At 48.1% G+C, this 72,089-nt stretch overlaps 1 pseudogene; it reads right to left on the bottom strand.

Annotated features, from left to right (window-relative positions):
* Window positions 1-23,841: 23,841 nt before the first annotated feature.
* Window positions 23,842-63,955, bottom strand: LOC125368195 (annotated as a pseudogene).
* Between the last annotated feature and the right edge of the window lie 8,134 nt (window positions 63,956-72,089).

The following is a 72,089-nucleotide window of genomic DNA, read 5'->3' as shown; positions in this document are numbered from 1 at the left end:
TACACTGAGCTAGCATTTCTCTGTGGATCAGGGTCCTCCCGGGAGGTGGGCAGAAAAAGGGAGTGCCATGGCGTTCCAGAACCTTCCTGACTCCAACATCCTGACCCACCTCAGGTGAATACGCTGGAGTACCTGACTCCTACAATATCTTCCCCTGTCTCCCCAGCCCAGGCCAATGGGTTATGGTATGAAGCTCTCTCTACCTGTGTGCAGCTGGGACAGGAGCATCCCAGGGCCTACTTGTGCACACAAGCATGTCCAGCACGGGAGGGGATGTGCCTTCTGCTGCTCTTGAATGGGAAGAGCTCCAAAGAGTCAGGAAAGACGACCCAGGGCTTGGTTCCATTCTCACCTTAACCCTTTAGGGGTTTCTTTTCCAAATATGTTTTCGTTGCCACTAGCAGACCACAGGGTCTGGGTGTCCTTTGAAGGTTGAAGCTCCTACTGGCTGGGCTACCACCTGAGCCACAACTCCATTTCCCCTTTTGGGGGGTCATCTCCCAGTTTTCCATGCCAGGCTAGCTTGGAACAGCAATCCTCCCATATCCTCTTGTCAGAGTTAGAATTAGGTTGAGAGGCAAGAGTTAGTGGTGCTTGGCCAGCCCTGTTTGTCAAGGCCTTGGGCTGTGCACAGCCTCTGCTGTGGGCTGGGAACCTCTCAGCTGGGATCTGAGCATGAGCAGCATCAGCTCTGTGGATACATTCAGAGCCCCACAGCGCCTCTGGCGGCGCAAGGCTGCTCTGGGTGTTTGCACCCCAACCCAGGGGGTCCTTATGCATTTTGCCAAGGGGCACCCCTGAAATGCCCCTAGCAGAGAAGGCCTCTTCTGAACAGTGTGTTTAAACAATGAGGGGCAGGAGTCAGTGGAGGCATCCTGCACGCAAGCCAGCCTAATGTGGAGAAAGGAAGCCATGATTCTGGGGCCTATAGCACATTTGGCAACATGTGGGTGGGCAGAAGCAGTCCCCAGTCCTGGAGAGCCTTGCTTCCCTGGACCACCCTGTGTTCACCTTCTATCTCCCAGCAAGTAAGGCCTCCAAGACTCCAGGGCTCTTGACCTGCATGAGTGCCTATCAGTCAACTCCTCCCTTGCCTTTCCCTCAAAGAAAAGGGCAACCATGTGGCCACACCCCTTCAGCATGAGTGCCCTCTCCAGCTCTGCCCTCTGCCTTCCCCTCCTCATAGCATACCTTCAGTAGCAGCTCTCTACTCTTAGAGTAGTTGTTTTCAGGAGAGGTGATCTCGGCCAGCTTTTGGAATGTGAGCAAGTTCTTCCTGCATGAGCGACAGAGTGAAGGTGACAGTTGGGAAAGTGTGGGAGGAGGCAGTTGGACTCCATTTTGTATGGGCAGCAGGCCTCCCACAGGGCAGCACAACAGTGTCCAAAAGGCTTTCCCTGAGTGCCCGGATCCGTGGCCATGAGCAGTTTCTTGTTCCTGGCAGAAAGCTGTGCTATCCCACTTCCACTAGTCAGTGCTGTTTCATTTCAACAAGACACAGATGTGTGGCCACCTCAGAAAACCGGATAATCGTGTGTATGGGTGTGTGCCTGTATTGAGTAGCCAAGCCTGCCCAGGATTCCCTTGGCTATTCCTAGGCAACAAGTGTGCCATTCACATTCCCTGGCCTGGACTTTGGGGCCCCAGGTCAGGGAGGGTGCTGTCTACCATGTGGACCCTCAGGGCATTTCCTGGTTGAATAGGTACCCACCTGGAGACCTGTTGCCATGACCTGTGCAGACGAGAGATGGCTCTGCTCTGCAGGGCAGACATGATGGCGTGCAGTGAGGAGAAATTCCTCAGGACGCGGCAACCCTGGGAAGGAAGATTGTGTGAGCTTTCCCTGGCACTGTTTACACCACTTACCCAAGACAAGAGGGGGATGCTTGGAGTGGCAGGGCTTGGCAGGGAGCTAGGGCCGCCCAGGCAGATTTGGGGCTCCCCCAAAGGCTGAGGAGCAGGATAGAGGGAAGAGCTAGTCAGGGAGGACCTAGGACTGGCTGGCCCTGCAAAGCATGGGCCTGGCAAGATGGGACTGTGCTCCACAGGGCACTTGAGCACAATTCTCAGATGCACACGAGGGAGATTGGAAGGGACAGCGAGAGGCCAGAGGCCGTACATCTCATCCCTTACCTCAGCCACCTGGATCCAAAATTCCAGCAGATGCGCCCTGACTGAGGTGTTCATGCTGAGGTCCCCAAGACAGTGGGTTGTAACCAAGGACACGACCTTGTTAAAGTGTATCAAGATGACCTGGACGCTAGGGGCCAGGCGTGGCTTGCCCTTGTTGTATCTCCGGGACCACATGGACCCCAGGCACTGGTTGGGCTCTGCCTTCACAAAGAGCTCCTGGGGAGAAAGGAAAAGGTCACAAGACCCTGTCACACAGCACAGTGCCTAGGCCCAGGCCAGGGATCCCTGTCCCTACAGAAAGACACACACACACACACACACACACACACACACACACACACACAGAAAGACACATGGCTCTGGAACTCAGAGCAGGAAGTAGGACACCCCAACCTCTGGGATTCTCTGGATCTGCTGTGCTGACTGCCCAGTACACCAAGCCCCACAGGGACTCCAAGGGAACCAAGGTGGGAAGGAGACAGTGATGCTTGTACAAGTGCGCTCAGTTCTCCCAAATGCCTTCCTGACCGTCACTAGCAAAAACTTCGTTCGCCCAAGCCCAGCCAGCACATGTCTGTTCCAAAACCACTGGCCTAAGTCCTACCACAAAAACTAGCACCCTTTCCCATCCCTGGCCTTGGCTCCCATCATGTCCGCTTCAGGTGCCTAAGAAAGTGAGGAGACCACCGACTCTTGGTAATTTAGGCTGAGCTCTATGCTGCCTGCCTCTCTTTCTGCTCCACCGCTTGATTCCACACAGTTCCTGGCAGGGGAGCGGGGCTCGCCCCTTTAGGGATTGCACTTAAACAAATGATCCTAGACAGACAGGTGCCAGTTGTGCTGGGGCTGGGGCAAGAATCCTTGGGCTCCAGGGAAAGAAAGCGCAGGCCGGGGCAGAAGAGGGCACAGGAAACCCAAGCCCCCACATGCAGCCCTGCCCAGGCCCTCACCACATCCATCCTGGTGAGCTGCTCCGACATCAGCTGGGGAAGTCCAGTCGGGGCAGGAGGCACCTTTTGGTTGTGTCCAGTCTCTCTGCTCACAAAAGGAGGGTAAGGAGGTTCTTGGGCAGGAACTGCTGCCCAATCCAGCTCCAAATGGTCAGACGTGGAGGGAACCTGCTCCTTCTCCTTGGCCAGGTCATAATGGGACTCCTGCTGAGGTCTCCAGGCAGCTGCACTGTCCTGAGCAAGCCCCGGAGCACAGGCATTGCCTGCTGCTGTGGAAAGCAGGCCCAACACCGCAGTCGAGCTTCTCAAGCATTCCCTTTCAGCCCCGGAGCACCTATAATAGGGATCCTCTGTGAGGTTCTTCCGGCCAGGAAGGGTTCTTGCAAGTTCATCCCTACACCACCTGGAATTATGTTGACACATGGCCACAGGCTAGCAGAGAGGAAGGGTAACAACTACATGTGCACCGACAAGTGGGCCTTTTTCTCATTGCGTGGGGCCTTTGGGAAGGAACACTTTAGAGGGTCTAGTCAGAAGGTATTGGCCACGCAGACTTTGGGTGTCCTGAGTGGGTCCTCATCAACCTTGACTGTACCCAGTGTCACTCTCAACTTGCTTGGGGCATCTCCTCAGGTCACAATCCAGGTTGAGGGTCGGGAGGTCCTATCCGAGAAGACAGAGCCCTCCAGCTTTCAGCAGGGCGCTCAAACTAAGCCTCAAAATCCAGAACTTGGGGCTGAGACTTAACTTGGGCACTTGCCCCTCCACCTTCACATGAAAGAACAGACAGAAGTTACAGAGGATTCAGGTGAGGCCAGGCAGAGTGGACAAGACCTAGCATCACTAGGTGGAACAGAAGAGCTCACTCTGAGCAGTCCAAATTCCACTGAGCCGGCCTTGTTAGAGGAAAGCATTCCTATCAGTCTCAATCGCTGTCCTTTATGAGGAAAGCCTGGCTAACACAACCACAATGCCATAGCCCTGCACAAGCATGGTGGGGGCTTTTCCCTGAGTGGACCATGTAGAACTTGCGGTGATGTTCTCCGCTGAAGGTAATACTCTGATAGTTGGGAAGCAGGCTTATTCACTAGTGGGTGTTGCTAAGAAACGCCCACATAGTGCTGAAGAAAGCTTGCCCTTCATACTTAACTCCCAGACAGAGTACCTGAGTCTGCCACCCACAGTGAGCCCTAAGCTACTCTCCCCCAAGCCCATGTCCAGGTCTTCCCAGCCTAGATCTGACATTTGGCAAACCCTTGGGAAGGCCAGTAAGGTGGGACCTCCCTTGGGCTACCTGATGGTATTCTTTCCCTGTAGAGCTCCTGGAGTCTGAGCTGCTTCCTACTACCCAAGAGGCTGCAGCCTTCCTCCTACCTAAAGAGGCCCAGGTGAGCCGGGCACAGGATACAAGCAACTCCGTCCATGAGCCCGTCTGGTGTATCACTCAAGCCCCTCACTGAGCCCTGCCTATATAGTGAGCACTGTGGGCTATGGCACAGCACTAAAGCAGACCTCTCCTCACAGCAGGACTGGGCCTGAGGGCCCTCCATGTCCTGAGCTCCCAGGGGACCTGTGGCAGGAGAAAATGGAGGACCTCTTCTCCCCAGATGAGTCACAATGGCAATGGTGGAGCCAAACCCTCCTTATAGTCCACTGTGCCCATGAGCACTGCTACTGAAACTACCCATGACGCCTTCACTCTAGCCTGCCCCAGGTACCCATTTTGGTTTTTTTTTTTTTTTTTTTTTTGGCCAGTCCTGGGCCTTGGACTCAGGGCCTGAGCACTGTCCCTGGCTTCTTCCCGCTCAAGGCTAGCACTCTGCCACTTGAGCCACAGCGCAGCTTCTGGCCGTTTTCTGTATATGTGGTGCTGGGGAATCGAACCCAGGGCCTCGGGTATACCGAGGCAGGCACTCTTGCCACTAGGCTATATCCCCAGCCCCCAGGTACCCATTTTGGAAGACACAAGTCCACCATGCTAGGAAAGTTCTGCCCTCCAAAGAAGCCCATCACTGACTTAACTTCTCACAATGTCAGAACACCTCTTGAGAGCAAATCCTATGTTTTGCACACATAAATCCCACTTCAAAAATCCTGCATGGCCTCCTGACACTTGTGTGGATCCTGCTGGCTCATTATCAAGAATGGGGAGGTGAGGACCTTGTGAGAAAAACAGCTCAGTGCATAGGGCAGGAGGGGCTCTAACACAATGCAGCTATCTGATAAGGAAAGGCCAGGAGGCTTCTCAATCACACAGCGTAATATCGATACACAACCGTAATATCGGTAGATACAGTAAATATGGATGAAATCATGACAGGGGCTTCCTAGACACATGGTGGCCAGACTGTCCTCACCAGAATGAGCGACGAACCTTGAACTTGGCCTTTTTGCGCTATTACGACTGAGACTGAGTGTACTCTCTGTGCTAAAGGACATTTGGACTTCTGGTTTTCTTTATCCCTGCACCTGCTACTATGTGTCTATTCTTTTCCTTGTGTACTAGGAAGAAGGAATGGCTGCTATGTTATAGGTGAGCACAAAGTCAAGTCGAATGAAATCTATCAAATAGGGAACTTGTCACAGGCAAATTTCTGAGGCATGGCCAGCTGTCCCTGAATGTGGCTTTTGTGAGCGGGTAGGAAAAAAAAAAACAAAAACAGGCCCAAACCCATCCAAGGGCTGGCAATATGACTTAGCATTAGAGTGCTTTCCTAGCATGCATGCATGCAAGCCTGGGTTGGATTCTACTGGAGCACAGAAAAATAAGCCAGAAGTGGTGCTGGGGGTCAGATGGTGGAAGGTAATCCTTGAGCCAAAAGCCAGGGACAGTGCCAAAGCCCTGAGTTAACAAGCCCCCTACTGGCAAAAAAATACCAAAACACATCTGATTTTCATTCACTGTCTCCCTCCCTCCCTCCCTCCCTCCCTCCCTCCCTCCCTCCCTCCCTCCCTCTGTTTCCCTCTTTGTCACTGTCTTTTCTTCTCCTTTTTATTTCTATGCAAGTCCTGGGGCTTGAACTCTGGACCTGAGCACTGTAGCTGGCTTCTTTTTGTTCAAGGCTAGTACTCTACCACTTGAGCCACAGAACCACTTGTGGCTTTTTCTGTATATGTGGTGTTGAGGAATCAAACCCAGGGATTCATGTATGCGAGGCAAGCACACTACCACTAGGCCATATTCCCAGTCCCTCTTTCAGGCTCTTTTAAACAAATGTACTCAAGTAAAAAGTAAGGACATGCGATTGTCAAAGTATCAACTGTATCCATGAGCTAAGGCTCAGCCTCTTAAAAGGCCCAAGTACCTAGGATACTCATTAGAATGATTTTACAGAGCAGGAAAATATCAGGGCTTTAATTTTTTTTCCTTCTTTTTGCCAGTCCTGGGGCTTGAACTCAGGGCCTGAGCGCTGTCCCTGACTTCTTTTTGCTCAAGACTAGCACTCTGCCACTTCAGCCACAGCGCCACTTCTACTGTTTTCTAGACATATGGTACTGAGGAATCGAACATAGGGCTTTGCGTATGCAAGGCAAGTACTCCACCACTAGGCAATATTCCTGGCTCCAAGGCTTTAATTTTTATAATATTTTCAGTGTCACCAATGATCTTACAACTAGTGTTCAAATAATGAATATTTTTGGTTTGTTGGGATTTTTTGAGATTTTTTGGTTTGTTGGGTTTTTTTTTTTTTGGTAACATTCTAATAGGCAAGGCTGCCATATTTCACTTAAAATAGGATTGGGAAAGAAGGATTCATAGGGTTTCAGGATTGGAGGTGAATGGAGGGGAGGTGAGGCCTGGGCCACTGTAGGTTTGTGGTGATTAGCCCCAGTCCAGCCAGACCAAGGGGAGATGATATTACAGGTTTTGGCCCTTTCTCTACCTGGGAAGAAGGCTGAAGTGCAGTCTATGCTTCTTCTTTGTCCTCTGGGGAAAGGTCGTTTTGAATAACTGGGAGCTGCCACTGCAAGGGAAGGCAGTGTTGTGGGAATGGTGGCACTAGAGAGGTTCTTGGAGTGCAAGCCCCAAGCACAGTCCAAGCTCCCACTCCCCAGTTCCCTGCTAGCACACAGCTCCAGTCCAGTCTCTTGGCAATCACTGCTTTCCTAAATCTGACCCCTTCTCAGGGATGGATCCCCGCGATTTGGAAGGGGAAGAAAGTGAGGCCCAGAGAGCTGAGCCTCTGAGCCCAGCAACAGGGCTGCTGTCAGCTGGGAAAACTTAGCCCCAGGCTGTGGGGCCAGCGGGTTACCCAGCCCCCCCATCTGCCCTGGCCCCTGCCTGACAGGGCCCATCGACTTACTTCTTGCCAGCCTTGCCAACGACTGAGCGCATCTTGCTTGGACAACCAGTGGGACTGCAGGGCTCCAGGGCACAGGACAGCTCGTAGCTATGACAAATGTGCCCGTGAGGAGACCAAGTGTTGTGTACAGCTCCCAGCCCAAATTGACCTGGGCGTCGGAGATTGGTGGCCCACCTCCCTTTATCCCCCTCACCCAGATACACACCTCAGTCCCTCTGGCCCCTCCTAGGGACGGGCCCTTTCGCTGCCCCAGAGAGTGGCAACCTACCTGGCATCCTTGCTGAGCCGCTCCAGGCGCCTGAACCACTCAGTAAAATGGTAGTCGTCTGGAATATTGTAAAAGCGGCAACTGCGTTGCAGCTCTTTCATCTGCTCGAGGATCTCGTTTTCCTGGCCATGGACAGCACAAGGGCAGTGACAGGGCTGGGATAGGCTGTCTTGGGAGGGACCCAGCACTTCTGCCTGCTCTGGCAACCCAATCTCCACTTAGCCTCCAAAGGCTGCTGGGGACCTCACAGTCATATCCTCACACTCCATCCTGCCAGTGTGGAAATCTCCTGGGTGCCAGCTCACAACCCACCCTCCCTGGGGTAGCACTTCTTTCTACTGCCATTGCCCCCAAAAGAAAAGCGCAGAGGGGCAGGCCTGACTGCACCACCCTGCTGGACCCAACAGGCCTGCCCTCTCTGGACAGCTACCACTCACCTTTGTCAAAATCTTCTCTTTGCGTCTCTCCTAGAAGGCAGAGGGCATTGCAGTTAGAATGGGGCCTTTCTGCCCTTAGGACCTATGAGCAGGGCCTCCTCTAGCCACAGGATCCCATGTGCATGCATAGAAAGAGGACCAACTTGCAGAGGGCAGGGCTGGGGAACCAGCGTGCAGTCAGGTGCAGGTAGTGTGAGGACTGACCCTTCTGAGCTAGGAGGAACATTGTGGCTTCAGGGGAAAAGGCCTGGCTTGGGCCACAGGTTGGTTGTCTTAGGCAATCTGCTTCCAGGTGGGGCCCAAGATCCTCCCTTACAGTACTTGAAGCCCCAGCTGGGCTCTGTGCCCACAGCACAGAGGTCAGGCGGCTGTGTGAAGCACCTGCTCCTAGGGGCATTGCACTCAGCTCAGAGGATGGCCTTGAGACCACCAGCAGTGCCTGAACTCAGGACGCCAGCTTCCTGCGCCCAGCCAGGCCTGGCTACTCACATCCTGGGCATCCACGTAGGCCAGGTGAACCACGAGGAAATCTTTCAGGAAGATTCTCAGATAGGGCACGATGCCCTTGCTAATCGCCTGTAAGATTGGCAGGGTGATGGTCAGAGCCCAGGGCCCACCCCTCCCCAATCCCAGTGGATTTCTCAGCCAGCTTGCATCCACACAGGGCCTCCCACAGCACGGGGTCCTGGAGAACCTGTGAGCCCTCAGTCCACAGCCCCTTCCTGCTGCTTGCAACTCCAAACACTACAGGACTAGCTCTAGGCTGTTGTATGCAGAGCCCAAAGGGTAGTAGCCCACTTCTGCCAACCAGCCTCCCTCTAGAATCTGCCAAGCCCTGGCTTTGCTGGCTCTACTTCCTCCTTCCCATCTGACAGCTCACTGATCTGGGCTCCCATCTCCCATAGAGTAATCCTCCCTCCTGCTTGCCACCCTTGGGGGTGAGCTCCAAGGCTAACAGAGCCAGGTAAGGCAAGCGTCCTCTCTGAGAGGCATCCTGGCCGAGGTCTCAGTCACTCACCATCTTTTTAGACTGCCTAGGACCTCCTTTGAGCTGCTTCTTCTCCTTGGCAGCCAGCTTGTGGGTCTCCTGCCGGGATCGAGCATGTTGTGAGTGAGGGCTCTGTCTGTGCACCTTCCTACTGCCAGTGTGTTCCTTCTGCTATGCATTTGGCCACTGTGCAGGGCCAAACCTTTAACGGCCAGGCCGACCAATTCTAGCTCAGGCTTTGCCCGAGCACTCGCTGCTGGGCATCTCCCCTGGACCACCGGGCCTCCTCTGCCTGCTTCCTCAACTGCACAGTCCACCTCCTGGCATTGAGGACTAGACAGGGTCATCTGCTGCCTGCCTCCAATGGTGCTGACCTGCCTGGCATGGGGGGAGGGAGGGTTATGCCTCCTCAGAACTCTACAGGGTTCATTGCTTTCCAATTTTGGGCAGCACAAAAGCCAACCAGGGTGTTCACCATTGGGAGCTGTGTAGCCCTTCCTATTTTCCTGGAGAAAACTGAAGGATACAGAGGCTCTTGGGCTGTCTTGTTGCCTGACGGCCTGTAGGGAAGGGGTCCATGAGCCTCTGGGAAGAGTCCACTGAGCTAGCATTTCTCTGTGGGTCAGGGTCCTCCCAGGAGGTGGGCAGAAAAAGAGAGAGTGCCATGGCGTTCCAGAATCCTTCCTAACCCCAAAGTCCTGGCCCTCCTCAGCTGAGGACGGTGGGGTTACTGACTCCTACAATAGCTTCTCCTGTCTCTCCAGCCCAGGCCAATGGGCTGGGGTAGAAAGCTCTCTCTACCTGTGTGCAGCTGGCACAGGAGCATCCCAGGGCCTACTTGTGCACATGAGCGTGTCCAGCGTGTGAGAGGATGTGCCTTCTGCTGCTCTTCAATGAGAAGAGCTTCGGGAAGTCAGGAAAGAGGAACCAGAGCTTGGTTCCTTTCTGACCTTCTTCGTTGGGGGTTTGTTTTCCTAATTTTTTTTCCTTTCCACTAGCAAACCGCAGGGTCTGGGTGTCCTTTGAAGGTTGAAGCTCCTAGTGGTTGGGCTACCACCTGAGCCACAACTCCATTTCCCCTTTTGGGGGATCATCTCCCAGTTTTCCATGCCAGGCTAGCTTGGAACACCAATCCTCCCATATCCTCTTGTCAGAGTTGGAGTTAGGTTGAGAGACAAGAGTTAGCGGTGCTTGGTCAGCCCTGTTTGTCAAGGCTTTGGGCTGTGCACAGCCTCTGCTGTGGGCTGGGAACCTCTCAGCTGGGATCTGAGCATGAGCAGCATCAGCTCTGTGGATACATTCAGAGCCCCACAGCGCCTCTGGCGGCGCAAGGCTGCTCTGGGTGTTTGCACCCCAACCCAGGGGGTCCTTATGCATTTTGCCAAGGGGCACCCCTGAAATGCCCCTAGCAGAGCAGGCCTCTTCTGAACAGTGTGTTTAAACAATGAGGGGCAGGAGTCAGTGGCAGCATCCTGCACGCAAGCCAGCCTAATGTGGGGAAAGGCAGCCATGATTCTGGGGCCTATAGCACATTTGGCAACATGTGGGTGGGTAGAAGCAGTCCCCAGTCCTGGAGATCCTTGCTTCCCTGGACCACCCTGTGTTCACCTTCTATCTCCCAACCAGAAAGGCCTCCTAAGACTCCAGGGCTCCTGACATGCATGAGTATCTTTCAGTCAGCTCTTCCCTTGCCTTTCCCCCCAAGAGAAGGGCAACCATGTGGCCACACCCCTTCAGCATGAGTGCCCTCTCCAGCTCTGCCCTCTGCCTTCCCCTCCTCATAGCATACCTTCAGTAGCAGCTCTCTACTCTTAGAGTAGTTGTTTTCAGGAGAGGTGATCTTGGCCAGTTTTTGGAATGTAAGCAAGTTCTTCCTGCAGGAGTGACAGAGTGAAGGTGACAGTTGGAATGGTGTGGGAGGCAGTTGGACTCCATTTTGTATTGGCAGTAGGTCTCCCATGGGGCAGCACAAGAGTGTCCAAAAGCCTTTCCCTGAGTGTCCGGACCCGTGGCCATGAGCAGTTTCTTGTTCCTGGCAGAAAGCTGTGCTATCCCACTTCCACTAGTCAGTGCTGCTTTCATTTCAACAAGACACAGATGTGTGGCCACCTCAGAAAACTTGATAACGGTGTGTGTGTGTGTTGTGTGTGTCAGTGGATATACTCGAGGGTGTGTGTGTTCCTGTATTCACTGGCCGAGCCTGCCAAGGACTGCCTAAGCTGTGCCTACAGAGCAAGTGTGCCATTCACATTCCCTGGCCTGGACTTTGGTGCTCCAGCTCAGTGAGGGTGCTGTCTACCCTGTCTACCCTCAGGGCATTTCCTGGTTGAATAGGTACCCACCTGGAGACCTGTTGCCATGACTTTTGCAGACGAAAGATGGCTCTGCTCTGCAGGGCAGACATGATGGCATGCAGTGAGGAGAAATTCCTCAGGACGCGGCAACCCTGAGGAGGAAGATTGTGTGAGCTTCTCATGGCACTGCCGCCACCACTTACCCAGGACGAGAGGGCTGCTTGGAGTGGCAGGGTTTGGCAGGGAGCTAGGGCAGCCCAGGCCGCTTTTGGGGTCCCCACAGGATGAGGAGCCGGTTAGAGGGAAGAGCCCACCACGGGTCGCCTTGGACTGGCTGGCCCTGCAAAGCATGGGCCTGGCAAGATGGGACTGTGCTCCACAGAGCACCTGAGCACAATTCTAAGATGCACAGGAAAGAGAGACTGGAAGGGACAGCGAGAGGCCAGAGGCTGTACATCTCATCCCTTACCTCAGCCACCTGGATCCAAAATTCCAGCAGATGTGCCCTGACTGAGGCGCTCATGCTGAGGTCCCCAAGACAGAGGGTTGTAACCATGGACACGACCTTGTTAAAGTGTATCACGATGATCCGGATGCTAGGGGACACATGTGGCTTGCCCTTGTTGTATCTCTGGGACCACATGGACCCCAGGCACTGATTGGGCTCTGCCTTCACAAAGAGCTCCTGGGGAGAAAGGCAAAGGTTACAAGACCCTGTCACACAGCACAGTGCCTAGGCCAAGGCCAGGGATCCCTGTCCCCACATAAAGACACACACACACACACACACAGAGAGACGAGAGAGAGAGAGAGAGAGAGAGAGAGAGAGAGAGAGACATGGCTCTGGAACTCAGAGCAGGAAGTAGGACACCCCAGCCTCTGGGATTCTCTGGATCTGCTGTGCTGACTGCCCAGCACACCAAGCCCCACAGGGACTCCAAGGGAACTAAGGTGGGAAGGAGACAGCGTGCTTGACCAAGTGCGCTCAGTTCTCCCAAATGCCTTTCTGACCCCTGAAAAACTTCATTCGCCCAGGCCCAGCCAGCACATGTGTCCAAAACCACTTCTCTAAGTCCTACCACAAAAACTAGCATGCTTTCCCATCCCTCGTCTTAGTTTCCATCAGGTTAACTTCAGGTGCCTTCTGAGGGAGTGAGGAGACCACCGGCTCCTGGTAATTTAGGCTGAGCTCTATCCTGCCTGCCTCTCTTTCTGCTCTGCCACTTGATTCCACACAGTTCCTGACAGGGGAGCAGGGCTCACCTCTTTGGGATTGCACTTAACCAAATGGTCCTACAAAGACAGGTGCCAGGTGTGCTGGGGCTGGGGCTGGGGCTGGGGCAAGAATCCGTGGGCTCCAGGGAAAGGAAGCGTGGGCCTGGGCAGCAGAGGGCACAGGGAACCCAACCCCCCACATGCAGCCCTGCACAGCCCCTCACCACATCCATCCTGGTGAGCTGTTTCGAAATCACGTGGGGAACTGCAATCAGGGCAGGAGTGGGCTTCTGGCCGCGCCCAGTCTCTCTGCTCACCACAGGAGGGTGGCAAGGTTCTTGGGCAGGAGCTGCTGCCAAATCCAGCTCCGAATGGCCAGAAGCGGAGGGAGCCTGCTCCTTCACCATGGCCAGGCAGTTATGGGACTCCTGCTGAGGTTTCCAGGCAGCTGCACTGTCCTGAGCAAGCCCTGGAGCACAGGCATCGCCTGCTGCTGTTGAAAGCAGGCCCAACACCGGAGTCGAGCTTCTCGGGCATTCCCTCTCATCCCCGGAGGCTGCTGTGTCCTCACGCCTGAGATCTGAAACCATGGTGGAATCTGGCCCCATCCGAGCACTCCATGACGGTGTGTGGGAAATTGGGGCTCCTACGAGGAGGAGCACAATATATAGTGCTGCTCCAACACACAATGCCAGAACTGGTGTTTGCACCAGAGACACCATCGCAGCCAGGGGCAGACACACGTCCAGCTCTGCACTGGGGGCTGTGTCTCTGACACTGAATCCTGGAGCTGAGCTAGATCGTGGCTCCGCGGCAGGCCTGGAGGGTGGAGCTCCATCTACACTGTTCACCTGAGCCCAGGTGGCCGATGGCTCCAAGTCTGCATGACATGCTATACCTCTGACCACGGCAAGAACCATGGCCGGTATTCCAACCAGAAAGAGCACCACAGCTGGTGCTCCAAGAAGGTAGAACAACAGAACTAGGGTGAGAAGCACCTCCAGTTCTGCACTGGAGTCTGGTTCTTTGAGACTGAGACGAGGAGACAAGGGAAAACTGGGCTCCTTGTCATCGCTACTTCCCATTGCTCCTTGAGCACTGTGCACCAGAGTCAAGCTGGCAGGTGACTCTGATTTGGCACAAGAATTGAGTGCTCTGAAAGCATGGAGCAGCAGCATGAGTACTCCCACAGCTGAGAGCAGCCGATCGGGTCCTCCGGAGAGAAGTAGAGCCAGGGCCAGGATCAGGAACACAAGCAGCTCAGCACTAAAGGTCGGCTGGCTGCAAGAGAGCACGCGAGCCCAGCTGGCACACGGCTCCCTGTTGGCAGCACTCCATGCTGGAGCTCCATCAGCACCGGGGCCCCGAGCCATGGGGGAAGCTGGCTCCGATGGGACACAAGAGCCTACAGCTCTCATGGCACAGAGCAGCAGAGTTAGTACTACTAATCCAGAGAGCAGCCCAACTGTAGCTCCCAGGACAAAGAGCAACAGAGAGAAGGACAGAAGCAGCTCCAACTCAGGACTGAAGGTTGAAGAACTATCGCCTAGAAGGGGAGCCAAGGTGGATGCTGGCTCTGCCTCAGCGATGGCTTCTGCTGCAGGCTGGGCCCCAAGCACAGGCGACAAGCTGGAGCAGGGCTGCATCTCCCCAGTGCCCACTGTTGCTTCTCCTACACTCAACCCAGGAGCCCCAGAGCAGGAGGGCTCCAGCTCAGCACTGGCCGCCGCTGGTCCCTGGCCACTAAGCTCCGAAGCCCCAGTGGGGGATGATGACGCTTCCCCACGGGCTGCTCCTGCCCCTTCAGGCCGTGGCAGCAAAGCTGGCGTCGCCTGAGGCTCTTCATCCACACATGCTGGTTGGGCTCCCAGAGGCCTGCAAGCCGGATTCAAGGCTGAAGGGGCCTCCGCTTGGGCAGGGGTCGGTGCTCCACCCAGCGTGCAGGGGGCCACCTTTAGACATGGAGCGCAATCCAGCTCGGGAGTCGGTGTCACAGTCACCAGTGGGGCTGCTGCTGGAGCTGCAGGAGGACACAAGATCTCCTCCACGACTGCTTTGCAGCCCAGTCTTTGAGGAGTCCCACAACACCCGCCACCCTTGGGTTTCCCAGCATGGCATCTTCCCCATATCCTAGAGCTCAAGCTGGGCCCATGCTTGTCTTGCTCCGGTCCCAGGGCTCCATTGGGAGCCTGCTCCCTGGGTTGCCCTGAATCATCCACCCACAGCTCTGAAGCAGGCTCCGCACCCATGGACTCGCCCTGGATGGATTCCTGGATCCCCAACTGCGCCAGGAGATGGGAGACACCGCGCTCCACCTCGGAGCCACACATATGGAGCCGAAGATGAACCAAGAGGCGCTGGAGGCACGGATGCTGGGCAGCTTCTAAGAAGTCCTGGGGACGGCGGTCCAGCCAGGTGTTTATGAGGCCCGAGATGGCACTGGAGGCACATGGGTGGCAAGCAGAGTCTCAAGAAAGGCCAGCACCTCCCGTGGTCTTCTTTATCCCCAGAAGTTGCTCAAAGGCCTGGCAGAGACCAGTATTTGCCAACCCCAGCACCTTTGAGCTGTGCCACCAGTGCCAAGCCATCCCAGGCCAGGCCTGCAGACAAGCTGCAAGGAGCGCTGCAAGACCCACAGCTGGAAACAGCTCTGTCCGCGTCTGCAAGTTGCACCACCTTCTTGCTCTCTCCCCTGGGCATCTATACGCTACACTCCAAGAAGGCTTGCTGTCTTGCCTGGCACGCACAGGGTTCTGGCACACTTCCTTGGAAACTCCTGCCTCCTTCCCCAGCAACCCACATGGGCTGTCTACACACTCCACACCTTCTACTTGCTGATGTGCCTCAGGGTGGCCCTGAGCTGTCATCCAGACTCCTAACAGCGTGTCCGGGGACCTGTCCAAGGACATATGTCACTTGACCTAAGCTGGACCTTAAGGAGAGCTGGGCAAGCCTGGATGACATGGGCTGTGCTGAGGATGGATTCTCACAGGGCTCTGTGCTGAGCCTCAGCCTCCACTGGTATTCTATACTAGTACCCAGCTCCTAGAGTCTTCCTCCTCCCACAGATGGAGCCCGCAACCCAAGTCTCTGGTGACAAGTACAAGAGCTGAGGGCTCCTCGGTTAGCCAAGCCTCACCCTGCAAAACACAACACACACACACACACACACACACACACACACACACACACACACACTTGTCAGCACTGTGGAGGCATGGGCCTTCCCTGGCCCCACTCACTAGCAGAGCTGGTCCCGAGGAATGACCTCCTGGCTGCAGTGGGGAAGGGCAACCATCTGTCCTGAGGAGCCCATGGGGGCTTCACAAGTCTTGAACCTGTGGAGGAATTTAAGCATCACTGGCCAGCCCAGGACAGCTGGCATATCCTGCTCTTTTCCCATCTCTTAGCTCATTGCCTGCAACACGGCCCTACCATTCCTGCTACTTGTTATTTCTGCTCTGCATGCGGACAAGCAGCTCCTGCCCTGATCAACTGACGAATCCAGGTGTCTTGCCTCTGCCCTAGACTGCCTGCTCTGTCTACATCTAGGTTGACACCCTCGCCCAGCCAGCATCACTTTCCTTCTTACTAATGAGAGACACTGCTTTGTGGGTGGCCTCAAACAAACAGAGTCAAAGGGAAGAGCCCGCAGCCCCACACGGGACAATGGAAGCTGCCAGCCAGGCCTGGCCTCTCCAAGGACTTCCCTGCTCCATTGCCCAGGCAAAGACAACTGCCAGAGAGTGAGTTTCTAGGCACACTCCACCCACCACACTGCATTCCCAAGGCTCCCAGTGCAGCTAAGGAACCCCATCCCATTCCAGTTGGCACTCACCTTTGGAAAAGTAGATCCAGGACCTCCTGGGTGTCCTGAAACATCCTGTAGGTGTCTAAAAAGTTGTAGATAAAGATGGAGTCCTGGATCAACTGGGCAAGCACCAAGCGCTCTACATGCTCCTCCGGTGTGCCTGCCTTGAAGAACTCGGACCCGCAGGCCACCTCCATGCCTGGGGCCAAGCCATCTTCATTCTAGAGGACAACCAAGGAGGGACAGGTCAAGTGTGATGGATAATACGACCAGAAGACTCATCACCACTCACTTGACTCAGGTATCTGCAGACAAAAGACCCCACACAAAAGAAGGAACACACACACACACACACACACACACACACACACACACACACGGCAGGGAGAGCCTATGAGGGAGCCCACCAGTTTCCGGCCCTTCACTGCCCCATGTCACCTGTGTTGTCCTCCGGAACAATCTCTGGAAGCGACGGCAGAGGCCAGGGCGCAGCCAGCATGGACAGATGTGCACCAAGCAGCCTCTCCGCCTTTCATTCAGGCCTGAGCCTTGACAAATTTGACAACAACAACCAAACATTTTGCGATAGTCACTATCCATACAAGTGCACGGTCTGTGGCTTGTATGGACTGTTGGTGCCCGGAAGCACCAGGGCTCTAGATTCTCTGAGCCATTGTGAGGTCATCGCTCCACAGCTCATCAGTTGAGCCTTTCTGACCTCACCTCTGCAGAGTGCCCTCCCTGTTCATGCCTTGGATGGGTCTAGCCCAGACCCCCACTGGTCAGGATGACCCCACCTCCAGCTCAGTGTCCCAACCTAGCCCGTGGCAGTGGTGTCCACCTTCAGGGAGATCGATCCATGTGGTGTCCTAAGCACACTGTCTCTCCCCACCCAGATGGGACCCTGAAGGTGACATTGTATTTCTCAGAGGCTCCAAGGCCACTTGGCCCTGATCCCTGGGGATCCCATTCCAGCTACTTCTTGCCAGAACATCAGATGTTGGGGTTCCTAAGTCCCCATCTCACCAAGAACAGGAAATGGCCCATGTCACTCAGGCTCTCCCTTGGCAGGGAACAATTTCATGCTGAGCCGGCACACAAAACTAAATGTGTGGTCCTGGGAATATGGCCTAGTGGTAAAGTGTTTGCCCCCTATACATGAAGCCCTGGTTTCGATTCCTCAGCACCACATATATAGAAAAAAGCCAGAAGTGGCACTGTGGCTCAAGAGGTCGAGTGCTAGCCTTGAGCAAAATGAAGCCCCACGGCTGGCAACAAAAACAAAACAAAACAGAAAAAAAACAAGCTGCTTTGACATAAACGGCTTAAAAGAAAATAAGTTGGCTGATCTAACAATTAGACTAAAAAAAAAAAAGAAAAACTAAAGGCGTTGGCTGGGAATATAGCCTAGTGGCAAGAGTGCTTGCCTCGTATACATGAAGCCCTGGGTTCGATTTCTCAGCACCACATATTTAGAAAAGGCGAGAAGTAGCGGGTGGATCAAGTGGCAGAGTGCTAACCTTGAGCACAAAGCTCGGGGACTGCTCAGGCCTGAGTTCAAGCCCCAGGACTAGCAAAAAAACCTAAATGCAACTTGAGCAAGCCCTAGGCTTCTGCTGTGCCATCTAGAAAATGCTGCTTGAAATCCTTTGTAGGCATTCTTGGGGATCCTAGGCAGATGGGAATGGCTGAGACTCAGACACCAGGCCCTTGTGCCACAGACCTGCCTGTTTCCTCCCACGACTCCCAGAATTGAGCCCTGTGGCTCGGCTCTGCATGTGGCCACTGAGCTAGAGGACACACTCACAGGAGCTTCTTGGTGCCCAAGCCCCTAGGGCCCTCCCCTCCACATAGTCTGCTCTCCACACCTGACTGCTAAGGAATGGGACGGGGGAATGACCACCAAGTTCCAGGCCAGAGAACTTGGGACTTGTGGTGGCTGTCTCTCTTCTTCCTCTCTCCTTCCTGTCTGTCCCACCTCCCATCCCTGATGCTGCCAAGGACTCATCTGCGATAGTGTGGGCTGCTGTTTTGGAGGCCTCAGGGTTCAAGAGCCCCCAGGGCTCATCCACCAGACAGAAAAACACTAAATAGAGGCTCAGTTCAACAGGGTACTGCCACTGCCCAGCGTCTGTCTCAATGGAGCCCATAGCCACCTCCTCTTGGAGACCAGAAGCACGAGGCCTGGCTGGAGCCTGCAGTGGTCCTGGATCCCAGGAGCTAGCCCTTGCTCCGTGTGCGGCTGGTTGTCAGTGCCGCTTTGGGGAGAGACTGGCTCGGCATGGGCAGTGAGTGCCATTCCCAGGCCCTGAGTCTTGTCTTGTCCACCCTCCTCCAACGTGTCTCCAGCCATCCAGGCCTCCTTCCATACATTCAACTCCTTCTGCTCTCCTCCTGCTGTGGTTTTCTCGCCTTCCCTGATGTTTGCTTGTCCTTTACGGTAGAGACCCTAAGAGAGATCACAGGGACAGCCGTCCTCCCTAGCTCAAGTGTGGGAACGGATGGGTAGCCTCCTGCTTGCACATGCACAGGGTGGACCTGGTGTGGGGAGATGGCCTCTCACCTGCAGGAAGACAGAAGACAGCTTGCACACCAACAGCACCCAAATGTGGTCAAGCTGCCTTTGCACAGTCTGCACACATCTTCACACACAACCCTCCTGGAGTCACACTGACACTCAAGACTGGTATGGCTTTAGGACTAGAGGTCATCCTTCTGTTTCCAGCACATGGGTGGCAGTCAGACAGAAGGGCCTGCACTTCACACCAGGGACCATCCCTACTCTCCTTTATTCACTCATGGGCCAGGACACCTGCCAGTTACAGCCTTGTTGACATCCTGTCCTCCCTGCTTTACCTCAGCACCACAAACGCTCATGTGCCATCAGGGCCTTAGAGGAGCCCACACCTAGCCAAGGAAACTGACACTCTGGGAATCCGGCCTGAGGTTGCTGCCATCCCTGCTGGCTGCAGCGTCTGTGTCCTTGCCCCTAGGTCAGTGAGATGTCCAGTTCCCCTATCTCTGTTCACCAGTGGTCCACAGAGGCACTGTCATGCCAGGCCAGTGGCAGGTGAGGCTCAGGGAAATCAGGAGGACGCCATGTTCCTTTCCATCCCCAATCCACCAGCACTGAGGCCCTGACAAGGCAGTGAATGTTCTGGCTGATGGGTTCTGGGTATTGCTGAGCAGTCACCTTGGCCAACTGCACATGCACTGCCCGCGCAGGGCGTAAAGATGGCTCCATGCCTGATGGTCACTTCTGTGTGGAAGATCACTTTTCAAGGCAAAGGCAGGACCCACAGTGTGTTCAGGACATGGAACACCCTCATGGGTCATGCTGGCCTCATTGATGACAGCACGACAAGGCCTGTGACTTGACAGGACCTCCAGAGACAGACAGCTTGAAGCCAGACACCGGAGGCTGATGTCTGTCATCTTAACTACTCAGAAGGTTGTGTGCTCCCTTGTTTTTCTCATAACTTTGAATCTTAACTTCTCTTCACCCTGTTTCAGCTCCTCCCACATGGTCTGGAAGTCACAAGTAAATTCTATGAAACCTCATACTCTTTTAATATATTTTTTTATTGATTGTTATTGTAATGGTGATATACATGGGGTTTGCAGTTATATAATCAGGTAATGACTACATTTCTTTTTCTTTTTTGCCAGCACTGGGACTTGGGATTTGGGGCCCGTGCACTGTCCTTGGCTTCTTTTTGCTAGCACTCTGCCACTTGAGCCACAGCGCCACTTCTGGCCGTTTTCTGTATATGTGGTGCTGGGGAATTGAACCCAGGGCCTCATGTATACAAGGCAAGCACTCTTGCCACTAGGCCATATCCCCAGCCCATCTCTATCACTCTTGATCCTAATTTATTGCTTTATTTTTTTGCTTATATCTCGGGCATGGCATCTTATTTCATGTGCAGAGCTTCTATATCTCTGTAATATTCTAACAGATAAAGCAACTGAGGCTCTAAGGGTTTAAAGGAGTTACCAGGCTGACACAGCTAGCCATGGCACACGAGGCACTGACTTCCAATCCCTTCTGTCTGTAGACCTTGTACCTTCCCTTCTGTTCTTAGAGAACCTCAGATGTCCTGAGCGTTGTTCCCCAGCATCTCTCACTTCACTGCTTTGGGCTCAGCCAGGCAGCATCTTGAGATATACCACAGTGGGAAAAGAAGCTGCTCCTTCTATTTTTTTCCCCCTTTTGTAGGACTGGAGCACTGAACTCACTCTTTTAGCAGGAGGACATGGGCTCTCTTGTACCCACCCACCCGCCCCTTTCTCAGAGAATTTTCCCAGGAACTAACCACCACCATTCCTTCCTGGGCTAGCAGAGCCCAGACCAAGTCCAGAACTTAAGAGAGTAGACAGGACCACTGTGTGGGACCATGCCCTGAGATGAGTGGGACACAGGCTATCCCTTTCCCTTGTCTAGGACACCTTGGTGCTTCAGGGAGGAAATGTGCATGCTTCTCATTTGCATGGCTACATCATGGCCTTGGCATTAGGCTGGGAGGCCCCTTCCATGTCTGCTTCTCTCTGGGCTTCTAGACTAGGTACAGCTTCTTATGGGAAATAGAAATTAAGGTCTTAGGTATGGATGACCAATCCCCAGCACCTCAACCATACTTCTCTGGGTCTGGAGGTAGGCATCTCTCTCCCACAGCCTTTGGGTTTCCAATTCTGTAGCTGAGTGCATGTGGATGAAATGCTGACCCCAGGCTTCCCCATCTTGAGAAGAGATTTTCACACATTTCCTGTAACTAGCAGAAAAATAAACCCTGATATGCATGCACATTCCAGAGAGAGAAAGAGCTGACAACAGCCATGGTCCCACCGCAGCAGAGTGCTGTGCTCCATTAGTGGGGGATGATGGTTTCTGAATAGAAACCAGTGCATCCGGCTCAGCTTCCTGCCGGTGAGATACAGAGTGCTAAGCAGACGCTGTCAGTCACCCCTGATGCTCCCTGGATAAAGGTTTTTACTCACTCTGAGTAACAAAAGCCATTAGGGGGCATTCAGAAGCAGTTACAGTTGTACCCCAGGGAGTAACCTGGATTTGGCCAGCAGAGACATCTGGGGCTCAGAAAGCCTTGCTGACCAGAGAGCATACAGTAACACCACTGCAGGCTGAGCTATATCTGCCTATTGTGAAGGACTCTGGGTGACTTCATTCAGTTGAGAGGTCTGGGACTGATTTGATCAAGGGCAGGCATGGCATGGTCCTGGGGCTGTTTCAGAGAAAATGATCCTGGGGCCTTTTGGCTGGTTCAACGGGGGCCTGATGAAAGATAGGGGAACTATTTAGGAGCCTGTGTGATAGCAAGGCCTCCATTAGGGCATGATGGAGGAGGCAGATGGGGGTTGTCACAAGGAGGTGGTACTGGCAGCTCTGGCTCTGTACCAGGTAACTTTCTGTGTGGTGATCGAAGTGGTGCTGACCATTCTCATTTTATGCCAGGTTATCTTTTGGTGCAGGTGAAGGAGAGGCTGGAACGACTCCCAAGTGTAGGGCTTGTGATTCAGTGGTCTCTCAGCCCCTTACTGATTCTCATCTGTAATACCCTCATAACTCCAGTTTTCAGAAAATGAAAATCACAGCAGGGACTGGTTTTACCAGGAAGATGTGTCACTTTGCCTCCAGGCCCCATTTCAGGGCTGTCTCTGGTGTTGCTTCCCTAAGTAGTGGAACATGGTGTTTCCTCTAAGCTCTGCCAGGACCTGGAAAGCAATTCTACCTTCTTTGCACCCAACCTTTTCAGTCTGCCTTCTGCCTACTACTAACAGATTACCAAGAAATTATTACTAAGAACAGGTAATGATTGAACAGTTTGAAAAGACTCAAATGTGACTTAGGGCATCGTTGAGCGTTAAGAAAACATATACATGCTGGGTGTTAGTGGCTCATGCATGTAATCTTAGATACTCAGAAGGCTGAGCTCCGAGAATTGAAAGATCTGAGGTTGAAAGCCAGCCCAGGGGCTGGGATGTAGCTCAGTAGCAACGCACTTGCCTAGCAAGTGCAACATTCTGGGTTCCATCCCCAGTACGAAAAAAGAAAAGAAAAAAAAATACAGTTAAAAAAAAAAAAAGAAGAAGGGACTGGGGATATGGCTTGCCTCCTATACATGAAGCCCTGGGTTCAATTCTCCAGTACCACATATACAGAAAATGGCCACAAGTGGCACTGTGGCACAAGTGGAAGAGTGCTAGCCTTGAGCAAAAAACAGAAGCCAGGGACAGTGCTCAGGCCCTGAGTTCAAGGTCCAGGACAGGCAAAAAAAATAAAAAAAAAAAGAAAGAAAGAAAGCCAGCCCAGCCAAAGCAGAAAAGTCTGTGAGACTCCTATCTCTAATTAACCTGCAAAAAGCTGCAAGAGGAGGTGAGTGAAAACACACGAAACTATGAGATGAAGCACAAGAGAAAGAAAGAAAAAAAAAAGAGGGCTGGGGATATGGCCTAGTGGCAAGAGTGCCTGCCTCGTATACATGAGGCCCTGGGTTCGATTCCCCAGCACCACATATACAGAAAATGGCCAGAAGTGGCGCTGTGGCTCAAGTGGCAGAGTGCTAGCCTTGAGCAAAAGGAAGCTAGGGACAGTGCTCAGGCCCTGAGTCCAAAGCCCAGGACTGGCCAAAAAAAAAAAAAAAAAAAAAGATAGACGTTCCAGCACATTAGGCACTTGTCCTATGAGAACCTGAGACCACTTTGGAACAATGCCATCACAAGAACAAGGATTTTGGTTCCAGCAGATGCAAGGACATGACGGTGGATCACGCCCCTAAAGAGATGTGGAATATGAAGAAAGCACAGGAGCCAGGCTGTGCAAACATAAAGTCTCAAAGCAACTGACATGCTGAACCAGCCCCTAGTTGTCAGAGTGGCACTCTGTACTTTGGGCTCTTACAACTCTGAAGGGAAATAAGGAGAAACAGAGAGTAGCACTTCTCCCCATGGGGAACTCCATCTCCTCATGCTCCTTAGTCCTATAGGGATATTCGGCCGCAGATGGGGCCTGGGAGGGCCACCAAACAAAACCCACAGCTTTGGATATAGCAAGGATACAAAATTTCCAGTGGAAGGAGTGGCCAGCAGAGGGCTGGGCCACTAGAAGGAGGAGCCATCAGAGACAAGGACCATTAGAGGGCAAGGCCCATGGAGGGTATGGTCAGAGGAGGGCGGGGCCATCAGATGGAGGAGCTAGTGGAGGGCAGGGCCAGCAGAAGGAGGAGCCAGCAGAGGGCAGGGCCAGAGGAAGGCGGGGCCAGAAAGGGGAGGAGCCAGCAGAGGGCAGGGCCAGTGGAAGGCAGGGACATTGCAGGGCGGGGGCAGTGGAGGGAGGAGCCAGCAGAGGGCGGACTGGGCAGAGGGCAGGGACATTAGGGGGAGAAAGGGTGGGGCCAGCAGAGGGCAGGGCCAATGGAGGGTGGGGTCAGTGGAGGGCGGGGACAGGGGAAGGAGGGGCCATCAGAGGGCAGGGCCACTGAAGGGCGGGGCTGGCAAAGGGAACAGGCTGCACATACTTGACAGTGGTGTTGGTGCAGATGATGTACTCAATCTCGTCGGAGTAAGGGTTCTGGAAGGTGAAGCTGCTGGTGCGGATCAACATCCACTCTCGGTTATTGGTGCGGAACTGGTACATGACCGACAGCACTTGGCCTTTCAGCTTCACCACCTGGGAAAACATTTGGAAGTCAGGGTGGGAAGGAGGTGAGGATGGCGTCTGCCTGGAGGGAGAGGAGGCCCAGGGCAGGCAGTGTGGCTGTGAAGGCCAGCAGGACGCCGCCGCCAAAGATTGTAAGAGGGGAGCCAGGGAACGAGCCTAACTGGGGGCAGTGCCTCCTTTTTCCTCCCCTTTGAGACCGGGCATGCATTTGAGGCATCCTGCACAGAAAACACTGTTCAAGAAAGCAGATTCACCTCCCAGATCATCCGCATCATCACCACCACCACCACCACCACTGTCACATGGAAGGTAGCTGAGCCAAAAGGAGAGGGGTGGGAACAGAGCTTGCCCTAAGTTTTCCTCGGCTCAGCTCTTCCGTTTGACTTCTCAGTAAACTGATCCAGAGAGGGAATTGAAAAAACACACGTTTCCTGGACTCGGGTCTGGCATACGGTCACTGCACCAAATTCAACTTCCTCACAACTCACTCGTGTTCCAAGGTCTCTCGTCCAGGCAACTAAGTGCCTTTGCTCCACTCCAGGGTCAAGAGCTGACTCTTACTGGACACAGCCCTCTCCATGCTCTTGTAAGAACAAGCCACTTCCTTTTTTTTTTTTTTTTGGCCAGTCCTGGGCCTTGGACTCAAGGCCTGAGCACTGTCCCTGGCTTCCTTTTGCTCGGGCTAGCACTCTGCCACTTGAGCCACAGTGCCACTCCTGGCCGTTTTCTGTATATGTGGTGCTGGGGAATCGAACCCAGGGCCTCATGTATACGAGGCAAGCTCTCTTGCCACTAGGCCATATCCCCAGCCCCCAAGCCAATTCCTTTTTATCAACACTGGTCCCCCACCTTGCCTGCTGGTGGCCAGAGCCCAAGAAACACGATCTCCTCTGGCCATGGCCAGGCTTGCTCCACAATGTCCCTGAGGCTGCATGGCTGCTGCCAGCTGTAACCAGGCTGGGACCTTGCTCTTGGGCATCCCTGCCTGGGCTTCTCTCTGACCAGAGAAATGAAGCCCCTGCTCACAGAGCAAGAGTTGCTGACTGGCCACCAAGTGGGATCAGGTTCCTTCTTTTTATTTTCTAAACCAACTAGGTCCTGACAGCACTGACTGTTTATAGTCTCACATGCTGCTGGATGAAGGGGCATGTGGCAGTGTTGCTTGATGTGGTGGTGGTGGTGTTACCAGGGATCCTAGACCCTCCAGTCCTCACCCTGTTACCACCTTGCTGTGTGATCTAGGGAGGCAATCAGGTCTCTCTAGCCATGCACACACATGCCTGGCACAGCTACGTATGAGCCACAATCAGTCAGTACCTGCTGGAAGCTCTCACACAGATGACTCTGATCTTCAGGATGGCAGAATTCCAAAATGTCCTTTCCTAGAAGGTCCTCAATAAAAAAGAGAGGTGTCAATAATCCCATTTTTTTATCTATTCACAAAAGGATAAAGATGTTCATTTATGTGTCCATCTTAAATTTGCCCCACCATAAGTATTGGGTTTGGGTAGCTTTTTTTTGGTGTACACCAGACCTGGGGTTTGAACTCAGAGTTAGGCACTGTCCCTGAACTTTTGTGCTCAAGACTAGTGCTCTACCACTTGAGCCACAGCTGGCTTCTTGATGGTTAATTGGAGATAAGTCTCATAGACTTTCTGGCCTCGGGCTGGCTATGAACAACAATTCTCAGATCTCAACCTCAGTAGCTAAGATTACAGGTGTGAGCCACCAGCAACTCGGTTCCCACACAGATTTTGAATAGAGCAATGACCACCAGTTTTCCCTGGGAGCCACCACAGAGCTGGCTTCTTCTACTCATGCTCCATAACAATGACTAATTTTGCTAAGGCACTAGGATCAGCGGTTTCAGAATGCAATTTTATTTTTGTTTGCCTTGGAGAGGCAAACTGCCATCAATATATTTTAATAAACATCAAAAGAAAGCACAAGCATGTTATGTGGATAGATGTGTGGCCTATGAAAACTGAAATTGCTTAAATGTGGAAACTAGCTGTCTTGTAGCTGAGGAAATGAGGTTATCATAAAATACCCATGGTATTCAAAGTTTGTTTGCTATCTACCTGCACTAATCTAAGGCTTTATTCATCCTTAGCCCAAAACAGAAGTGTTTCATGATGAGACAGAGAATAACAGAAATGGTGAAAGGGCAGCTTCAAATGTGTCAAAGTCTTGGACAGCAAGGGAAGGCTAACTGTTCCCTGGAGCCCGCAGGAACACACGCTGTTCCAGTGTGAACTGACTCCACAGCAAAGGGAAGTCCCGTGAGCATGTGCAGAGCACGTGCAGACACTCACGGGAGAGTCTGGCTGGTAACATACCGCCAACACTCTCCTAGAAGTTCAGGATGTGCATGACAAGAAATGCAGGGTGAAGGGCTCTCATATTCTGGGTTTGGTCTGTTTCTAGTGTGAAGCACATATGTAGGACTGGGGTATAGCTCAGTGGTAGAACATATACCTAGTGGGTGTGAGGTTCTGAGCCGAACCCCATCACAGTAAAAAATAAATCAATAAAATGAAAATATACATGTAATTAAAACATTCACATCCGTATTCCTCAAAGTTTGTTCCTCAGAATACAGGTCTTTTTCTTTTTCTTTTCTTCAAAGAGCTTTTTAAAAATTTTCTTTCTTTCAAAAAGCTTTTTTTTTTTGTTTTTTTGGCCAGTCCTGGGCCTTGGACTCAGGGCCTGAGCACTGTCCTTGGCTTCTTCCCGCTCAAGGCTAGCATTCTGCCACTTGAGCCACAGGGCCGCTTCTGGCCGTTTTCTGTATATGTGGTGCTGGGGAATCGAACCTAGGGCCTCGTGTATCCGAGGCAGGCACTCTTGCCACTAGGCTATATCCCCAGCCCCGCTTTTTGTTTTTTAACTGCCTCCAAATTTAGGTCTGTACAGACCTAAAGTATAACAAACAGCTGTACGTTCTTCATGTAGAATGAAGAATTGTCGGCATTTGTCACTCTGGCATTTTATTGTTCTCCATGCACGTAGACATACATGCACACACAGTGTGTGTTTTTTCTCCCTTGCATGTAAGCATATAAGCTCACGTGTCCACATATGTATGTGCTTCTTGCTGAGCCTCTGGCAGTTAGTTGCAGAGATCATAGCACTTCTCAAAATATTTTAACATGTATCTCACAAAAACGATGTGGTCTGGGGCTGCAAATGTGGCTTAGTGGTAGAGTGCTTGCCTAGCATGCATGAAGCCTCAGGTTCAATTCCTCAGCATCACATAAGCAGAAAAAGCTAGAAGTGGTGCTGTGGTTCAAGTGGTAGAGTGCTAGCTTGGAGCACACAGAAGCTTAGGGACAGTGTTCAGGCCCTGAGTTCAAGCCCCAGGACTAGCAAAAAAAAAAAATGATGCAGTCTAACAAAATTGCAATGTACAATACTAAACCTAAGAAAACCAGTACTTGCTTGATAAAGTCACCCAATATTCTGTACATGTTGACATTAAACTTGCCTCCCAAGGGCCCTCCCTAGCTAGTTGTCTTCAGGCCTGGCACATGGCTCAACTCTCCTGTTACATTTAGTTGTTTCAGTTCTTTGATGCTAACTACTCTTGCCTTTTCCTGTTTCCCAAGCCACCAATTTGCTAAAAAGAATCTGCAGCAAAGACCTGAAAAGGTGCCTCAATAAAGAGGATTAAGCAAACATCAAACGGGCATCTTAGCAAGGTTCTGCAGACTCCAAGATGGATTGATCTGAACTGAGGTGTGTGAAAAAAAAAATCAGCTAGAGAGCCAGAATGGTTAGAAAAAAGAGATGACAAGTTAATCTGCAGTAGCGCAGATGTTTACTGTGAGCTTTCTTGCTTTGCAAAGGTGTCACCCTATCCAAAGCACAATGGATCTTCATGGTGTTTATGGTGTTTCTTCACAATGTCACAGTGCCATATCTCAAATGAGATAAATACATGGTAAGAAAAGTTACGTCTCTAGTCAATTGCCATAAGCATGAAATTACCCACTGACCTGGGGTTGGTAGCCAATCACTCTAATGTATCTTGGGTCCACAAACGTGGTGATCCCGTCAAGAGTTATGCCGGGGGGCTGGGGATATAGCCTAGTGACAAGAGTGCTTGCCTCGTGTACATGAGGCTCTGGGTTTGACTCCCCAGCACCACATATACAGAAAATGGCCAGAAGCGGCACTGTGGCTCAAGTGGCAGAGTGCTAGCCTTGAGCAAGAAGAAGCCAGGGACAGTGCTCAGGCCCGGAGTCCAAGCCCCAGGACTGGCAAAAAAAAAAAAAAGAGTTATGCCGGGACAAGAACTCTGTGGGCACCGACACCCCATTCATATCCATACACACTGGAGAGCTGGTCACCTGGAACAGGGGAGTCCACAGCTGAGACCTTAATGGCAGAGACGGAGAAGGAGGGAGGCCAGAGACAGAGAGTGGGAATAAGGCATGTGGCTTGAACTTCTGGGCCACTGGCACAGAGAGTGTTCAGCCAGCTTTCAAGTGTTCCGGAAGCTCCTGTGGATGCCCTTGCCTGCCACTGTGGGCCACTGAAAAATTTACTGTCTGCCTAATGGGAATAATGGAACCTATCACGTCCTAGAGTGGTTGGGAGGTTAAAAGAGATGCTGCATGTTAAACCTTAAAACATTTTATACCCTCCCCTTCTCTTGCCTCGTCTTTCACAAAAAACAGCAAAGGAACTTACGTAACTGGTTAAAATATTTGGAAAGTATACGTTTCCAGGCAAAATTTACCCATTGTTTTTCCTTTTTGTTGTCATCTTTAAGTAGTTGTACAAAGGAATTGCCACTTAACAAAGCAGTTTACAGATAAAATGTATCTTGATCAATGTCACCCTTTCAACACACTCACCCATCCCTCTCCTTATTCTTATTAATTTTGTAGGATATACATAAGATTCTTGACTGCATTCTCTCCCTCTTCTCCTTTTCATTCATCTGCCCCTTTCCCCTTCACGCTACCCCACCACTTTTGAGTACCTGCTCCACGGTCCAAATATTCTTATTTTTACCCATCAGTGAGGAGTACCTAGGACCTGTCTCACATGAATGGAATTGCTTGTTTATTTGTCTGAACAAAATGGTCAAGCTTGGGAAGGCAGGGGATGGAAGACTAGTACCCTCTGAACTGTTCGTTATATTCCTCTCATCAGTCTGGGGAAGGGTCACATGGAAAACACTGAATGATTCTACTGACTGCATGAGTCAGATATTGAATGTACTGGGTTTCCACAGGACACAAGAGGCCTACTCCCTACTCTGGAGAACCTTGTAAGGAATGAGCAAGCACTCAGTCAACTACAGTAAACAGGTAGTGGGAGCCCCCCTCCCCAAAGTGGGAATTTAGTGCAAACAGGTAGTGGGAGGCCCCCCCCAAAGTGGAAACTTAATGCTAGCAGAGCATGGGGGAGGGGTCGATGGTGTTTGTTAAAAACATCAGGAGTTATTTTTGTTGAGTCTTGAAGGATGAGCAGATAAAAGTACACAGGAGGAAAAGGAAGTTTAAAAGAAGGACAAATAAATGACAGGAGAACCAACATTCTGTGGATGGGGGGGGGGACGGGGGCGGGGGGGGGGGAAGTGTGGGTTAAGCCACAAGGACTAGGATGTGGTGAGAAAGGAAGATGAGATTGAACAATGAACATGGTCTTTATCCCACGATCCCTGGGGAATCACCGAGAGTGATTAAGCAGGGATGTGTGATGTACACAAACTAGACTGCAGAAACCAGCCTGAGATGAGTGATGGACTAATAAAAAAAAATATCAACACAGCAAGACCTCCACTGCTAACAGCTCATCAATTGGCCACATCCTATCTCAGAGGGACACACAAATTCCAGTGAATATTGAGTCCACAGGCATCAAATCCACAGTCCTTGCCCATGAGAAGGCCTCATTTGAGATGGAAGAACCCCGAAGGGTTTCCTTACCTGGAGTCTCCCAATTGCTACAAGGCAGTATTTACTGCCTTGTCCCACATCAGCATCTTCATCAGGGATGGTCATTCCTACAATGAGATACGCCAGCATCGTCAGCTTGCCCAAAGCAAGGGGAAAGGAAGGGTAAGTGCTCATGGTTTCAGTTTGTGCAACCCAAAATCCAGATTCACTGCTGCTGTTCTGAGCAGGGAAGCTAGCCAATAACCTTCACAGCCCCTCTCCCACTTCCTGTTCTTCTCTCTGCTTGATGTCTTTTGACAGTTTCAAGGTCACCATCATTGCCTCTGTGAATGATACAGAAACAATGAAGGAAGATATAATTAAAGTGGTTCATCTGTATGTTTCCACAATTTTGTCAAGACATTTAGTTAGGAAGGAAACTTCAGTAAGAAGCCTAAGTGGTTCTCCCAAGTCATATAAACATTTTAATTTCCTGTTGACAGAAAATAAAACAAACACCATCAGAGGCAAAAAGAAAAGACAGGCGGAAAAAGCCAAAGAACTACTGAAAGTAAAGGGGGCCTACATATCTGTAGGAGAAGACAGCTTGTGTTTGTCTTGTGGAGGAAAGTAAAGGATTTTAAGGGTTCCGGAGGAGAAATGGATAAGTTACACTTACTCAGCACTGAAAACCAGTACTCAGTAACCAGGAAGGAATTGGTTAAAGCATTCCTTGTTGACTAGTCTGAAGAGTCTTTCTTCCTTTAAGTCCAGAAGGGAAAGGGACTGGGCTCTGGAGCCTCTTATCGTGCAAGATTCTTGGACATCTGTAGCTGGAATTACTGCTGAGAAACAAGTGCTCCATTTTCACAGACCCTGGGTAGGTGTTGATAAGTAGAAGCCTTCCTTTCACACTGCTTCCAACCAAGCATCAATATTTCTATGCTGGTCTCATAAGTTTATCAATAGGTTACCGTGCATCACTATGGTTCTGAGAGCCAGAAAAAAAATGTCCCTTTTTCTCCCTCCCTACTACATATTCCCTCTTCTCTCCAACCTGAGTGCAGGTAGCCAATCTATCTTGTTTTGGCCTTATCCTTGCTGTGTTTCTTTTGTACAATGAGCAGATATATGTACATTTGCTTATAGCACATTTGTTTTTCTACAAAGAGTAGTATACAAAAATCTACTCTTTGGGGATTTGCTTTTACAACTAAGAGTACGTCTGGAGTCCATTCATATTTATTTTTGACCTAAATCTTCCTCAATTCTTTTCCAGAACTGCACAGTACCTGACTGTGTCAATGCGCCATAGACACTCTTTTACAATCAGAAATAATGCACAATGTAAAACCTTGTGCATGTGTATTTCTTTAGGTAGTTTCCCAGAGTGGAACTGCTGGGTCAAAAAGTAAGTACACATTGCTTAAACAAAGAGTTTCCATTACTGAACCATTCTCAGAGAATGTAATATGCATCTGTGTACCAAGAGCTAGGAGAAGAATTAGGTAGCAAAGTTTCTTTGATCCTGGAAGATGCATTTTAAGAGACTGATCTGCAAATATTTTGCATTTCAGAGATATTTCCCCATTTTGCACAGCAAATCTTTGAAATACAACTGGTGCTTTCCAGCTCTTCCTAAATTACAATGAAACTTGCCAGATTCTAAAACAGGAAGAACTGCCAGGTGCTGGTGGCTCATGCCTATAATCCTAGCAATTTAGGAGGCTGGAATCAGACAATTACAGTGCAAAACCAGCCCACAAGGAATGTAGGAGAGATGCTTTATCCCCAGTTAACCACCAGAAAACCAGAAATGACACTGTGGTTCAAAGAGGTATAACACTAACAAAAAAGCTCAGGGACAGTGCCCAGGCCCTGAGTTCAAGCCCCCCAGTGACATAAATAAACAAACAAATAAATAGGGAGAAGAATATATCAGCACGGGGAACCAGGCAGCTGGTAATTGTGAGACAGTTTTGAAATACATAGTTTGGGCCAGACAACAAGCAGGAAAGAGACAGGTAAACACCAGTTCTCTGTATATGAAGGAAAAGGTTTCCTGGGGTTGATGGAGCATCCGCAGCAAGAACAAGCTATAAGCTTTGTGCTACTCTGACCTGAGACAAGCCCAGGGCAGAGCTGTTACAGGAAAGAGAAAACCTTGATTCCTTGCATCCCAGGAATGGCAGGTGCACTTCCTACCAGGGCTTATGATTTTAGATGTCCCCACCCCCACCATAACCTCATGAACAGACAAGTGAATTTTTGTTCTGGTGACAGTAAAACTGAAGCAAAGCCAAACATCTCTCTCCTTCCCTTGTCGGGCATGAGAGATACTTCTTACTAATGTAAAAGGGCCATGACTTTATTTCAGCCACCTCATGTAGGCCAGATGTGTATCTTTAAGCCGTTTAAAAAGACCTCTGGGAAAGTAGGCTCTACAAACTCCTCAGAAACTTTGGCAACAAATTCTTTCACATCTCCATCCCTCTAGGGTGACTGTTTCTTTTGTCAAGGCAAGACATCCCCGTCTCCCTCCATCCCACTCCTCAATCTTCTCTGGATAGATAATCTGTGTCCAGTTTGAGCTACCTTCTAGGGTAAGAAGATGAACACAACACGTATTTGGTCTGGAGGTTTCTCAACAGTAAGCACAGAAGAGTGTTGTATGTGCTTAGAACATCAGGAAGCAACATTTGCCACAGCAGAAGTAGCATTAGCTATGCTCCCTGTAGGCAGGCTGTACATGTCAGACATGGACAGATACACATCACTCACGGAGAGGGCCTTGTGTTTTAGAAGCTCCATCTCCACAGCAGAACCCAGACCACTAAATACAAGCTCTTTTTGGAAATCTTACCTTCAGGTAGCAGGACTTTTTCCATTGACAAAGGTTGCTATGTTCTAGCTAACAGAGAAAATAAAAGTCATTTCCAGCCTCTTCTAGGAGCACACATTCTTTGGTCAGATGTGAGCAGCATTCAGCTTCCCAGTAATACACCTGCCATTCTCTTACCTGCAGGCGGCCAGGCCTTGATGTACCCTGTGCAGTGGACCACGGCGAACTGAGCTTCACCCTCTTTCACTGGGCCAAGGCCCTTCCTAAAGAAAGAATATCTGTGAAACTGTTTTCACCACATGAGGAGAAGCCTCATATCAATAGCTCCTTTAGCTTCTAAGTTATGGGCTCCCTTGTTTTTCTCAGAACTTTGAATCTTAACTTCTCGTCACCCTGTTTCAGCTCCTCCCATATGGTCTGGAAGTCACAAGTAAATTCTATGAAACCTCATACTCTTTTTATATAGATTTGTATTTATTGTTATTGTAATGGTGATATACATGGGGTTTGCAGTTATATAATCAGGTAATGACTACATTTCTTTTTCTTTTATGCCAGTACTGGGACTTGGGATTTGGGGCCTGAGCACTGTCCCTGGCTTCTTTTTGCTTAAGGCTAGCACTCAACCACTTGAGCCACAGCGCCACTTCTGGCTTTTTCTGTTTATGTCGTGTTGAGGAATCAAACCCAGGGCTTCATGCATGCTAGGCAAGCAATCTACCACCAAGGCATATTCCCAGCTTACATTTCGTTTTGAACAGTGTCACCCCTTCCCTTGATCTCTCCCAGTTTTTTCCTCCCGTACTCACACACAAGTTGTAGAGTTCATTCTCAACATAGTGTCTAGTGAGTATTTGTTTGCCACATTTGTTGTTTGTTTCTTTTTGCCAGTCCTGGGCCTTGGACTCAGGGCCTGAGCACTGTCCTTGGCTTCTTTTTGCTCAAGGCTAGCAAGCACTCTGGCACTTGAGCCACAGTGCCACTTCTGGCCATTTTCCATTTACGTGGGGCTGGGGAATTGAACCCAGGGCTTCATGTATATGAGGCAAGCATTTTTGCCACTAGGCCATGTTCCCAGCCCTACTGCATTTGTTTAACCTTTGTCCCTCCATTCCCCCTCCCCCCCAAGATAGATAAACTTAGAAACAAGACAAATGATAAGGAAAACCAAAACAGCAACAAAGGGGGAAAAAAAACAAAACCAAAAACCTCCTGTTTTCCATTTCTTAAGTTTTTTGTTTTTTTTTTCTTCTTTTTTTTCCCAGGCATATACGTGGTGCTGAGGAATGGAACCTAGGGCTTCATGTATTGAGGCAAGCACTCTTGCCACTAGACCATACTCCCAGACCCTTAGAGTTCATTTTGATAAATATTATTTTATATGCTCATATGCACACAGGAAAAGAGTTTTTTGATCCCTTCCTAAGAATATCCTCCTTTGGCCTCACTTGGTGAATGTCTAGAGATCTATATAGTTCATCACGACCTGGGGAACGTTTGGTCTTTTACCATCCAGAGTGTTTTCTTGTAGATTGATAGGCACATTCTAGTCAATGTCACATTCTTGCCTCAGCCACTGCCTCCCTGGAGCACAATCTTGGTTCTCCCTAAACTCAGCCCTCTTTAAGTTGGGCCACTCCCCGGTATAGGACACCAACACTATCAACCTGCATAATCCCATGAACATATCAGGAGGGTGCTGACCTGAACCTTTTCCTCATGGTGGTTATTCTGTTAAGGGGCAGGTGATCCAAGGGAGCATTTCCACACCTAAGATTTGACAGACAGATTAGAGTGAGCAGAGATCCAGGTAAGTTCACAACACACACACAATGCTGCTAGAAAGTTCATGGGCCTTAATGGATGCTTACGCATCTATTCAGGCGAGACCTGTGGCCAAAACTCTGCAAAGTGAAGGAGCAGGCCTGCAGGCCTTTGAATTTCGATTGGCATCAGGGGAAGGTAAGTTGATCTACTACTTTAAATCCATTTGCAAAGTGTTTCAGGGCCCAGCCCATCGCTCCTACACAGAGAGTGCAGAGAAGTCCAGCTCTCTAGAGTCCTACAGCCCATTTCAGTAACACAGTGGCTTTCAGGAAACAAGGGGGTGGGTGATGACAGTAGTAGTGTCTTTTCAGGCCTGAACAAAGACACCTACTCAAAACAGATGCTGCCAGTTGATGAACGGTAGCATCTTCTCATGCTTCAGCATCACACCTCTGGAAGCTCTTCCTTCCTTCCTGTGTGTGCTGATCCTAGAACCGTCTAGACAGCTGCAAGCCTGCTGATGGCATAGGAGAGAGTGGGAGCAAGACACAAGGAAGGGTAAAACCAAACCTTTCCGTGAGGCCCTCTCTGGGAGCTAGGGGAGAAGCAGCAGCACTCCCACTCTGTTAGGACCTTCTCAATGACCTTTCCAGCATCCCAGGTAGCAAACATCCAAAGCCTGCACAGTGGCCAGGCTCTGGCCACTGGTGGTTATGCCCACTTGGTAAGTGAATTTTCATTTTCCAACTGCAAGGCAAGTTCCAGCCGAGGCATCTTACTTTGCAACACAACAAAGGTAAGAGTGACATTTCACTCTGGGACCTCGGGAAGCTGCCAGAGCTTCAAAGGTTTTCACAGTAGGCTCAGTCTGTGGCTTTGTTGCCTAGGTATGCTGGCAGGATCTCTGCTCTTTTCCCGTGGACTGTGCCCAGTGTCCTGCTGAAATTAAGTTGCATTATCAGCAGAGAAGGCTGCTTTCCGCAAATCAGGCAGTGTGGGCTTGGCACTTCAACAAGCAATTTGGAGTACATCTAGAGAAATGCCAGGGCAGAGAGAGGACTAAGTGAATTTAATTGATACAGGGCATTAATTGATGATGGCATTGTATACAGATAACAGAAATGTATACATGACACTGCCAAGCAATGAACTTGCAAGGGAATTGCTTGGATGACGCCATTAAGAATTTATTCCTGGGCTGGGGATATAGCCTAGTGGCAAGAGTGCCTGCCTCGGATACACGAGGCCCTAGGTTCGATTCCCCAGCACCACATATACAGAAAACGGCCAGAAGCGGCGCTGTGGCTCAAGTGGCGGAGTGCTAGCCTTGAGCGGGAAGAAGCCAGGGACAGTGCTCAGGTCCTGAGTCCAAGGCCCAGGACTGGCCTAAAAAAAAAAAAAGAACTTATTCCTGCTTCAGGTGGTGGCTCATGCCTAAAGTCTTAGCTACTCAGAGGGCCAAGATTAGAAGGACAACCTAGGCATAAAGTTCACAAGGCTCCATTTCAGCCAGTAGTTGACCATGGTAGTACATCTCACTGACGCTGTGGTCAGGAGGACTGCGGTTCCAGGCAGGCATAAGAAAAAACAAATTGTAAGATCCCATCTCAATAGAAAATGTTGGGCATAGTGGTATATTCCTGTCATCCCAGCTACCACAGAAACTGTAAATAGGAAGATCAGATCTAGGCTGGTCTGAGGCAAAAAGGGAGAGCCTATTTCAAAAATGAGGAGGAGGAAGAGAAGGAAGAAGAGAGTAATTTGTATTGCCTGAGCACTACTGAATGCTTCTGAGCAAGGATAGGCACTGGTGCCATTCACCAAACACTGCAGGACAACCCTGCTCGACTTCGCTGGCTGAAGGCATGGTGCTCCTGCCAAGAGTGCTGGCCATATGACTCCAAGAACCAGTATGCCCCCGCCAGGTGAACAGGAAGCAGGCAGTGAGGCTCCACCCTCATGTGCTGTTGTGTGACTTAAGGGGAGGTGAAGGGGGTTTCACCTATGCCTGCTGGACCAATTCCAACTCCCCAACCTACAGAGGGCAGATGCAGGACAGAGGACAGCGAACCCCAGGTCCTGGAGAGCCATTCCTTTAACAGGGGCCCCTATGAATGCTGCCAGCTCTGCAGATCTAGCCAAGGGGTCAAGGAGCAGATGTGAAGCATCTCCTGTTGACAACCTTGTAGTTGCCTGGAGACACAAAGTGCAGTCGCAGGCCTCACAGCAAACGCATCAAACTGACCTTGGCCAGTGGCTCACAGTGCTGGGCCTCCTGGAGCCCTGCGGGGGTCAGGCAGCTTGACAAAAAGGAGAGGTCAGATAGTGAAGGCTGATTTGGGGCTAAACTAAGACCAGTGCAGAATCTTCTAGCCTTGTAGACTGGGGCTCAAGAAGAAGCTGGGTGTTATATGGCAGGGAGGAAGAAGAAGAGGAGGAGGAGGAGGAGGAGGAGGAGGTAGACGATGGCCTTGTGCCTTTGCCTGCAGGTCCAGTTCCTGCTGAGCTCCACTCTGGGGTCAAGTGATGCAGCCTCAGTCTTTAAGACTTTTTGAGTTGTTATGGTTCATATATGAACTGTTCCCCATAAGGCTCAAATGTCCTCTAAAAGGCTTGGCTCCAGCGTCTAATCATAGGGTTTGGGGTGTGGATCATGAGGGCTCTGATCTCATCCATGGATTAACCTAGCGATGGACACATAATCTGACAGCATTATTGGGCGGTGGGAGAAACTAGGAGGTAGGGGTGTGCCCTGATGGGAAAGGCTGGACACGGAAACAGTCAGGGAGAATTGTGAACATCCAGGTGTGGATCGAAGAATGGGCAGAAAAGAGGGGGATAACACATGGGAAGAAGAAGGACACACTTGCACAATGGACCAAGCAGGCTAAGGTCACTGGAGAGAAATGCAATCTCCCCCTGTGACCTTGGCCAGTCCCGCCCGGCTCTGCATGGCAGATCAGAGGGAGCACACCAGCCACAGCCATGGCACTGCTGTCTCCAACAGACCTCATCCTGCAGATGAAGGAGCGCCGCGAACCCAGGCACATCCGCATGGACGACTGCTGCCCTTCTTTCTTGACCGTCCCCGTCTTCAGGTCCAGGATATGGCCTGAAAGAGAGAAGGTCATTACCACCAGCCTCTGCCTGAGATCCGGAGACAGAACTGGGGAGGTGGGAGAAGCCTTCCAAGGCTCCACCGCATGAGGAAAAGAGGGGCTGCACCAATTGTTTGTTTCTTGGCATTCCCAACATTCTTTGGCAGAAAACTTGCAGAGTGATGAAATCCATACAATTCAAAATGTCTTGGGTTTTTTTTCTTTTCTTTTCTTTTTTCCCAGAACAATCTACACTTGCTGGCTCTGCTTTGCCAGATTCCACAGCCTCAAGTCACTCTATTCTGGCTGTCTCTTCCCCGACTCCCTGCAGTGACTGCCAAGGTCGCCAATGACTTCCTCATGGCTAAATCCAAAACACATTTTCCCCCTTTACTTTATCCAACTGCTTTGCTGGAGTTTACACGTCCACACGGATCCCTTCTCAAAACCCTTTGCTACCCTGGGCTTCCTACCCAGCATTCTGTGCTCTTTCTCCACCTGCCAGGTAGGTTACTCTTCAGGACCTCCATTGTGGACTCTCACTTTTTCTCATTCTGCTCCTCCATCCCTCGTGCAGTTGTATTACTTCGGAAGCTTTGGAAATGACACTGGGTGCTGGTGACCCTACATCTGCACGTCCAGAAACACCTTCACTTCCTTTGCTGGTTAAATCTATGACACCAGCAGATGATTGCACCCCAAAGGTGGCTTCACTCACTCCTTCCAGAACATGTCCTAAACACCAGCACGAACATCACCACCAACCTGGAAATCCAAGTCAGAAACCTCCATGTTGTTGCTGAAGTGTTCTCTTTCCCTGCCCCAATTTCTGTCCTCCATCGTGTTCTCATGTCAGTAGAGGAAATGACACCACCACCCCCCACCCCCGAAGTGGGAAGATTTTGCATCCACTAGCCTTCTCCCACCCAGAAACTTCTAATGTCTACTTCTTCTAGTATTTAACACAATGACAGACATCTCTTTCATCTTAGGAAGAAATCAAACAGAGCCCTTCATTAACCCTGGAGGTGCTGTTGTCTGTCTCCATCTGTGGCCAGACAACCTTGTTCACACTTGGGGTCTGCACCTCTGCTTCCTGTCTGAGGTCAGCCTGTCTGTGGTCTCTGAGGTCTGCCCTCAGGCACTGCAGCTGCTGTAACCAGTGCTGCGGCAAGCTCTGTTGGCTGAGTGTAACACACACTTTTCAGCGCTTTTCCATCCTGTGTCTCATCTTGACCAGTCCCCCTCTCTTTGGGACTCCAAGCTGAAAATGTCAAGGTGCCCATTTCATTGGACCAAACCTTCAGTGAGCCTCTTCTGAGGTCTCTGCTCTTGTTTGGGTTCCTCTCTGCCCCTGGAGAGCCGAGTGTGGGAAAGATTCCCACAGAAATTGAACACTTGGTTCTAAGGGTGTTTACTGGCAGGTGGTAGAACCTTTGTGAGGCGGGGCCTAACAGGAGGACCTGAAGCCCCAGGGCACAGTGAATGGGATCCTGGGACTGTGAGCTCTTCCTTCTACTGGTTCCTGGCTCCTTTGGTGAGTGGGTGTGCCCTGCCATCTACCACTCCAAGGCCAGTTCACAGGTGCGTTCATTCTTTGACTAAAACATCTGAATGCATGAGCCAAAATATACTTTTCACTTTATAATTCAGTTATATTACTCATAATACATATAATTAACTCAGGTATTTTGTGAGGGACATGGAAGCTAGCTAGTATATTTTGGCAAAAATTCCTTACCTCGATGCGTTATCACCCTAATCCAACTTCAGCAAGCATTCTATTCCCGAGTCTAACAAGAATTCTCTTCAACCTTGATGTTTCTTAGTAATTTAGAGTTCTTGGGGCTGGGGATATGGCCTAGTGGCAAGAGAGCTTGCCCTCCTATACATGAGGCCCTGGGTTCAATTCCCCAGCACCACATATACAGAAAACGGCCAGAAGTGGTGCTGTGGCTCAAGTGGCAGAGTGCTAGCCTTGATCAAAAAGAAGCCAGGGACAGTGCTCAGGCCCTGAGTTCAAGGCCCAGGACTGGCCAAAAAAAAAAAAAGTAATTTAGAGTTCTTGGTGGTTTTAAGAAAATTGCTTTCTTGGTGTGGGAGCCTAGTATCTTTCCCCATTACAAAGCTTCCTTGCAGTGCAGGACAGACCCTGATCTGATGGCATGGGCCCCTTGAATGGGGTCTTCCTCACCACGTTTAGCAAGTAGCACATTTCACTTAACATGGCCAGAACTGTCTTAGAAGAGCCCATGTTGGTTCCTGGGTATCTCGCAGACATATTAACTCTACACAGCTCTAGACACAAACTTCCTGTTTCAAGCTTCCATCTCTCCAAGCCCTTGTCTTAGTCATCAACACCACCATTTGTCAGCTAGAAAGGACCAGTGGAGACCAGGGACTCCAGCACTCTACCACCGAGAACAACCTGCCTCTGTGACTTGGTGACCCTCACCAAGGTTATCTAACCTTCCTGTGTATCTAACCAGCTTCTCTGTCTGTGAAATGATGATTTTTCTTAGGTGGTTGTTGTGAGCATTAAATGAGTTAAAAATGTAAACTAACAGAATCCGGGAGGAGCTCCCACGTGTTCTATCAATGCTCATTAAACAAAACACAAAAAACTCACTCCACTATCTTATCAGTCACCAATATTCCTCCGGGGACCTTTGGCCTAGGTACTTCTTCCATGCCCATTATCTTTAGCTCTGTCCTGGTTGCCATTCTAGATGGACAGCTGGCCCTCTGACACCAGAATACTGACAGCACACAAGTGATCTTAGGTGTCTCATATATATATGACTCTAGGCACTCAGCCTCTTCTTCTGTGGAGGGTAGGTTCTCGCTTTCAGGGTCATACGAGAAAATACATATGAAAGTGATTTTCGCACTGTTAAAGTGAGAGACTTAAGCCAACCGTCACACCACACCCCACTAGTGAGGTCCAAGAAGACACACATCCTGCAGCCTAACACAAAAGTATAAAATCTGGCCTGTGTTCATCTCAATTGCTTCGCTGCTCATCCCATACCTCACCCCAGCTCCACCCCAGCCACTGTTGGAGCAATCATCTCTCCTCAGTGTGTCCTCCTTTCTGCCCACCTCCCAGTCCTACCTTGCTTGGGTTACCTCCTTTCTTTTGCCTAACTCCTACATTTCATGCCAACTTACCCAGGGTGTCATCAGAAATGTCCCCTCCAGCACCACTGACGGGTGCTATGCAGTAGGTGTCAGTCTGAGCTCAAAGAACGACCCAGGCAGAGACTACTGTATCCTACTCAGTGAGAGATAACAAAAAGGCAGAATGGAATGGAATAGAATGGAATGGAGATACGTGCTATGAACAGGAATAAAACAGAAATGTGAGAAAGTGACCTGAGACCTATCCCTCTGAAATAGATAGCCTGGTGGGTCTCTATCGCTGAGATGAAAAAGGCCCTCACACAAGACCCCTTCCAGGCCTGGGCTCTTCTGCTTTAAATGATGGAAGAAGGTAGAGAAGATGTGCGATGCAGCGCAGGCCCCTCCCTACACTGCATCTCATTAGCACATGGTGCTTTCCTGGGCTGGTTCTCCCACTCTGTCCTAGAATAGCTGGCACTCATGGTCTTGGACAGGGCCCACTAGCAGCTGGAGCTGCCCTGACGCATGCAGCCTTCGCTGTACACATGAGCTAGGGCTCAGTAGGATGCAGGTACTCTACCAGCATCAAAATCCCCATCACCAGTGCCACCTCTAAGCAGGATGTGCACAGAATTCAACTCTGTAACAAGGCCTGGCACAATCTAAGGGTTCTACACCGGCCCGGTGGAAGAGGCTCTGAGAGTCTGCTGACTGTGCTGTCAGCAGGTTTGACATCTGTCTGTCTCTTTCACAGGCGGCTTCTTTTATAGACCTTTTAGTATAAAGTGTCACTTGCTTTATCATCTATGAAATGGCAAATGGTTTCAGTTGTGTAGCAGGCCAGCAATCAAAGTCTGTCAAATTCCAAAGTGTGCTCTGAAAATAAATCACAGATGCACAGCCCATGAGCAATGGAACATGAGGAAATGAGAGAACACATTTCCATGAGCTGCTGCGGTGACTCAGAGATGGCTGCTTTGGTGCTGTTTCTCCTGTGCACAGTGAGGCTTCTCTCCAGCTGCTCTGGAAGGCAAGTGTCCCTGATTTTCATCTAGCATGTGTGGGCTTTTTTGTTTTAATTTTTTAAACTATCTTTAAATAGTTGTACAAAGGTGCCATTTAACAAGGCAGTTGATGAATACAACACATCTTGACCAGGTCATGTCCCCTCAACCTATCCCTTCCCTTACTTTTCTTAATTTTGTTGCATATACAAGGAATTTTTGACTGCATTTGGAGCTCCTTCCCCCCTTCATTTGTCTTTCCTTTGCCCCCCACCCCACCCCACTCACCCATTGCCCATCTCCTGGTGTCAAATTTGTTGGGCTTTGACCCAGTCTTTCTAAACGATTACTGTATACTATCAGAGCTCTCTGTAGAGTCTATTATGCTTCAGTTAATTCATTTGTAAACCACTTGCATGTGGCCCAATGTGTTTACTTATAGGTTTATAGGTATATTCTATCTACCACAAATGAAGGAAACTGTGCAACCTTTGTTTCTCTGGGTCTGGCTTATTGGACATGATATCATTTTTCCCCCAGGTCTTTCCATTTCCTTACGAATGGTACATCAGAAGGTGTGTTTTAAAAGGGGTTGTGCAAACAGATTTTTGACAAATTGAGTACAAGTGGAGTCACGTGACGGCAAGTGGCCTGTAAAGTAGGATGTGTGCTGGTCTCTGACCCTAGGCCACAGCTGGCTTCCTATAAGTCTCCCATTGGGGAGGCAGCATTGCTGCTGTTTATACTGATGCGATTCTGTGCTGGGTTGCCGTTTCCCCTTCACTTTAGACTGTGGCACATCTTCCCCGGACTTTCTCTCCCATCCACGTGGGATGGGAAGTTTCCTGTTGGACATGTAAGCTGTTCTCAGATTTTCCACGTAGACCTACTATACACATGTACTCTTTATATACATAGGTGCATATTCTATAAAAGATGTACACATATATGTACAACAAAATTACCTATGGATAGCTATACCATTGCCGGGGAGATTCTCCACCATGGAGTTATTGCATGGAATAAGGAGACTATTTTAAGGTCATCAATTCCAATGTCCTAAACTATCTGTCTACAGCTCAGTGATCCCCACTCTTGGCACTCTACCTACATACAGACTGATTGATTGATTGCTAGTCCTGGGCCTTGGACTCAGGGCCTGAGTACTGTCCCTGGCTTCTTTATGCTCAAGGCTAGCACTCTACTACTTGAGCCACAGCACCACTTCTGGCCATTTTCTATGTATGTGGTGCTGGGGAATCAAACCCAGGTCCTCATGCATACGAGGTGATCGCTCTACCACTAGGCCATATTCCCAGCCCCCCCGGCCTCTTTTTGCTCAAGGCTAGCACTCTACCTCTTGAGACACAGCACCACTTCTGGCCCTTTTCTGTATATGTGGTGCTGGGGAATTGAATCCAGGGCTTCATGTATATGAGACAAGCACTCTTGCCACTAGGCCATATTCCTAGCCCCACACAGATTGTTTTTTTTACTCATGAGAAAGGGATAAAAGCTATGATCCATTCACCTCAAAGTTTTTAAATACCACTTTTCTAAGAGGGTTCAAAGTAGAAGACACGTAGGAGCCAAGGTCAGCAACGGTGGCTTCTGGCACAGGTCCGGACCATCGCCGGGTTCTGGAAATGCAGCTTTTTTGGGAAACAGATGCACCTATGCATGTGTTCACTACCTATGACTATTTCCATACAACAGTAGCAAAGTTGAATAACACTGATAGAAAACATATGAACTACAAACTTTAAGGTATTTATTACTTAGCTCTTTAGAAAAAAAAATAAAACATTAAAAAAAATCCAAAGCAGAGAAGTTTTTTCTATGGGGAGAGGCTTGCGTAACTGTTTTGTTGTTGTTGTTTTTGGATCAAAATGCTGCATAACTGTTTTTAGTAAGCTGATTTTTAAGCATTATTTTGGCTAGTAGTAACTTTGACAAAAAGAAGGATCAGAAGTTTGTCTTGGATAAAATCACAAAAGAAGGCTTTGTGCATATAAAAATGCTCCCCAGGCTACAAGAGAAATAAAAATATAAATTAGAATTAGTCCATCAAAAGATTCCTTAAGAAAACTGAAAACATCTTATCTTGGTTTAAAAAGGAGGAAAACCAAGATAGCAACAGAGGAAAATAAGAAAAGAATAATGTCTAGCAAAAACTACCCCAAAATAACCCAAAACAAACAAAACAAACCAACAAACATGACGTACAATATTTGATGTGGTTCCAGAACATGGTCCCCTGAAATGGGAACCCGGGGGCTAGAGGATGCTTTGGTCACTGTTCCACTGACAATGTGTTCTCCTCACCATCTGTGTTCACCCTCACCATCACAGCAGCTGTGTACAAAGGAAAAAGAAACACTGCACCACATTACAGGGACCCAGGCAGTAGTGCACCGGAGCCTGTCCCTGAACAAACTATCACCATAAGCTCTGTCAAGCAAGTCTTTCTGCTCCTGGAGGGTCTTATAGTCCATTTGGAATACAAAATGGTTTCCTGAGCCTTGGTAATGTATAAACAGCAGAATTTACTGCTCACAGTTCCAGAGGCTGGAGAACCAAAGATCGAGACACTGACAGATTTGGTGTTGACGTAGTATGCGGTATCTTCGTGTGCTAGAAAGAGCAAAAGGCTCCTCAAATCCTCAGTTATAGGGGCACTAATCTCACTAGTCCCTTTTAATACTATAATACCCTGGATAAATTCTGATGTAGTCATTTAGGGAGAGATGGCATACCAACATCAGACCACAGAGGATGGGAACACCTTCCTCAGATTTTATTATCTCAGACAGAAATGGAGAAGTGGCAAAGAGGCCAAATATATCAGTTTATAAGTGGAAGCCAAACTATTTTCCCTCCAAATTGGAGGTGTAGCAGTGCTGCACAGGTACTCATCTACCCGTCACACACACACACACACACACACACACACACACACACACACACACACACAAACACAAACACACCTCGACGTACTTTTGAGAAATAGTTCTATTTTCCTTTATTATGAAAGTCTAGAAAGGAGCTAACGTTGTATTATAGGATGCCACCCCTAGGGTGATGGTGATTGGCTTAGGGTTGGTCATTTGCTACAAGCTGGGCCAATTGTAGAACCTTCATAGTGATCAGTCCCAAGACTAGGCACAATCCAGGTAGGCCAATCAGAGTTTGCCACAGGCAAAATGTGAACTTTGGCCACCTTTTTCCTCTTTCAATTCAAGAATCTAAACTTGGCAGTTTGAGCAACAGCCATTGGCTTCATGGAGAACTGGGTCTAAAGGAATGAAAGTAAGTCCCGAAGAGTATTGAGACCATAAAACAGTAGAAGAGAACATAAAACAGTGGAAGAACACCTCCCTGCCATTGCTCACAATAGTGAACATACTTTGCGAAGATGACATCACGTAATCAAAGGAAAACTTCTCATTCCTCAGAATGGCCTATAGGAACTTCATAGGACTTGTATTTCTAGATATATGAATGTTAGTAAGCTGTATTTTAGGAACAAAAATGCACAAAGTGAGCATTACTATCTAGTGACATCCATCCCTGACACTCAGAGAAAGAGGATGGCCCACATGGGGACTGAGGGGCCCCGCTATCAGGAGAGTGCCCGTCCATATGAGACACACACTGGAAAGAAGGAATTATGGAAACCACAGTGTTTGCTGAGCAGCGCCATATTCCTGGACAAGACTGGTGGAACTGTGGTCAGACAGGAACATGTTTATGGGGCAAGCACGCTGTAAACCTTCTTTTTGACCAAGGAAGCTAGTGCTAGGTTTGAGTTAGGAGTCCGGTCTGTGGCCATGGAACAAGAAAAGAAAGAAGTTGGTTGAATGGGGCTGATTTAAACTGGCAAAGGGGGTTGATTATTAGAATTAATGCCTGCTCCCCTCTCCCTACCATCTAGAAACGGTGCTACTGAGGTACTAACTAGGCAAGTACGCAGGCAGCGAGGCAATGCATGATAGGAGGGCAGCCATTGTGTTCAGGGAGCACCAGAGATGGTCTCTCATGAGTGATGAGAAGACCCAAGACAGGCACATCGGGGGTGATTGGATATTATAACCAAGGGACAGAGAGCCCCAGTACTGGGCATTAAGCCAGGCCACCTCTACCACCTCAGCCAACTGGGCGACCTCAGCACCAAGCAAAGCCCCAGAACTCGCTCCTGCATTCTTATTCCAAAGCCTCCTCCTATAGCCTTCCAATCTGCTATTCATTATAACATCAGCACTTCACAGTCTCGTCATGACCAGCATATCTTCTGCTATTTAACCCGTAGACAAAAGTACAAATTCTTTATCCTGTTTAGAATATGCTGGAGCGTGATTTAAAGAAACACATTCTTCCTCAGGGATCATGCTATAAGAATACCAGAAAGGCAAGGCTAAGCGTTTTGATATTAAGGGTGAGTGTTCCACTGGGCTATAGATGAGCTGGCTGATGCTCGGCAGGAGGCCAGGCTGACAGGGAGTTCAGGAAGGCAAATTTAAGTCATCCCTCCTTTCCTTTGCAATTTGGTAATACAATTATTTAAAAACAAACAAAACTACTAGAAAAGTCTGTACCTATACAGAACAGTGGCAGTGGAAGAGGCCTTAGCTGAATGGCAGAATCACTGAAGGTTTTCTGAAAAACCAGTGTACATGGCAGGGACAGAAGCAAGTCATTCTCTGCTTTCACGGATCCACATCTGCACCTTCATGGACCCGTAAAAATGCATCTGTGATACACATGGGCAGCCTTTTCTCTTGTCACTATTTCCTAAATACAATTTAACAATCATGACACGGTGTAACCATCAGCTTTCTACCACTATAACAAATACCGGAAAAATCGATTTATTTTGGCTAATAAGTTTTGAAAATTCCAGTCCCTGATCAGTGTGCTTCACTGCTTTGGGGCTATGGCAATACAGTACATCATGACAAGAGGAGGAAGGAAATCTATTCAACTCATGGCCAGGAAGTAAAGAGAACAAGAGTAGGGGGACTGGGATTCCACAGTCCTCTCCAAGAGCATGCTTCTAATACTCTGAAGACTTTCCTCTCCTTTCCTCTGTGCGTGTGTGTGTGTGTGTGTGTGTGCCATGTATGTGTGTCCTTTCTTTGTGTGTGTCCTCTGTGTGTATGCATGCATGACTGAACTTAGGAACTTGGTGCTCCACCACACTTGAGCTACTTATACAGTCCTTGCTCTCATGGTTTGTTTTTCAGATGGAGCTAACTTTGCCTGAAGTGTCCTTGAAACAAGACCCCTATTCCCTAAGTGATCATGGTCACCAAACCTATCTGAGCTCTACAACACCATCCAAGGACTCAGCCTTTAACAAAGTCTCCTATTGACGGATACTTAAGATAGATTCAAACTATAGCACATAGCATTTACACTGTATTAGGTAATGCAAGTGTCTCACAGGTGACTTAAAATATATGGAAAGGGCTGGGAATGTGGCCTAGTGGTAAAGTGCTCGCCTCCTATACATGAAGCCCTGGGTTCGACTCCTCAGCACCACATACATAGAAAAAAGCCGGAAGTGGCACTGTGGCTCAAGAGGTAGAGTGCTAGCCTTGAGCAAAAAGAAACCAGGGACAGTGCTCAGGCCCTGAGTCCAAGCCCCAGGACTGGCAACAAAAACAAAACAAAGAAAAAAAAATACAGGAAGATGGTGTAGGTTGTATGCAAATAGGACACCATTTTAGATAAGGGCGGGGCACTCTCAGAGCTTCTAGAGCTTATCCCTTTTAGATGCCCAAGGACTGGGCTGCCTGGGAAGGATATAAAACAGTTCCCTAACAAAAGTCTCCAGATAAACAAACTGGAGACAGAATGAAGAAGCACAGGAGCAATAAAGAAGAGGACCTGAGCCAAGGGAGGCCAGGGTCCACATCACAGCATCTTAGAGTAGTCAACCAAGAGTAGAGAGAAGCAAAGGCTGCTGTGGGCAGCATTCCTGTGAGAGGTGGGGAAACTCCTGCCATCTGTAGGCAACCAGAAGCACTGCACACAGCCACCCCACAGTCTGGGGACACTTGGACCTGCACCCCAAAGCATTCTGTTTCAAAGAAATGCACACGACTGCAAGCATCTCAATTTTGGGAAGCACTAGAAATCTAGGATGAATAAATGGAGGAGAGATCCAGTATACTAAAAGAAAGGAAGCTGTCTGAAAGATTAGAATGAATACCATCCCACTCTACAGATTACAAGAAAGAAGACAATAGGATGAAATACAAAATTATCTTATCAACATGTGAGACCTTTCATAAATAAAAATTTTAAAGACATTGATCACCTCATGATCTGAGGGCTGTAATAAATGTGATGTAATAAATAGTAATAGTCCTGAAAACTCAGTCAATGAATTAGAGGGTTGAGGAATTCTCCTAGAAATCACAAGAGAAGCAAAAGAAAAAGGAGGTAATAAGCATGATGTGTAGAGAAGAGTAGGGAAGCAGCCCAGGAACTGAGAACTAAGCTGACAGAGGAGGCAGGCATGCCAGAAGAATGTCTGCTTCAATTAGAATCAGAGTAGCAGATCCACCCTCTCTTCTGAAGCCATCAACCTGTCAAAGAGTAACTTCTAATACGTGTCACCAGGATGGTGACCAGAACCGAAGGAATCCATGACAGTGGAAAAGAACAAAAGTAGAGGACTGGGCTGGGAATGTGGCTTAGTGGCAAGAGTGCTTGCCTCCTACACGTGAAGCTCTCGGTTCAATTCCCCAGCACCACATATATGGAAAACGGCCAGAAGAGGCGCTGTGTCTCAGGTGGCAGAGTGCTAGCCTTGAGCGGGAAGAAGCCAGGGATGGTGCTCAGGCCCTGAGTCCAAGGCCCAGGACTGGCCAAAAAAAAAAAAGTAGAGGACTATCATTCCCTACATTGGTAAGGACAAGGCTGCAGTTATCAAGGATAAATAGAAGAGCTCAGGGTCCAGAAATAGACCAACACACACAGACACACAGACACACAGACACAGACACAGACACAGACACAGACACACACACACACACACACACACAGATACACAAAGGCATGGAGTGGAGAAAGGAGTGACTTCAATGACTGTGCTAGAGTAATTGATAGCATTCCAAAGTCAAAACATTTTAAAAGTCTGCTGTGAATATTAAATGAGAAATATTTGGGAAGTCACTTCACATAGTATATGAATATTAGTTCCCCCTTCTTAAGATTCCAAAAACACATTTCCTTTCCAGCAACCAGACAGGTCTTAATATCCTAAAAAAAAAAAAAATGACATTAACATCCTTTCAGCGACTGTTTCTCACACTGTGAGTAATTCTAAATGCAAAATGGGCCTCTGCTGGAAGTGTCGCTGGTTGGCTTGTGTCCCTCATCATGCCCCACAGTAGCCGTCTCCTCTCCAGACTCATTCATTCCATCTTGCCACAGGGTTATTCTTATGGCTGAGAATTATCTTGATGCCAACAATTGCTAATCCTTATTCGTTTATATCCTTCTGCTCTTAGCTGAAGAGCCTTTGCTTCAGAGAGCTCTTTCCCTACTCTACTCCACCACCTCTAACATGGGAATTACGATCTTCTGTTCCTGTTTCAACCTCAGGCTCCTCTCTGAGAACACACTCTTTTATTCTGTATGCATCACATGGTTACTTGTTTCTCCATGTTTCACAGACACACTGGAAGCGATATTACAGATGGTGACCGTGTCTGTTTTGTCCACTTCTGCAGTCTTCATTTCTCATACGCTGATATAAGTTTAGTTGGGGACATTGAGTCAGACAGGTGTGCTTACCTCTTGTAAGAGGTTTCCTTCCATTCATTAATATGAATGGCCTTGAGTGTGCATCAGGCTGTTGCCACCCCTGAGTAGGGGTGGGGCCAGGGACCCACAGCAACCCAGATGCAGCTCTGGACCCTTGCTTTGTCCGGGTGTCTTGAGAAAACCTCTGATGCTCTTGTGTGTGAGCCTGAGAGACACCAGCGAAACCCTTCAGCTTCCCTCAGTGAGCAAAGGAGGTGAGGAGACACTGCAGATGTCCCACCAGACCTCCTGAGTATCCTACACCAGTGGAGGCGAGGATCCCTCCTCCAGCTGCTGTGGGTGCTTCAGCTAATGGCTCAGAGCTTTCTATTTTCCCAGACTCACACTCAAACTCAGTATCTGATACTTTCACACACTGACTGACACTCTACCACCTGAGCCACATCTCTAACCCTGTGGTTCCTCTCTGTACTTTCTGACCTACAGACTCCAGCATGCTCCCATCCTCCAAGAGGACAAACTGTGAAATGTGTGGTCCCAACCTCCATCCCTGAATGTCAGGCCTCTCCTGAACCATATTTTGCCTGGTTTCTCTTCTACCCTGCGCCCTGACCTTTCTATCTCTCTCTCTCTACTTCTCCCTTCCAACTTCTGCTTAGAGAGCTCCACCGAAGATGAAGGAGGGTGACACAGAATCGACTCTGCCTTCACACCATCCTAGAGGGATAAGTGGAGGCTGGCCCACTGGTCAGGCATGGTCTCAACTCTGCCTTCACACTGTCATTGAGGAGAAATGGAGGCCATCCCACTGGTCAGACATGGTCTCAACTCTGCCTTCACAATGTCCTTGAGAGGGAAGTGGAGGCCAGCCTACTGGTCAGAGAGAGCCTGACACTGCTCAAGATCACTGGCAGGCCAGAGGAGATATCAGGATTCAAACCCAGGGCAGAATCTGGGCCCAGCTCTTTGTCCACCATTGGGGTAGGGGGGTGGGGGAGGTCACAAGTCTGTGGAGTCTCAGGCCTCACAAACAAGGTGAGCTGTACTGTTGTAAACAGTGGCCAGAACAGCTTAAGTAAGAGAATTCCAAACTGAGCACACACACACACACACACATATTTTTGCAAAGGAGAAGGTCTCTGCTCCCAGAGGCCACTCTACTGCTGTAGAGGCTCAATCCAGGTGGGCACGTCTCAGCATATCATGAAGGGAACTGTGTTACTGAAGAGCTGGCGCCGGTGACCCACAATGCACAGCTCTTGTGGTTTTAGGCTTTCAAAATACGTGCACGCAGCTCAAGGTCACAAAATTGTTGGGGATTATTATGGCCTGGGAAAGACTGCCCTTCCACCAGCCTTGGGACAATAGAAGCCCCTCCCACCTTTTGACCTCCACCCCTTGGGAGGTGAACACGTGCGTGCCACCATGATGGGGTTGTCCCGCCCACAAAGGGAAGTTTCGTGATGTCACTTGATGAACGTGACCCCTAGCCTATGACTGACCCTTTGGCCAGCCCCCTTTCCTTCCCGCCATTACTTCTATATAAGTGCCCTTCCATATTAAAGTCTTTGAGACGCATTCCACCACCGCAGCGTGTCCCTGATGCCTTCCTTTTCGCCTCCGCCCTCGGTAACATGTGGGGGGACTGGGGGGAGGGGAAGCTTCAGCAACCCGTCCTCAACTTAGCGTTTGCCCATGTGAGCACGCCTTTGGCCTTCCGCTGGCGGAGGGCCAGGCTGGGTGCTCTTTCATAGAGTTTGTGGTTACCATTCTCCCCGTGGGGGGAGAAAGGGGGTGTCCAGAACCCCAACACAAAATGATACTGTAAATAGTTCCCTGGAGAGTAATTCATGTCATCACCCAAAAGGGGAAAACTGAAAGCCATCTACTATTCAACAGATCATCGCCCAAGCACAGGACTGGTAGAGGAGGCTTTGGGTTGGAGTAGAAGAAAAGAATCTACAAAAATAAAGGCAAGCTGGATGCAGATGTTTTCCTTAATTAGCCTCTACTGAAACAGGAATGAACAGGAAAGTTCACTGCTGTACGGAACTTCTATTTAACTATTTGGTATTAGTCATGACATTTCAGAGAGAAATGTGTCTTTTGTTGGTGAAGCTAGAGGAAACTATTTTAGTTTTCCTGATCATGCTGAGGGATTTTTTGCCATCAAGCTATTTTTTTTTTTTTTTTTGGCCAGTCCTGGCCTCTTTTTGCTCAAGGCTAGCACTCTGCCACTTGAGCCACAGCGCCACCTCTGGCCGTTTTCTGTATATGTGGTGCTGGAGAATTGAACCCAGGGCCTCAGGTATACGAGGCAAGCACTCTTGCCATTAGGCCATATCCCCAGCCCCATTTTGGTGATACTTTCAACACTCTGCTTATTGGTATAGTAAATTAAAAAAAAAATGTTTTCATCTTTCACAAATCCCTGTCCTAGATATAGAAGAGTTGGAGCTGTACCTGTGTTATCTTTCCCTTTCATTTCCCTTCCCTTCCTTCTCTTCCTTGCATTTTGTAGTAGAAGCTAATTGAGGAAAACATCTCCATCCAGATTGCCTTTATTTTTGTAGATTCTGCTCTTCTACTCCAACACAAAGCCTCCTCTACCAGTCACAGCAGGTTTGTAGAAGTTCTCAGCCTCTGCTTCAAGTTGAAATCACAATGATCGCTTTAAAAGATATAGGGACCAGGATTTCATTAAAGATAGGTGAATTCCAGTCAATGGGTACATCTCAACATCAAAACACCTAAAAGGTCTACAGGAATTCTGATGCGCATTGCGGTAGAAAACTGCTGTGTTGGGGCCTAGAGACAAATATATCTACAAAACTGTAATAAATGGTCTACATGTGCTGCTTAGATATTCCTTGTTCCAGGAAAAGTCATAATACAAAAATGATAATGTAGAGGACTGATGTTTGCAAAGTGAATCCTGGCCTTTAAAAGAAATGCACAAATGGTTCTTCTGGGGTTCTTTGTTGTTTTTTTTTACCCAGTCCTGGGCTGGAACTCAGAGCCTGGGTACTATCCTCTTTGTGCTCAAGGCTAACACTCTAGCACTTGAGCCACAGCACCACTTCCAGCTTTTTCTGATTAGTTTATTGGAAATAAGAGTCTTTTCTGCCCGGGCTGGCTTCAAACCATGATCCTCAGATCTCAGCCTCCTGAGTAGGTAGGATTATAGGCATAAGCCACTGACAATGGGCTATAAATGGTTCTTTTTAGGTGGTTGAAACTCTATAGGAATTTAGCTGGGTGTTAGTGGCTTATGCTTATAATCCTAGCTACTCAGGAGGCTGAGATCTGAGGACCGTGTTTGGAAGCTGGCCCAGGCAGAAAAGTCCTCTTATCTCCAACTACCTCTTCAAAAACTAGTAGTGGCATTGGAGCGCAATTGGTAGAGTGCTAACCTTCAGCACAAAGAGGCTCAGGGACAGTGCCCAGGCCCTGCGTTCAAGCCCCACAACCGACAAAGAACAAACAACAAAAAACCTCTATGGGAATTCAAAGCAAGATTCAGCATTCTCCAGTCCAATTCACATGCATTTTGATAGAATAGAAAACATGTGCATCGATCTAAGTTAAAAAACCTTAGCCTCCTCCTTTCTCATTAGTAAGGACAAGCACATTGTGCTCTTAGGAGTCTGAATCTTGCAGAATACCCTTAACCTGCTCAGATAGCTTCAGGAGTCATAACAGTCCAGCTCCACAGAGGGGAGCCTTCCCAACTGACCTACACAGAATCTTGTTCTCTAATGCCAAAGGGCAGAATCCAGTTGGCTGCTTGCAAATGAACTGAATACCATACTCATAGCTGTTTCATTTGCATCCCTGGCTGCAAATGACTCCTTACATGCCCCTTCTTGGGCAGACTTCATGCACCTCCATTACTTCTCTCACCAAGGAAGGCTCAGAATGGAAAGAAATGTAATCATTCAGAGGCCCTGTTATACAATCCTCAAAACCATGCAAAATCCAGATACGCTTACATTTTAGAATGTGCCATGAGCTGAGACAAAATTTCTCCTGAGCTGAGCACCAGTGAGTGGCTCACGCCTATAATCCTAGCAACTCAAGAAGCTAAGATCTCAGGATCGATGTGCAAAGCAAACCCAAGCATGAATGTCTGTGAGACACTTCTCTCACAATTAGCTACCAAAAAAAGCTGGAAATGGAGCTGTGACTCAAGTGGTAGAGTGCTAGCCTTGAGCAAAAAATACCACCTCAGGTACAGAACCCAGGCCCTAGTTCAAGCCCCTGAACTGGCACCAAAAGAAAAGAAACATCCATTCAACTCCCAAAGATATATATGCTGCTTCCCTGCACCAACCATGGCATCATAGACCATCTCACACATCTCCCATGTCCATCCCCTCTTGCTTCAGGCCCCACCCTGGGGCCCACTGCCCGCTGCCTGCCCCATTTCAATCCATCCTCAGCTGTGGCTTGGTTCCACTGCTCTCCGCAGGAAATTGGTTTGGCCCGGATTTGATAGTGTCTGCTTCTATCCATGAGACAAAGCAAAGAGGCAGGTCTGGTCCAGGGCAGGGGGAAGTAGACAGAACTCAAGCATTTGATGTGAAATAAGTCAGAACAAAAGGCAGGTCAACTCCACCGTCACCACATGTAGTGGGTTTCATAGTGTCCCGAAAATCTGTACCCATTCAGGACCTGTGAGTATCTCATTGGAAACAGGGTCTTTGTAGATAAAAGTTAAAATGAAATCACACTGGGTTAAGATGGCACTGACTGGTAGAAGAAGGAAATCTGGACTCAGAAACACAGGGAAAAATATCATGTAATGACAGAGGCAGAGATTGGGAATTATCTGCAAGGAATGTCAAATCATCAGCCATCACCGAAAGGCTAGGAGGGAAACACAGAAGGGACTCTCCCATAGAGCCTCCAGAAGAAACCAATCCTGCGGACACTTTTCTTTCAGACCTCTGGCCTCCAAATAAATTTCTGTTATTAAAGCTTCCCAGTTTGTGGTCATCTGCTCCAACTAGCAGAGAAGCGCATACACCATTCCACCCAAGCCTGCATCATTCTCACCTGATGACCTCCACGCCCTCCTAAGCAGGACTGCTCCCAAGCCCGTGGGGCCTCCTTTACTGTGTTTCCAGCTCTGTCACTGGAGCCTGGGTACTTTGGGACTCTTTTGCTTGGAAACCTTCAGTGGCCTGTGACTGCTCTGGGAATAAGCGCCCACCTTCCTGATGCCTTACCGTCTCTCAACTCCCTTACCTGGTCCAGGGGTTTGTCATGATCCAGGGTAAAGGGCCCTTTCATCACCAGGCCCCTTTGACTGTAAATTCAGGGATCCTACACTTCCTTTGCTGCCTATGTCACCATGTCCACCCCAATCTCACTCTCCAGACTCAGTGTGAAGCTCATTGGCAACTCTCCAAGTGTTCAAGGAAGCCAGCCCTGCTGAGGACAGCAAAGTACGTGAAAACCTGCTCTGGCTCCTTTATCGGCTGTGACATTGCTGTGATAAAGAACCTGCCTGGGCTAGAAATCAGTCCAGATTTGTGAAATATCTTTTAACGCAAAATATGAGTGAAAAACACAAACATTCTGGGTCATCAGCATGCTATGTATGCAGCAAGACAAAACAAGGCAGGTTGTATAAATATTTAACAAGAGAAAGAACTGAACTAGCTCCAAAGAAACATCTGGGATAACAGATCTGAGGAGGCTGTGGGTTGTAGCGGGAAAGTCTCTGTGAGAAGATGTAAAAAACAACCGCCCCAGAGTCTCAGATTCCACTCTCACGTGCATTTATCGGGCACCTCTGACATCCAACTCTAAATGCTTTTCCCTGAAACATGAAGAGTTTACTGCGCTCTTGAGCAATTTGCAAAGGACCAAACTCAAATAAACTTGCTTTCCTTACCATTAAAATGTTTCATTTTTATTTCAAACAACAGAAACTCGGCAACAGTGTTATTAGCTGAGATAAAAATCCAGATTTGTTTTGCTGCTATGTTACCTAATATGGCAAGAAATGGATTGCTGACTGTGCTTAGGACTTCACATCCAGACATTAATCCAAATACTAAGTGTTGGCATTCCAAAGAAACTAAGCTATAGATCGGAAAGTATGGGTTCTATGAAGTTACCTTCATGGGTGACACTGGGAAAAGATCATTTTTTTCCAGACCTGATACTGCAGGGTGGATTGCATGGTTCACAGGACCCCTATGGGATCAATTATCTACGTCACATTCTTTCCCTGAAGGATTCAACTGCACAGCTCAAGTTCACAGTTGTACTTCCCTCTTCTGCAGAGTGTTATGAAGAAAACCCAGCGCTTCAGTTAGGCTGGGACTGAATGTTGACAACTGCCAGCTATTTCCCATGACAGAATGCTGTCTGTCCTTTGGAGCAGCCTGTCCACTGGCTGGACTCTCGCTCTCCCTGGAGTGATAATGTGGGCACTACAGGTCTTTCTTCTACCATTCAAATCTTTATAGACTATTGGGAGGTGGTAGAACTGTAGAGCGAGGTTTAGTTGAGATAAGTGGGTCACTAGGCATGTGACCTGGAAGGACAGATGGTGTCTTCAGCCCCTTGCTGTGACTGCTTCCTGGCTGCCACAAGGTGAGCACATTCTGCCACATACTCCCATTGCCCTATTCTGCCCGAAGTCGACAATGGACTGAAACCTCCAAAACCTTGAGCCAAAATAAATACCCCTTTTAAATGGTGTGTCTCGGGTACTTGTTGGTGACACAAAGTATAACTAACTCAGGACTGTTACTAAAATGTGAATTGATCAGTAGGCTTGGGATGAGGTTATGATTCTGCATTTCTGCAGAATTATATCATTCTATGGTAGAATCTACACTTCTAGCAAGTTCCTATATGATGGTTATGCAGTTGGTTGAGGGACATACTCAGAACCAACGAATTCTACAAAACTTTTAGTGATGAGCTAATACCAATACTCCTCAAACTCTTCCACGAAATAGAAACAGAGGGAGAAATCCCAAACTCATTCTACGAAGCCAATATCATACTCATTCCCAAACCAGGCAAAGACCCAACAAAAAAAGAGAACTACAGACCAATATCACTAATGAACACAGACGCAAAGCTCCTTAATAAAATATTAGCTAACAGGATCCAGAAACTGATCAAGAAAATCATACATCATGACCAAGTAGGCTTGATCCCACAGTCACAAGGATGGTTCAACATCCGAAAATCAATCAACGTAATTCACCACATAAACAGATCTAAACTTAAGAATTACATTGTTATCTCAGTCGATGCCCAAAAAGCCTTTGACAAAATATAACATCCATACCTATCAAAAGCTTTGGAGAGAAGAGGAATAGATGGAACATTCCTCAAAACAATAAAAGCCATATCCAACAGACCAATTGCTAATATATTAAATGAAGAGAAACTTAAATCATTCCCCCTAAATTCAGGAACAAGACAAGGATGCCCTCTCTCCCCACTTCTTTTCAACATAGTGCCGGAATCCCTAGCCATAGCAATAAGGCAAGAGGAGGACATCAAACGGATCCGCATCAGCAAGGAAGAAATCAAGCTATCCCTATTCGCAGATGACATGATCTTATATCTGAAGGACCCAAGAAACTCAGTCCCCAAACTCCTACACCTAATAAACCAATTTGGCAAAGTAGCAGGCTAAAAAATCAATCCACAAAAGTCAGCAGCTTTTCTGTACACCAGCAATATACAAACAGAAAAGGAAATTATGGAAATAATTCTATTTACAGTAGCCAAAAAAAGAATAAAGTACCTAGGGATCAACTTAACTAAGGATGTGATGGACCTATTTAATGAAAATTATAAAAATGTAATAATGGAAATCAAAGAAGACACAAGGAGATGGAAAGACCTCCCATGCTCATGGGTAGGCAGAATCAGTATAGTGAAAATGGCCATATTGCCCAAATTGTTATACAAATTCAATGCAATACCTATCAAAATCCCAGCCACATTCTTCACTGAAACAGAGAAAGCAATCCATAAATTCATATGTAACAGCAAAAAACCTAGAATAGCCAAAGCAAATCTAGGCAAAAAAAGCAGCGCAGGAGGTATCACAATACCAGACTTCAAGCTCTAGTACAAGGCCATCATAACAAAAACAGCATGGTATTGGTATAAAAACAGATAGGAAGACCAATGGATTAGAATTGAAGACCCAGAAATAAAACCACACTCTTACAGCCAACTGATATTCGACAAAGGAGCTAAAGACATACAACAGAATAAACATAGCCTCTTCAACTACTGGTGCTGGGAGAACTGGGCAGCCATATGCAGAAAACTCAAAGTAGACCCACGCCTATCACCTTGCAGCAAGATCAACTCAAAATGGATCAAGGACCTCAATATCAGACCTGAATCCTTGAAACTACTGAAGGACAGAGTAGGAAAGACGCTAGAACTTATAGGCACAGGAAGGAAATTCCTGAATACAGTCCCAGGGGCACAACAAATAGGGGAAAGACTCGACAAATGGGACTACTACAAATTAAAAAGTTTCTGCACAGCTAAGGACATAGCCACCAAAATAGAAAGACAGCCAACCATATGGGAAAAGATATTTACCAGCACAGCAACAGACAAAGACCTGATATCAGTCATCTACAGAGAACTCAAAAAACTAAGCCCCTCCAAGCCAATAAACCTATTAGGAAATGGGCAAAGGAGCTAAAGAGAGACTTCACAAGAGAAGATATAAAAATGGCAAAGAAACACATGAGGAAATGCTCAACATCCCTGGTGGTAAAGGAAATGCAAATAAAAACAACCCTGAGATACCACCTCACCCCAGTTAGTTTGGCCTATACTCTGAACTCAGGCAACAACAAATGCTGGAGGGGGTGTGGGGAAAGAGGAACCCTTCTCCATTGTTAGTGGGAGTGCAAATTAGTACAACCACTTTGGAGAACAGTATGGAGGTTTCTCAAAAAGCTCAATATAGACCTACCCTATGACCCGGCCATACCACTCCTAGGCATCTATCCTAAACTGCAAAACTTAAGATATCAAAAAGACATTTGTACTTCCATGTTTATCGTGGCACAATTCACAATAGCCAAAATATGGAAACAACCCAGATGCCCCTCCACAGACGAATGGATCCAAAAAATATGGTACTTATACACAATGGAATACTATATAGCGATTAGGAATGGTGAAATATTGTTATTCGCAGGGAAATGGTCAGAACTTGAACAAATAATGTTGAGTGAGACAAGCCTAGAACACAGAAAACAAAGGGCCATGATCTCCCTGATATATGACTGCTAACAAAGGCAGACTGAGAGACAGTACAGACCAAGTCTGTGAATAGTGTATATGTTCTTGATACATTGTATATTGTATATATGTCTACCTGACCTAGAGAAGGGATAGAAAAACAGGACGTAAGATATCACAAGAAATGTACACAATGCCCTACTATGTAACAGTACCCTTTTTGCACAACACCTTGTAAAAAAATTTGTGTTCAATTAATAAACAAATAAAAAAAAAAAAAAGAAAACTCTATCTAGCTGAACTGAACCACACAGAACACTTCTCTTGTTGGGACTCTGGAAATCCACTAGCAGTCCCAGCTCATGGCTTAGTATACATCATACTTATCTATGTTTGTTGTATAAGTCTCTGATTCCACAGGACTGTCCTCCATCATCTATGGTATCATACAACGGCAACATGTTCTGAGGTCCATTCCACAGAGTTCAATCATGTTCATCATGTTTAATATTACTTATGTATCCCCCCACCCTTCAGAAGTTTTAACAGCCTCTAGTTTCATGGCATGTGTATTGAGAGGGTTTTCCCTCCTAAAGTCAAAGCCTTACAGAAGGAGCTCAACCAAACCTGTCACTGAGTTCTCTGAGGTGCACAGCTGCTCTCTCAGCTTCTCCACATCATCAGGATGCACTTGTTCATAGAGGGTGCTCCCAAACCACTCTGACTGGGGCTGGTTCAGAACAGGGGTGACAGAATCAGACACATAAATCACTCACCCTGTCTCAGCAGCCACTACAAACAGAAATCCATCAGCTCCTTCAAGGATGAGGTGCTTCAATTCCTGGGGGGGGCGGGGGGGGGGGGAAGACTGTGGTTAACACAATGCACTGGGAGTCTTACTATAAAATATAAAACACAGTAAGGGATCACCGAACAGAGGAAAAGGCTCCTGTCATCTGTTCACCAATCTGTCTGACCTTGTCTGTATCTCAGTTCCCCAAGGGTCCAACGACCCAAAGCCTAGAAGAACAGGAAGCAGGACCTGAGGGGCCTTGTCAGTGTTTCCAAGCACTTTACTGGGGATGAGTTCAAATATCTTCAGCCTGGGGAACCAGGGTAAGGGCAGACTAAAAGCACTTTTTAGAAGAAAAGTTTATCTTGCTCATTTTCCCCTATTTTGCATTTTTGCTGTTCGGTGTCTCGAGAGGCTTACTCAGATCTAAGGACTGGGTGAGCAGTTTTATTTTCAGTGTCAGGAAAATCTTCCCAATAAATCTGTTTTTAAAATAATGCAACAGGATGTCTGGGAAAGTGGAGAGATCTCTGTCACTGAAGGAGGTCAAACGGCTTCATTTATGCATTCACGTTTTTACTGGTTTGCGAAGACTGCAGGAAGGTCCCAGGGGGCAGAGCCCCACCCCCTTCCCAGGCCCTTCTTTCTATCCCCTCCTCCCCACTAAGGTTCATCTTCTGGGAGGATTTTTGTTTTCTTTCTCCAGATACAGGTTAAGGGGCTAAGAGCAGGGGACTGAAGGATCTTCTTGCAGTGCAAATTTGGACGTGGAAGTTAATGTCCTCAGCTTCTGGTTTTTGAGAGGTTTTGTGAGGTTAAATAAATGCATGTATGTGAAGACTATGAAGAGCCTGACACACAGTACGCCTTCCATAACACACATTATGATCATCACCAGTGAAAGCAAGGCAGGAACACCCAGGCAGTAAAACTCAGCTAGACTGCTTCTTTCTCTCTCAGCTCTAATTTTGTTCCTCACCTTTAGTCACATAGGGGCAGATTCAAGTACAATTTTTTTATTTTTTTTGGCAGCCCTGGGGCTTGGACTCAGGGCCTGAGCACTGTCCCTGGCTTCTTTTTGCTCAAGGCTAGCACTCTGCCACTTGAGCCACAGTGCCACTTCTGGCCATTTTCTGTATATGTGGTGCTGGGGAATTGAACCCAGAGCTTCATGTATACGAGGCAAACACTCTTGCCACTAGGCCATATCTCCAGCCCTCAAGTAAGATTTTTCTAAGGATTAAAGAAATATAGAGTGTGGGGGAGGGGAGCTTTTTACTGACCCTTGCATCAGCAGTGCTTAATACATTTCTGTCTGGTTGCCTATTAGCTGTTAATCTTTCAGTCTACAGGGTGGCCTTCCTCAGCAAATCTGCTGGATCTAGAGTCTGTCATGACATTGTTTTTAGAGGTAGAGACAGGCTTGAAGCCCACGCTCTGAACTGCCATGTCCTTTCAGGGCTTATGGAACCACTGCCATATCTTCTTGACTTCTAAGGATCACATGACCACCAGGAAGGACTTAAAAGGGACCAAGTAGATAAAGCACTTGTTAAAAATGTCTGCCACCGAACAGACAGCAATAAATGTTGGCTCTTCCAACCTGCTCCCATGGCCTGTGTAGATTCTCAGCTCCAGGAGAATAGATGATTCGGCACTAGGCGAGTCACTAGCCACCCGGAGGCTCTGCACTTTGTAAACTCCCTCTGCTCCTCCCTGTCATGAGCACCGTGTGGCGCCTGCACATCCATCTTGAGCAGTTCCCCCTAATAAAACTGGGCCATTTCTGCTCCACATCTTTGGCCTCACATTCTGTCTTCTCAAACACTCACCATCAAAAATTCTATACTATACACACTCAGCACTTCCAAACTACATGTCTGACAAGCATATAACTTCACTTTTTCCCTTTCCACCACATAAAGTGTTTCAAATCTATCACATCACTCACCCTAGAAATCAGAAAATCAGGAAGGTTCACGTTCATTATGCACAAGGGCAAACAGGGGCTTGGACTATTTGCTGATATGCCCCTTTGACCACCACATGGAAGGTCAAAGACTCTGAACACAGGCTCCGGACTAATGTAAACCCATTCCCAAAACATTGTCTCACTATTATGTGTGTGCCTGGGTGCTTTTGTGTGCCTGTGTGTGTGTGTGTGTGTGTGTGTGTGTTGGTGTGTGTATCCCAACTATTCCAAAGCCAGTACCTGTGTTTCCCAACTATTCCAAAGCCAGTACAGGTATAAAAAATAGTTTTGGTATCCCACCAGCCAGTCTGCAATAGACCTAGTCACTTCACCAGACAGTCAGTTGAATTTGGCTAATTTACTGACTCTTTGTAATTCTCAAATTCCTTGCCTGTAAGGAAGACAGTTGACTTCTTCTTTGGACTAGAGTAAGGAGCAAATGAAACAAGGCAGAGAAAGAGGAATAAGGCACAACTCCCAGTCGGCACTGCAGATGCCTGCCAGTGCTAGCGGTGCTGCTCATCACCACGGCTACTACCATGACTCACAGGATGGTAACCCTCACCGCCATCCCAGCACACAAGTGGCTTCTGCAACTTCTTCCTGGGTCGGCACTAACTAAACACACAGCTGAGTGCACAGTAGAGCTTTTAGGGGTACCTCATCAAGGTATATGGGAATTATAAAAATCAAAAGATGAAAAGATATGCCACTCTTCAAGACAGCTTCTTGCTGAAGAGTGAGTGTAAAATTTCTTAGCTTCATCCCTTCCTTGAACCTCATCTCCCACCTATTTTATTGCAGTGTAGTAACCCTATAGTCTTTCCAGCAATGACAGAGGTGGGTGGCTGGGTACCTGCTCCGTGAAGAAGGAAGGCTTGTATGCACGGTCTGTAGACTTGTTTCCTATGCCTCTCATGGACTTCATGTGCAAGACGGCCATGCGGAGAATGGGAGCTTGTCCAGTTTCCAGGCCAGGGCACTGCAGGTGGGGACCATGTCCGAGAGCTCCGTGATAGATTGAGTCATCTTGTTCCATCTGCGCCACTCAATCTCACTGTGATTCTCTCTTCCTATAAAGCACAAAATCAGGAGGGAAGAAAAGAAGTATCAGACCAAGGTTACCATCTAATGGGAGTAAATGACACTCCACTAATGCCAACTGAATCAGAGGTTAACTCTGCGCAGCTAAGTGGATTCATGCTGGGCAAGTAGCACTTGAGTCCTTTGCAGGCTCTTGTCTCTGTGTGGGGAAATGGATATCCACTGTCTTCAGTTCTAGACTTTATATATTAAAATCTTGCAAGTATCCCCCTGGACCTATGGACTTTTTAATAGGCATGAAAAATTTATACACCATACTTTGCCAAGCTAATAAGATATTTTCAGTGGGTACATATGAATCTATACATGCTTGTGTACAAGTTCATACACAAACATAGAGATGAATGCAATTACTGACTGACTCCATGTGTGGTTTACATACCTCAAGGTAAGAAACGCTAGAATAGTCCTGGGCTTAAGATTTTATAATGCTGTAAAAGTAATAAACACAATAAAAATTGTGTTTTAATATACATTAATAATACATTAATGGGTAAGAACCCATACAAATGTTGTATTTAAAATTTTCAGAACACTATTCAATGAGTCACATGAAATACTTGAGCTTTAATAAATAAGTGTTATGCTAAATGATTTTTTCATACTATAAGCTAATGTAAGTGTTCTGAGTCTGTGTAAATCAGGCTAGGTTACCTATGATATCTGGTAAGTCAGATGTATTAAATGTATTTTCAACTTAAAATAGGTTTTGCAAGAAATACCACATCATAAAACAGAAGCATTCGTATTGCCTTACCATTTCTTTTTAGGTATTTAATCACACTAGTAATGGCAGAAATTCACTTTACATAAGGCTATAAGAAAGCTTTTATTCTATTCCCAGCAAATTTTCTGACGCATAGTAATAGAACAGGTGTGTCCTTAAACAATGAATAACCAATTTTGTAAAAGCACTCCTGGGAACTACTGGACCCAATCTCTGTAATGTGTTAAGATTAAAAACTAACAGAAGGACTGGCAGAATGTTTCCATCTGAGATTATTGCTTTTAGTCTTAGAAAACAGTAACAGCCAACCCTGTTCAGCAGGTAAGGCTGTTTACTTGAGAGAAAAGATTGGTCTAAAAACATGTTCCATGTTTGCCACAGGATTTAGGGTGTCAAGAGTGCTCAGAGAATGACAATGACATTACAGCAAAAAAGGAACAACCTCAGGCAAAACTTCCTCCACACACTGCATGCATTAACCAGTTTCACATCCATCCTCCTCCCTGTGCCAATCACACCTGATGGCATGCCACTCACGTGTGGTGAGGTCTTCTGTGAACTCATAAGAGGCCCTGAAGTGAAATGACCCGAGTCTCTATGGCATGCCTTCCAAGCAAAGAGTCCTGAGCCCTGTAGGATCCATGAGAGGCCAGAGGTGGCAGAGAAAACAACAATGACAAACAACAACAAAAACCAGGCTCGGTCCCTAAGCACAGGGGCTTTAGTTGGAAAGGTAAAACTTATACTTCACACAACGAAAACCAAAAGCATGTGATCAAGTGCCCAAAATGGCACAGATTAAACCACAAAGAGGAAGGGAGAGAACTGCAGAGGGGCTGGCAGAGGTAGGAGGAATGGGGGGAAGGCAGTGGGAAAGAGGAGCAATACTCTGGGATCACGAAGATCAAAGAAGAAGCACCTAGGGTGGTAAAGAGCTAGGCCCTGATGGAAGGGAAGGGCAGGCCTGGGGACCAGAAAAGATAGGCCCAGGAGCATCAGAGATTGGGGAAAACAAGGAACACCCAATCCTTGTCCTCCATCACACAGGCTTTGGTTAGCCCTGCTCAGTGGAAACCCACAGCAGAACATGACCAAATACTCCTAAAGGCACAGATTAAGTGAAAATCGCACAGGGCCAGACCATAAAGAGAAAGCTGTAATGAGGCCTGGCTGAGAGGGGCCTTAATGGCATGCTCCCTTGCAGGTGACTTATGGGAAATATTCAAAAGGAGGAGGAAACAGAGGCTGAGATCAGAAAGAAGATTCCTTGTATTATTTGCAACCTTACGTTTCTGCTCTTTAATTTCAATGAATTATTACAAAGAAACAGGAGTCTAGGAAGACTTTGGTGTGTAACTCTGACAACCGAGGGTGGTTCTGGGATGTCGGCTGGCCCCATTTTGAAGCAATACTCAGCATGTCACTACCCACTGTAGGCACTGGATCTTGGGACTCCCTAGACAACCCATTGACTCAATGAGCCCTAAAAGTATGAAGGCACTGGACCACTCAGTGCAGTGGAAGGCTCTGCTTGAGTTTGGGCCCGTGGCATGTGCTGGCAGGATAAGCGTCCACCCAGGAGGACAGTGCTGCACTGACCTTGGAAGGAGAGTGTGTGGCTATGCCACTTGCCAGGGACAGGTGGTGTGTAGTCAGTCCTGCTGGAGAGAGAGTTCATCTCCACCCACGGTTAGGACCCTGTGTCTTGGTAACGTCAGGGGAAGTGGAACCAGGTGCTTGCCAGTAGAGGCCAGGCAGAAAAGGAAGGCCACTCGGTCTCTCCACTCCTTTCAGCCCCTTGGTCAAGAAGGCCTCCTCCTCTGGAGCTCAGGCCATCTGTCTATCCTTTCCTCAAGGTTCCTTTGCATTGTCACCACTGGCTACTCAGGCTGAAACCAAGCACTCAGATAGCCCCAGCTTGAGGCAGCCTAGACCCAACCTATCTCTCTCCCTGGGGCCTGGTCCTTCTCTCCCAGGCCTCAGGCACCCTCTTCCAGTTTTGCCACTTCCACAACTTGACCACAACTTCCTGCTCCACCAGTTGGATTGCCACTAACAACTATTTCCTGACACACACACACACACACACACACACACACACACACACACACAGTCTCTGGCTTCCTTGTCCTTTCTCTCACAATTATCAGCTCTTGTGGCTTTCTGGCTCCAGGCTACTCCTAGCTTCCCTGATTCCCTCCACAGCTACATTTCTAACTTGATCCCTTCAATATCCTCTTGGTGATATTCTAACCACTATGACCTCATCTACCCAATACACTTGTCCCATGCTCAAGCTAAGACGTTAAGAAGTCTTCTTGGTGGACTTGGAGCTTTCCTTAATCTTCTGGCCTTTGTCCCCTATGCTCATTTCTTAATCTTTCAAACCTCTGGATACCCTCATGGTCCTCTTCCCTCCCCAGACTCCATATGCTCTTTTCATTTTTTACCCACTTGCAAATGGCCCAGACTTGTCCCCACTCATTTTTTCATTCCAGACAATCCTCAGCCCCCTGCAATCTGGTAGGTCCCTGCGAATTGCAGCTAACACAGCAGAGATGTGTCTTTCATGTCACAGCCCCAGGGCAGCAGTAATGATGTGTCAGAGACAGAGGTCAGGCCTTGGTCTGTAGTGAAGCAGGCTGAAGGCCTTTGTGGTCCTGGGTGATGATTCTGGAGTATGCATGTGAATGCGTGTGCATGTGTGGGATGGTAGGATTCTGGAGTACACATGTGTGTGTGTGCATGTGTGGTATGGTAGGATTCTGGAGTATGTGTGTGAGTGTGTGTGCAAGTGAATGCAGGTCTATATGTGGGATGGTAGGATTCTGGAGTACATGTATGAGTGTGTGTGCATGGTGGTACAGTAGGATTCTGGAGTACATGTGTGAATGTAGATGTGTATGTGGGATCATAGGATTCTGAAGTACACATGCAAGTGCATGTGCATGTGTGAGATAAGGTAGCTGAGCCTCTCTGCTATAACTCTGCTCCATCTGAGGCTCACTGATAGGCCCAACAGTGCTAAGACAGGAACCATGTTTGGGCTCCTATGTGATAAGGACCAGGTTCTCAAATCAAACATTGAAACACAAGGTCTGAGGATAGACAGGGCACTGACTTTGGGACAGCCCTCCACAGAAGTCCATGGGGTCCTATGAACTCAGTCCTATACTATCAGTAACAGCATATGTTGCACACAAACTACCTTTCCCTATTATTTTTAGAGTGCAGAGGAAAGGATATAGTGCATAGAGGCTGAGGTTTGAACCCTGACTATATGAAGTCTGACTCACTGGCAGGTTCATGGACAGTGACAGTGTAGAGTTTCTGATTCTAACCACTCAGGCTTCTAGACAATGAACTCTTTGTAACCCTGCTCTGTTATTTCATCACTGACACTGATCTTCAATGTCAAGCAAATGTCACTCCTTATCTCTCTTCCTCTTTATCTCCTCAGACTACTGGGTCATCATTTCTGGAGGTTAGCATGCAATATAATGTTATCTCAAGGGCAATTTTGACACAGAGGAATCAATGCCATTGTTTTCTTATAAAGGGGGGCTGTGTATGGCAAGACCAAGCCAGAGAAGGAAAGTAGGTGGACTCATTTTCAAGGCTAGCTCCTTTTCAGGAACAAAGCCCTCTGTGCTGTGAAGATGCATCTTAAGAAAAGGGGGACAACTAAGTTGGGATCCTGTCTGCATGGGGGAAAAAACAATACACACTGTGTTGTGCAGTTTCCTCTAGAAACTCAAGCTCATTAGAAATGTTTTCCATATCTTCTCTACTGTTTCACCCAAAGCTGAATCAGAGAATGGAAAGACATATTCTCAGAGGTGAAAGTTTATGGGATGACGAGACATTTACTACAGAGCTGGGAGTCTTGGAATTCCCAGAAAGCAATTAAGTGCATAGCCCATGTGGAATTCTGGGAGGAAATGACACAGCCTCTATGGTCATGGATAGAAAGAACCATAGCCAAAAATAACTGTTGTAGGATAGGCTGAAGGCATAGCTCAAGTGATAAATGCTTGCTTAGAACAAGGCCTTGGATTGAATCTTAGCACTAGGATAAAAAGAAAGAAAGGGAAGGAGGAGAGAGGGAGAGAAAAGAGAAATCTAGCTATTCAGGAGGCTGAGATCTGGAGGACTGTGGATTGAAGCCAAGATGGGTAAAGTCTGAGAGACTCTGGCTTTTAAAATATTAGTTAAGGGATGGGGATATGGCCTAGTGGCAAGTGTGCTTGCCTCGTATACATGAGGCCCCGGGTTCGATTCCCCAGCACCACATATACAGAAAATGGCCAGAAGTGGCGCTGTGGCTCAAGGGGTAGAGTGCTAGCCTTGAGCAAGAAGAAGCCAGGGACAGTGCTCAGGCCTTGAGTCCAAGCCCCAGGACTGGCAAAAAAAAAAAAAAAAAAATTAGTTAAAAAAAAACAAAAAGTGACTCAACCCACTCCAAAGCAGTGACGCTGCCTCGTCAGCCACACTCACACACACACACAAACGAAGCTCCTGAGGACAAAAGAGATTTTGCAGAGTGTCACTTACCAAGATGTCCACTAAACTCGGTCTTCCATCACCACATCCAACTCTCAGCACTCTGCCACTAAGCCACATTCCCAACCCCAACTCTCAGCTTTAAATATGCCTACAATAAACTGTGCTTGTTTCTCCTGCTATAAAAGACCTAAGCAAATTATCCTGTGCTTTATGTCTCTCTATTATCCTGAAGCAGCCGGATGATAAAAGAGAAACCAAAATATGACTTTAACTCCTACGTTTTCATTTTAAAGAACCCAGTGCAATAAAGCAAATAATAGAAGTCTTCAGAAATTGGGCTACAATTGACCTGATTTTTCTTCCTGTCAAGGAGCCTGAATTCTGATCTTCATAAAAGCCAGGCCAGGGATTTCTGCCAATAGTGAAGAGTGAGTGCATTGCCCTCCCATATGATGATGGTGATAATGACATATTGTCAGATCATAGTCATCATGCAGAACTCTCTGATGCTACCACTAAAGTTAACCAAAGCAAAGAGGCAAAAAAAAAAAAAAAAAAAAAAAGAGGAATAGGCCTGGCAACAGCAACAGGAGAGGAGCAATCCTCCAGTGTACAGCTCCCTGGTGAAGTGACAAGTGTGTATGAAAACGCTCTCCCTCCAGAGCCGAGACCTGCCAGCCAGGATTCCAGCAGTGCTGGTGCAGCTATGTTAGCAAGAAACACGCCTGTTTACATAAATATGCACTTCACATGGCCAGGTCCAAGCATCCTACATCCAATTCTGTCACAGGGAGACCCTAGTCTATTGGTTATGTGCAGTGGGAATATATTTTCCCCCTCGGTGATGACATTTTAGAAGCTCAGCACTAGGTCCAAGGTCTCTTTATCTCCAACAGGGGTTGGATTTGGGGGAGGCCACAGCTCCTGACCTATCGCTACTGCTTTCCTCCTAAGATCAGAAGCAGTGAGTTGGCCCATATTGGAGACCCCACCTTTCCCCTCCCATTCCTGAGACCAGAGAGCTCATCACACCAATGCAGTTCAGGTGACTTCCTTCAGCCATTTTCCCCACATATGTGATGCAACTCTTGATTCCAATTGCCAGGAGAGCCAGTGCTGGTTGGCACAGTTATAGAAGGTTGTTAGCAGTGCAGAAAGGAAGTCCAGCCAAGAGGGATGTGTAGGTCTGGGCCAGGCCCATTGCCTGTGCCCAGCAGGACCCAAAAACTTTGAGGGACAAGTTCTACTTGGTTTTGAAACCCTCGAATAAGATGGGTGACTATCCTAAAATTTTGAGACACTTCTTCCATGAGAATGGTCAGGTAAGAGGTGTAGCAATAAACTTGGGGACAAAGGTGGGGAAGTTCATGCCCCCATCACTTTTCTCTCACCACCTCCCTCTCCCTATTTTCCCTCTTTCTTTCTCTGTCTATCTCTCCAAGTGTGTCCTACAATCCCAGACACTAAGAGCTGGAGTACAGCTTGTCAATGACAGGGAAGCAGTGGTCAGTGTAAGCCACTGCATAGGGCCACAGTTAAGATTATCTGCTTTTTGTCCACTGTGACCTCCATGAGGAGCTCCTTGACACTGAGCTAAGTGTTTAGGCAGTGAATGAGAGCTGTTATCAAGAGGTTCTAAAGCAGTGGTGGAGTGGCTTCAATTACAATTTCAACAATGTAAAAATGTCAGGTGTTACTATGGCAACAGCTCTGTAAAAAGAGTTTGGGTTTTTTTTAGCTTAGACATGGCTATATCCCTAGGTCACAGAGGCTTAGCAAGTAGAATCTTGGATGGCTTACTTTGTCTGACAGGGAGATGTGAGCAGGCACATAGACCCCGAGAATGAAGATAGGCTTCCTCAGGAAAAATAAACTATCGTTCTGCCTTCAAAGGCCATACCTCATCCTTACATTTGGTAGGATGGCAGAGGCCTATCTCTTTTACCTCTTGCACTATTATGCGGAGGGAGAGGGAGAGGGAGAGGGACAGGGAAGAGGGAAGAGGGAAAAGGAAGAGGGAGAGGGAGAGGGAAAGGGAGAAGGAGAGGGAGATGAGAGAAGGGATAGGGATAGAGGGAGAGGGAGAGGGAAAGGGAAAGGGAGCAAAGGAAGGCAGAAGGAAGGAAGGGAGGAAGGGAGGGAGGGTCACATTGGTGTGGAGATATTTTCTGTCAAAAAATGGCTGACCACTTAAAAATAGGCCTAGCCCCTAAGTATTAAACTGTGAAGAATCCTATGTAACTGGACAGTAGCAGCCCTAAGAGCTATGAATGATCAAAAATTGCACTGAAAAAAACAAATTGATTTGACTTCAGGAGGAGTTCTACTTATCAAATATTTAATTGACAATAAAATGGATTCAGTGCGGGAAAGGGGTTGAATGATATAATCAGTCTGAAAATGTCTGTCATTTTTTTTCCCCCACAGGACTTCTGTTGATTGATTTAGGTTTACATTCTGTATATAGATGCAAAAATTAACCATGAATATATGCAGGGTAGTTTTTCCTCCTGTTTTGAGGGTGTGTGTGTGTGTGTGTGTGTGTGTGTGTGTGTGTGTGTGTGTTTTGCTAGTCAAGGGGCTTGAAATCAGGCCCTGGGCTCTGTCCCTGAGCTTCTTGTGCTCAAGGCTAGCACTCTACCACTTGAGTCTCAGTGCCATTTCCAGCCTTTTCCGTTTATGTAGTACTGAGGAACCGAATCCAGGGCTTCATGCATGCTAGGCAAGCACTCTACCACTAAGCCACATTCTCATCCTTATATGCAGATTTTGTTTTTCTTTGTTTCAAGTGTGACAATACAATGAATAGCTCTCATTGTTATCAACTTTATTATCTGAGCAGCATTTAATGCAAGCTGGCTTTCAGATGCTGGGCTCCAGCACTTGAATTTTTTTTTTTTAATGTTTTCATTTTCCACCTACCTAGTCAGGATTTTTTAAAGTTAATTATCTTTAAGTACCAGTACAAAGTGTTTCAATTCAACATGTTATCTGTGTGTGTGTGTGTGTGTGTGTGTGTGTGTGTGTGTGTGTGTGTGTGTGTATCCTACAGCTTGAACATAGGGCCTATGTGCTGTCTCTTAGCTCTTTCATTTAAAGCTGATATTCTACCACTTGAGCCACAGTTCCACTTCTGACTTCCTGGTGGTTTACTGGATATGAGTCTCACAGACTTTCCTGCTGCTTACTAACAATGGCTGGTCTTTTGAATAAATTTGCAGAGCCCCCTCCTAAAGATTCATTATCCACAGATCCAAACCACTTTCCAAACCATGTTTCTGTCCACACCCCAGCACTAAGCTTGAAGCCTTTTATGCGGGCAAACAGAGGCTGTGTTCAAGGAGGTTGGCTGAGCTGAATTCAAAGGCTTTTTTTTTTTGGTGTGAAATCATTAAAAAAAAAAAAAAAAAGACCACAGTTGTGATCCTTGATCACATTCACTCATTTTAGGCCTTGGGGAACTTGGAATCCATCAAGCACGTAAGATAATAGCAACCAATTTCCACACTATGCCTCATTTCAAACTGCTGATATTATAGAAACACCACCTGCCCTAAAAATAATAAGAAAAGATTCTTAAAATTATTTCACGCTTACATATCTCAAAAGCACCATCTTAGTCTGGATATGCCACACAGACCTGGAATGCCAGCCTTCGAGAGGCTGAAGCAGGAAGAGCCATAGTTTAAAGCCAACCTGGGTACATAGCAAGGCGGGTCTTTAACAACAAAGCCTGGTGTTGTTTAAAGCTTTGATGTTTTATTATGGACCACACACTGTCATAGACTCCATGGCAGAACCGGTTGCTTGGTGTCTTTTGCAGTTATCACTGCCCAGAGTACTGAGAAAAGCTTTGTCCCCATAAATCAGAGTTCACCAACCTCAGCTCTAGTGGCATGTGATTCCACCAGAGGGTCATCATATACATCGTACACATATCATGTCCTGCCCATGGACAGAGCAACATTGGCCTCTGTCCACCCAAGCCTGGAGGACACCCACCTCCTGGAGCTGTCACAACCAAGAATTTCCCAGTAAGGTCTACCCCAGAGTCCCCTGCTCCTGTCTAAAGTCTCCACAGTACCTGTTACCTAGGTAACTGGCATACCTAGAGGAGCCACCTCCTCTCACTTGGCCACACCTACCTCTGCCCTAG

The sequence above is a fragment of the Perognathus longimembris genome, chromosome 20, assembly GCF_023159225.1.
Source record: "Perognathus longimembris pacificus isolate PPM17 chromosome 20, ASM2315922v1, whole genome shotgun sequence".
Taxonomy (NCBI): Eukaryota; Metazoa; Chordata; class Mammalia; order Rodentia; family Heteromyidae; genus Perognathus; species Perognathus longimembris.
This window is presented reverse-complemented; position numbering and strand designations above follow the sequence as displayed.